Here is a 72,089-nt window from a genome sequence, read left to right on the forward strand (position 1 = left end):
TCTCGAGGTCGTCACCTCCACCGGCTCAAGGGAGCCTGTATGAATAGTGATTCCAAATGAGGTCGCACACTGCTCGTCCCATCAGCGTGTGACCCCGGAGCATGATGGTCGATGTAGTAGGTATCAGCGGGTGCGCTTCTACCCGAGTCTTGAGTCTTGAGGGTGTTCACTTGATGTGCTTGCCATCCCTGGACACGTGTTTCGCGGTTATGACCGCTCGTCAGCAGGGATTAGGCGTGTGCACGGGGTTGCTGCGTGGGCTGCCGAAAATATTCATAGGTCCAGATACCTTTTGTGGCGCAAAGGTGCGTAATCTCGAGGTCGTCACCTCCACCGGCTCAAGGGAGCCTGTTTAAATAGTAATTCCAAATTAGGTTGCACACTGCTCGTCCCATCAGCGTGTGACCCCGGCGCATGATGGTCGATGTAGTAGGTATCAGCGGGTGCGCTTCTACCCAAGTCTTGAGTCTTGAGGGTGTTCACTTGATGTGCTTGCCATCCCTGGACACGTGTTTCGCGGTTATTACCGCTCGTCAGCAGGGATTAGGCGTGTGCACGGGGTTGCTGCGTGGGCTGCCGAAAATATTCGTAGGACCAGATACCTTTTGTGGCGTGCAGGTGCGTAATCTCGAGGTCGTCACCTCCACCGGCTCAAGGGAGCCTGTATAAATAGTAATTCCAAATGAGTTTTCACACATCACCAGTTCAGGATCCCTGTGTAGCCACACCCCCAGGTATTTCATCCGATCTGTCTCCGTTCCATGGGGTATGCTAAAGTGTGTGTTGTCAGACATAGTTTCAGTGGATGTATCACAGACTGTGCCCAGTTGATACTTAGTCCTGAATGTCGTTAAAATCGGATGTATTCACAGAGAAGTGGTGCTAAGTGCCTCACTGAGTTTCGAACATAAAGGACCATGTTTGTGCATATAGCGATATGCTGATTGGCCTCTGCCAGAAGTGCAGCACTGCCATCGCATGCCTCAGTCAGATCATGCTTGCAAGCAGTTCCAGGGAAGTGTGGGAACAGGTTTTGAGAAAGGGGGCAACTCTGTCTGGTGCCCTGAAGTATGTACACCTGTAGTATGGGTAGTCGGTCATTCTTATCTGAAACGTGCTAAACCAATTTTCCTTGCAGGAGAGGGCAGACGGAGGGCGGAGTGCGGGGGTCTCAATGTTTCCTTCCATGGCAGAGGAGGGCTCCGCCTTAATCAGCTTAGGGGCTACATGTCAGAGTTACTCAGAAGACACACCTCACCGCCCTCAGTGGTCATCCTGCACCTGGGGGGGGGGGAATGATTTAGTCGACTTGGGCAGAAGGGTCCTTTTGGAAGAAATCATCTCAGCAGCAGGTTGGCTGGCGAAACTGTTACCGGATTGCACTATAGTGTGGTCACAGTTCATACCGAGGCTTCAATGGTGGGGTGGTGAATCAGTCAGGGCGTTGAATCACTCGGTAAAGAGGGTCAACAATAAAATAGACAAGCTCTTTCGAACTCCTCACCTACAGAGCATACCTCATGGGTGCATTTGGGGCGAACAGTTCTACCTGCGGGATGGGGTCCACTTGACAGAGTCAGGGAATGCCCTATTGATAAGGAACATACTGGCATGGGTTGAAGGTTTTGCTAGAAGGGTATGGCCTTTCAGTGTAGGCAGTTTGGGGGGGCCAGATAGTCGGTCAACTATGCTGGCCTGTGGCGGTAAGGTCATAATCGGTGAGCAGCAATTTAAGGTCCTTAGGGGGCGGCACCATTAATGAATGGGGCTGCCCAGGGGGAGGGGCCAATGGTCTCTCCTAGAACTTCAGGGGCAGGATATCCGCTTGCTTGGGGTGTGGGGGAGGGAGTCACGCTTTCCTCGGGCTGTTAGCCACCCCGCATATACACTATGACGTCAGCAAATGGTGCGAGTGTAAGGGCCCTCCTTTTTGGTTAAATGGAGTTCATGGAGCGTACGAGGGCAATCAGGAGAGGGACGAACTCTCCCGGTAACCGGGCCCTTGTCGCGCATGCGCACTCAGACGTGAGGGCGTAGCTGGGTAAAGGATCTGACACCGGTTAACGACCTTGCCGTAGGACCAGAAATTATTAGAATGCAAAATTGATATGTAGGATGTTAGATTCGGTTAGGAAATACGCTGTATTAGACATTTGTTAAGGTTAGCCCATCATACCTGTCTAACTCGCTGTAAATCTAATGTCTGAATTTTGCATTTAATAATTATGTAAATAATGCTATTTTATTTAAATTTTGATTTGCTTTTATATTTTAATAAATACGGCCGGGGGGTCGCGAGACCCCTGCCTTCCAAAGAATTCTGTTGTTGACTGATAAGTGTTTACTGTAGTTTGCATGATAAGGCGGGGGTGGCCGGCAGTCCCAGACCATGACGAAAGGGGGGGCTGCTCGGCCCCCTCGCACACATGGCTGGGCCCGGCTCCCCTTCATCCGTCCTGATTGGTCCCGCCGTTGGCCCGGAGGCGGTTTTACGCTTCCGGGTCAAGGGGGCGGGACCCGTGGCAAAGGGGGGTTTAAGAGCCTGGGGAGCGCGGGAAGCGTCCTCTTTGTGCCCCGCGCTTCCCAGGCTCGCTCCTCACCCCACCGTGGGGCTTGTAATTTTGACCGCCCCCTATCCCTTGTAACAGAATTCAAGTTGAGGACATTGGTAGGTATCCTCTGAAACGCTTTTCTACGCTGTAGGTATATAATGTGTTTTCTTCCTTAGGCCTTTTTTTCCCGTTTACAGGCGATGTCAATTGTAATTTGCTTAGGTGGTTGTGTTGTTACTGATGCATTAATCGTTTTCTTTAGGCCTTTTTTCCCTTCTTAGTGATATTGTCGTATTTATTATGTGGGTCAGGCGGTAAGGTCATAATCGGTGAGCACCAATTTAAGGTCCTTAGGGGGCGGCACCATTAATGAATGGGGCTGCCCAGGGGGAGGGGCCAATGGTCTCTCCTAGAACTTCAGGGGCAGGATATCCGCTTGCTTGGGGTGCAGGGGAGGGAGTCACGCTTTCCTCGGGCTGGTAGCCACCCCGCACATACACTATGACATCAGCAAATGGCGAGAGTGTAAGGGCCCTCCTTTTTGGTTAAATGGAGTTCACGGAGCGTACGAGGGCAATCAGGAGAGGGACGAACTCTCCCGGTAACCGGGCCCTTCTCGCGCATGCGCACTCAGACGTGAGGGCGTAGCTGGGTAAAGGATCTGACACCGGTTAACGACCTTGCCGTAGGTCGCGAGACCCCCTGCCTTCCAAAGAATTCTGTTGTTTACTGATAAGTGTTTACTGTAGTTTGCATGATAAGGCGAGGGGTGGCCGGCAGTCCCAGACCATGTAGGGCAGTGTACAGCAGGTTTATCCATCTCAGAAAGTGTACTAGCATCCCCATTTGCTTTAGAATAGCGGACATATACGTCCACTCTATAAAATCAAATGCTTTGGCAGCATCTAATAATACCACAGCAGCCTCTAGGTTTGGGTTCGGCTAGTGCCATAATGCAAACATTGTGCTTAAATCGTGAGTGGTCGAGCAAGCCAGAATAAAGCCCAACTGGTTTGAGAGAACCATATTTTTCAGTAAGAGTTGAAGTCTACTAGCTAGATTTTTGCTCAAATGTTTGCGTCATGGTTGATAAACGAGAGAGAGGGATATGATTTGCACTGGTTTAGCAGTGCTATGATAAGGGCCTCTCAGAAGGTTGGGAAAGGGTCTGCATGGTGTATGCCTCTGCACACATCGCCTGGAGTCGGGTGGATGCAGATCTGCGAATTCCTTACAAAATTCAATAGTTAGCTCATCTTGCCCTGATGCTTTGCCCATTTGGCAGATTGTGGATAGTCTCTCGTACCTCCTCTAACTCTATTGGTTGTGTCAGATACTCCTGCTGTCCCAGCAACAGCTACGGCACAGCTTTGTCATCTAGGTATGCAGCTATCTCAGCTTCTGTGGACGTCCCGCGAGATGCATATAGGTCCTCTTACATATTGGAGAATACAAACAGGACCCCGGGGGGGATCGGAGTGATCTGTCCTATTCCTGCCTGTAATTTGCATAACATATGTTTGTCCTCTTGCAGGAAACAATCTAGTGGCCAGAGTGCGGCCCAGCTGTCCCCCTTTCCATATACCCTCATGACATGTTGTCAGGAGATTTAAGCCGGTTCTTGCTCCACCATGTGGTTGTAATTTGTGATTTGTTCTCTGATGTCGGCGAGAGTGGTGGTTTGTCGTATGTGTTCATATTCTCTTTCTAACTGTTGCAATGTTAGATCAAGGTTGGTCAGTTGCATGGGTATATCTGTAAGTATACCCACATTTGTGCTGATGCATATCCTCCATGGCTTTAAAGGGCTCCCAGAGGGTATCTGCTCGGCTGAACAAATTCTTATTTAGATCTAAATATTCTATAATGACCAAAATATTCTATTATAGCATGTTGAATGGTTTTCTTGTACACCGAGCTCAGCAGTGCCATGTCAAAGAAATTTGAGTAAATTGCATTGGTACATACAATAGCACCAAAACATCCAGTGCAACTGGTTTGTGATCCAACAGGGTTCTGACAAGATGCCTCACATCTGTCGTCCAGGTGCTCACCCCACCGGTCGCTAGCCAGTAATTTGGTGGATACCAGAAGGCATGTGCAGATTAAATGAAGGTGCCCTTATGCCCATCCTGGTGTCTCACCCTCCATAGGTCCATCAAGCCAAATTACTCCCTACCCTACCTTAGAACTCAGGCAGATTTCCAATTGTAAAAAGAACAATTGATGGAGCGAATTCTGCACAATGGCAGACATTCATCCCAGTACAGAGATCTGGGCCTAAATCCACCCATCTTTTTCTCCCCATGCCATTCCAGTTCAGACCCAGCCATATGCAAATCAGTCTTGACCCTGTTACTCATGGGTACAGTCCATTCCTCCCTGGGCTGGAATCAACCATCCTGGGACTGCTTCAGGGCATCACCCCTCTTCAGCCAGGCAAGCTTCACTCCAGTTGCATGGAGAGCATGGGACCCATGTCTGGCCGGATGTATGATGTTACAACGCATACTTTTACCACGCATACCTTTACAACACGTTTTTTACATCGCATACCATTACAACGCATAGCGCTTTTGGGTGTTGGATAGTGAATAGTTTAATTTACTATTCCAACTCCAGTCCCCGTGGACACTAGGGAAGGTTATTGGATAGTAAATTAACCTATTCCCTATCCTAGAGCGCCCCCCAGCGCAATGCGTTGTAATAGTTTGCGTTGTAAAAGTTGCATTGTAATGGTAGTTTGTTGTAAAAGTTTCGTTGTAAAGGTTGTATACCGTCTGGCTATACCCGTCCCACTCGGGGTGAAAAATGCAAAAAGTGCAATTGATGGACAAACTACTGCACCATGTCAGACATTCACCCCAGTACAGAGATCTGGGTCTAAATCCATAATTATGTTGCTCCCCATGCCATTCCAGTACAGACCCAGCATGCGTAAATCAGTCTTGACCCTGTTCCTCATTGAAAAAGTCCAGTCCAAACTGCCAGGTCCTCCCTGGACTGGAAACAAGCATCCTGGGTCCTGTTTCGGGGCATCGCCTTTCATCAGCCAGGCCAGCTTGATTCCAGTGGCATGGAGAGCACGGGACCCACGTCTGGGCATACCCTTCCCACTCGGGGTGACAAATGCAAAAAGAACAATTGATAGACAGAATGCTGCACAATGTTAGACATTCACCCCAGCACAGAGATCTGGGCCTAAATCCATCGTTTTTTTTGCTCCCCATGCCCTTCCAATTCAAACCCACCCATATGCAAATCAGCCTTGACCCTGTTCCCCATGGGAACTATTCAGCCAAAGCTGCCAGGCCAAGTCCTTCCTGGACTGGAAACAAGCATCCTGGGACCGGTTTCGGGGCATCATAACCCTCATCAGCCAGGCTAGCTTGACTTCAGTGGCATGGAGAGCACGGGACCCACGTCTGGGCATACAAGTCCCACTCGGGGTGACAAATGTAAAAAGCACAATTGATGGACAGAATGCTGCATAATGTCAGACATTCACCCCAGTACAGAGGTCTGGGCATCGTTTTTTTGCTCACCATGCCATTTCAGTTCAGACCCAGCCATATGCAAATCCGTTTGACCCTGTTCCTCCTGACAACAGTCCGGCCTGAACGGCCAGGCCAGGTCCTCCCTGACTGGAAACAAGCATCCTGGGACCGGTTTCGGGGCATCACCTGCTGGCCCAGTCACATCTGGCCCTCCAGACGCTGTGTTGTGGAGTCTGCGCCAACAATCTTGTGAAATGTGGCCTGTTGTGCCGGTCTACTGTTGTTCCGTATTTAGCGCAGCTTCGCTAGCATTGAACCCCTATTTCGCCAGCGATGTGTGCAGCCAGACCTCACCATCTCATAGTATTGTTTTCAGTCATCAAAATCAGGCAGATTGTAAGATTCTTAATGGATTATAGCTCTTAGCTCGTGGAGCTGCACTACAGTGCGGTCATCTTGCCGTGGGCTCTCTGGCACCCCATCAACCCATCGTTCTTTTGGTCACCATGCCACCTCAGTTTGGACCCGGCCATATGCAAATCAGTCTGAACCCCATTTTTCATGGGAACAGTCCAGTCCGAAATGCTAAGCCAGGTCCGCCCGGAATTGAAACACAAGCAACCTAGGACCGGTTTCACACTAGTTATTGGCTCACCAGTCGGGTACAGCTTTGTTCCAGTGACATAGTGAGCACGCTTAAAAATATAGCACAGGGTTTTTACAGCTTCATCATCATAGCCAATCACACTTTCTCCTTCCTTATTCAAAACCGATTGAGATGCCTACTAGTAGGGCATCAATACAGGTTTTCTTTCTGCTGACAGGGCCTCTAGATAAGGCTCCCCCAACTACTGTTTTCAAAGGGAAGTGGTTGCCCTCTCTCTTGAAGGAAATAGTGGGCAAGGATTCATAACCTAGCTGCAAACCCTAAGGGAGAGATTAGAGCCTAGGTTTGTGTCAGGTAGTATGCAGGCGATTTGACTTTCTTCACTTCACCACACAGAGCTGTTACCTTCTGGGTTCCTCAGGGCTCCTCGTGAAGTCCCGCCCATTGAACTTATAGCACCTATGACAAAACATGGTCATTCCTTCCGATTTTTGTCCTGATGCCATGCATATGACATGCAGATTGTGCTACAAATTGATGCAGATCAGAATCATCTAATGTCCAGCTTTCAGAACTGCATACTTGTTCTCGCTAAGTAGAAGAGCAACAACCATCTCAAGAGCAATTCCAATAAGAGAAAGGTTCTGTTTTTAGACTGGCTCTGTCATGGTGGTGAAATATCTATTGGCCTCCTGAGCTGGACAACTGACCCCCCCACCAGACAGATCTGCTAGTGATCTGGGTATCATTTTCAATGATTCACTTTCTTTTGCTGCTTATAGGTCAAAAACTACACCCTGAAACTTTTTACGGTTAAAAAACACTGTTTGCACTATTAGAAACATTGAACAAGGATTTGCCATTGCTACTTATTGACACACATTTTAGTCTTATTAAAACCACAGTCATTTCCATAATCCAGACTTGTTTGTTGAAATTGTTTTATCTTGGGTTATGAAATTGCCTCATCCGCGGAGTGCAGCTCATCCAAAACTTTGGTACAAGACATCTGCTTAATACATCGGTTTCATACATCTTTTCACTTGAATAATCTTTATTTTCTGGCTATTGAAAATAAATCAGTATTCAAATGTTTATGCATTGATCCTACAACAGCTCATGGTTCTGCCCCGGAATCCATAGATGTAAATGTAAATGTAAATGTACAGGAATTTATAAAGCGCAAATCACCGAGCGGTTTCTAAGCACTTGCTTAGGGAACCCGTCCTGGTATTCCCCTGTGAGATAACCCCGGCAGGGTATCCACAAGGTGAAAGCCAGGCATCCCGCCGCGAGGGGCCGTTGTGGAGATTAAGCAAGCTATTGCCCAGAGTCGCAGAGTGTGAACCCGTGAATCGAGTAGGCACCGGAGCGAGAATTGTCGAGTCCCTGGACATTTTAGGACTCAAGACCCCACCAAGCCGGGAATTGAACCCTGGTCCCGGGCTGACCTCTGCTTCCAGGTCCGCCTCCTCTAACCAGTGAGCCACACTTCTCCACAGATGGCCTTTCTCAGTTCTATTAACCTTATTAATTGCTTCATTCCACTAATGATGTCACTCTTACAGTTCATAGGATCACGAAGGCCCAATAAGGTGGCTATTCTTTCTCCAATCAGACTTCCAAGAACAGGAATAATTTTTCCATATCTATTTGCTCATTGGGTAACTCAGCCATCTCCAATTCTGATTGGCCATAAAGACTTGGCTCTTCACTGTGAAGCCTCATTTGGTAATCATCGACTGTAGAACATTGACAAATAAATTAATCAGACATAGGAAATACCTAGAAAAGTTGCTTAAGTGTCCGTACAAATATGGTGTCCATTCATGTTGTGGTTGCATTTACATAGCATTTTTGTCACCCGGACAAGGTGTTGAATAATTGCCTAAGCAGAGGGGTAGCACACTACACTGTGGGTGAGTGCTTGGTAGGTTTTGTGTTGGATAACAACATGGCATGTATGAGGAGTATTTTGGTGTGTTGCATTATTCATGGTGTTCTAATCTTGTCTTGGGTTGCTGTGCCTAGGCATGGAAAAGACTAGAGACGAATAAAAGAGACAACACATGCTGTTTACATTAATCAATGAGCCCCTTGACAGGCTCACTCATTTCGTGCTCTAGCCATTTCTCCAGGCACAACAGCCAGACATCAGTATTTACAAAGGGAGTCTAGAGGTCTACTTTGGCATCCCACATACTTGGTACATATACACAAGCCATCTTCTCATGTTGTCCTTGTTGATGCTCCGACTCGCACCTTCTTCATTGGCATGTACAGCAGTTCTTTGGTCGGGCACTGTGCTTGAGTAGGTGCACACTCTTTTATCATTGAATATGTTAATGGTTTTGTGTGGTGGTCTTGAATGTGTGCTATTTATTCTTTCTTTACAGTCTGCCCCTGCACCCCGCAGGCAGCAGTGCCAGCGCAGTGATGTTGCCTCCCCATATCCATGAACTTAATCTTGGAAGCAACAGGATCACATTGACTGTACTCTTCCGCCAGTGCCACACAGTTTCCAGGTAGATCAGCAACAGGCCCTGAGATTGAATGAGCTCTGGTTAAAATCACTGCCCTTAAAAAGGTGCAGGAGGGAGGTAAGAAATATAAAAGAGCATCGAAAGAAACACACATTGAATGCATTTGTGACCTTGCAAACACGCACCGGATGGTGAAGCAATTGACATCATTTCACTAAAATGGGATTAAGAACAGCATGGAGTAGATACGGGCGCTACAGGATCAGCCTACCTTCTTCCCGCGGCATTCCTGAACCCCGGTGACAGGAAGATGCCTGGGATCTTGGTTACTACCCTTGGTGACCCTTTATTTGCATCTGTGTGGAAAGTAACATGTCTACAAAATGTCAACAGTATGTAGGTACCGAGAACAAGTGTCACTATTGCTCCTGATTTACAACAGAATGCATGTGTATGTATATAAAAGCACACACACATATAATATTTATTTAGTGCTAAATTAGCCAAAAAGGATTGAAGTGCTGTACATTGCCACAGGCAAGCTTAAAGTCAGTGAGTAACAGGAAAGGAAACTGAGTTGTGGACAGTTAATACATTATTATTTGGTGTTCTGTAAAGAGGTGAGTCTTCAACTCTTTCCTAAATCGGAGTAGTGTTGAGGCAGGCCTGATTGGTACAGTACTGTTGTTTCAATTCACGAGTTCTTAGATGGAAATGACTTGTTTTAAGTTTTTTAGGCTTCTTGGTTTGATGGTGTCCTGGCTGCCAGTGTAACGAGAGCCACCAGAGATGGTGAGCTTGTCTGCAAGATAAAATAGGGTGCTGGTTGTAATGGCTTTGTAAAGGATGCTGCTGGTTCTGAAAATGGCAGGACTGCCAAGGGGAGCCATAGGGTTCTATCACGATGGGGGTGATGTGATCATGTTTCTTTAGACCGTGGATGAGACAGCTGCAACACGTAGGATTCCCCTAATCAGTGCCAGTGTGGAGTCCCGAAAGTCATGGAATATGGTATTACCACCATCTAGATTTAAGAGTAAAATGCCTTGAACAGCAGTTCTGAAGTCCAATTCCTCAAGAAACAATTTGATTTTTTATTACAAGAGAGGGATGGTGCCAGGTCTTCTTTATTTGTATTTCTTGAGGGAGAGGTTGGTGTCCAGGGTGACCCCAAGGGATTTGGTATTCAGTGAGAGTTGCGGTTCAAAGCCCTCACGGTTCATTTCATTGAGTTAGGTTCGTACTGAATCTTGTTTCCAGTTCTATACAAATATTAGGAATTCAGTCTTGATTGGGTTAAGCTTCAGGTAGGCGCTGCATGTCTCTGTCTGGATGAGGTGCAAGCAGTGTTTTGTGTAGAGGATTTCTGAAGCACAGGAGACTTTCAAGTAGAGTTGTGTATCATCAGCTTTTTAGTGAATCTTAATGCCATTATCTGTGAGTAGATCACCAAGCAGCTCCATGTAAGCGTTGAAGTTTATAGGCAACAGAATGGAACCCTTAGGTTTTTGACATGTGATAGAGATGTTATTACCTAGCGGTGCCCATGTGAACAAAATGGTGTCAGTTGAAAAGGTGGGAAGAGAACCAGTGAAGGGTATTCAGAGTGAATCCCATTTGCGACTTGAGGATGTATATGGGGTTGGGATGGTCAACTGTAGCAGAAGCAGCTGAGGGGTCCAGCAATGTCAGGAGGCAGGGGTCATCTTTATCTGTGGTCAAGAGGACATTGTTGACGATGAGCAAGGTAGTAGTCTCTGTGCAGCAGCATGAGCTGAAGCCGGACTAGTAGTCGTGCAGGAGATTGTTAGCAGTGATGTGATTCTTGGAGTTGAACACAGACTGCTTTTCCAGTAATGCTGCCGATGAATGGTGGGAGAGTGCTTGAGGTAGTTGATGAGGTTATCAGGGTCTAGTGTATGTTTCTTCAGAAGTGGGAGGATCTGACAAGTCATGGGACTTTCTGGGAAGATGTGAGGAATGAAAGGCATGGACACTGCTAAGTAGGGGTAAGAGAGCATTCCCAGAGATAGCTTTGGTGAAGGACAATGGTTAGAACATCTTCTTCATGACAAGTGACTTTGAAGACGTTGAGTATGTCGGTCAGATCTGGGAGGGATAGAACTTTGAAGGCTGACTATTGCAGGATTATATGGAAGAGGGTGGGTATGCGAGATGAAGCAGGCTCGGTATTTTTCTACTAAATAAGTGATAGATAGTATTGCACTTTTTTGTGGAATCAGGAAAAGGTTGGTCTGGCAGTAGGTTAATGCAGAGCTTGATTGTTTTGAACAGTGCTCTGCTTCTGTTAGTGGCTTCATTGATGGCGATGGCATAGTACTGCACGTTATCTGATGTACTGAGCTGTCTGTGTGCTGCATAGAGGGCATTCACTATTGAGAGGTTCTCTTAAGCTCTGTTTTGTTTTCCATTTTCCTTCCTGTCTGCGGATAGACCATTTATTATTAGCTAGGTCTTTACAATACCACGGTGCTGAAGGGTATGACTTGCACATGTGTTCTATTTGGGATGAGGAGGATACAGGGGTTCTGGTCCAAGGCCCTTCAAGTCTCTAATGAGCGAAAAACGGCAATGCCCTAGTCAATGTTCACTGTTTGTTGCAGATGCCTGGGTGCTGTAATGCCCTGAAGGGTTCATTGAAGTAGGGGACGGTAGGAAATCAATAAACAGCCTAGCACAGAGTCTGCCTTCTAAGGAAACCCAGAAAGTACTTGCTCCTCTTCAAAATAAAGCAGCTTTTATAAAGTTTCAGAGTACAGAAGACACTCACATTTCATAGTATGATAGGACATAGGCCATTGGACTACCAGTGTTGCACACATGTAAAGCAATCAATATTCTGGTAAGCAAGATCCTTTTAGAGACTCTTACCTCCTAATGAATTTCATTGGTCAGGTCAATCATAACTAATTAAGGAACCAAATAGAAATTTTATAGAAGACAGCAATACAATGGCTAATTCAGCTAATGAATGACATACACATAACATCGGCAAGAAACTGTTATAATCCCCTACTTTCTCTTTTAGTACGTTCCGTACTCCCCTCCTTTCCCTTAGTATCTTTCCCTGGGAGCTGATCTTAGAATGTTGGTGCTGTTCGCCAGATTGTGAGGAGAGTGGATGGCCAATAAAGGAGTGCTTAGAACCTTCTCCATTTCCTGGAATTTCTGACTTTAACACTGGCGAAGAGTTACTGCGAAGGGGGCAATTTTGGCCAATTCCCTTCTATGCGCTCTCTCTGGATTATAATACCTTTGAAGAAGAAAATTACTGGAAGAAGGAAGTAAAGAATTTTTCCTGTGTAGTGTAGCTGTGTTGTATATCCATGGACATATTAGCAGAGTAATCAGTTCAGTGCTGCTGGCGGAATAGGATCGGGTGGAGAAAACATCTCTGCTAGAAGACTACCTGCTGTTATTTTCTCACCATCCTTCAATCTTGTATTACAACCATTGAAGTGCCAGGGTGAACAACATCAGGCTGTGTTGCATCATCATCTTATATGGTCCTACAGTGGTATGAAGACATTGTCGGACAAGCAGAATTGCAGAGTTTGCCTCATCGATTTGTTGTACACCTGAGGGGGGCGAGGCATCTTGTCGCCGGGTCATCAGGTGAAGGTCCGTATTGCATACTACTTACATACACTCTGAGCTAGGTGTCTGGGCCAGTGATTCAAATCCAATCTGGAATCTATATATTCTATCCTCATGAGGTAGACCTACAGATGGGGTGAGATGCACATAGCACTTTGTTGAGCAAGAGCGATTGGAAGGAGATACCTCAACCACACTAGGTCCTTCCTTGAGTGAAATAGTAGAGATTTAAGACGCAAAAGCCTTCAGTAGAAGAATTGCACACTTAATCGGACGCAGGACAATATATTAATGTAGGTTACTAACGGACACAGGATCGACTTAGATGTATATGAGAGGACGAATAGAAACCTGTATTTGTTGCTTAGATGAGGATAATGGGAACGGATTGTTATATTTCATATCGGTAACCTGACCTATGTCCAGGGAACATCATACACTTTCTCTACATCATCTCCCCGTCATTTCATATGAACGAGCCTTATAAGGACATAACTCCAAATAAGGACAGAATGCCATTGATGGACATAACACCGTATAAAGACTGCAGCCTTTTATGGACTAAACCTTTCACCTAGTTCCATGCAGAGGGTAGGTTTTTCCCAATTGATGTTGCTAAGATGTCATACTTAGCACATATGAATAATTTATGAGTACACTCTCCAGGAGATACACTTCACCTCTCCCGTCGACGCACAAGGTTTAATCCCCAATGTCATCCTCATACTGAACAATGGGTAACACAAACACATAGATTGTATAAATACAGCACCTCTTCTATCAGTAGGCAGGAGGAAACCAAGACTTTAAGGACGACACACTGACCAGAGACGCTGCGGCTCCGGCATGCCATCGCTCCAGCTGACAATGGCCTGACGATCCCTTGCGGGGTGTCACGCTCAAGTTCAGGACAAAGCCCCACACTCCCACTATTCAGGTATGGGGGTTTGACTAAATCCTAGTGGGATTCTTGGCTCTTAGACTTAGCCTCTTAGACTTAGGTTCTTAGACTTTCACACCAACTCACATGCTAGGTACACTTAGGTGCATCTAGACAGGCAACTTAGGAGTACGCACTTTATTTTATAAATGCATTTCATATTCATTTATGTGTTCATGACTATTGCAAAATGGTAGAACAATACTATTCCTTTTTATTCACTGTACTGCTGGTTCTGTATCTGTGCTACTGTGTTACAGTTGTAGCAGCGCACTTATTTTACATGAGAAGAACAACTGTGCAATAAATTCCTATTGTATACACGCTCAACTGTTTCTTCTGTGTATCTCTCTGAGAGCAAAACAAGCAAGCACGAGTGACTGGGTTAAAGTAGTATATTGTTTCCACGAGTCTGAGGTTATTATGTTCTGAGGTTGCCAAAACTAATCTCTCTGATAACAGGAGATTCTAGTGGCACTGCGAGCTAGCTAATGCGAAAACAGAGGCTGACCTATTTAGTGGGGGTGTATAGAGTCAGTTTGCCTCCAAACCCACAGTATATGTTATCCCTAAACAATGTAGGTCCTGCATGAAAGGGCACTATTGGAACTACATTACCCTTTACAAGACATGGACATATCAAGGCTTCATGGATAAATAATTAGATGTTCATCATGACATTAGGTAGCTGGAGAAAACGGTGATGATCCTGACAAAGGCTGAAAAGAGACAGGCTGAAACAAGAGATGTTTAGTCAATAATAATGAGAAATTAAATGGCTATTCAGAGATTAGCTTACAGATACATCTGTAGTGTTGAAGGGCTTTACATTAAAAACATTAACTCACATAGAAGATATCTATCTCTGCAATATATAGAGTATGACTGATAAGTTTGCTCTGAGAGGTTTGTATGGAAACGTTTTACTGATGTGTCAGATATCAGCATGTTGGATTTTTATAATAAAAATGTATGCATTTTTGAAAACAAGTATTTAGAATGTTAAGGATACTCTTTGTAAGAAATTATGATAGTTTGTAAAATAAAGTCAGCAAAACTCATATGCAGCACTTCCAATTGGGGTGGAACATTCCAGCAGTGGCTGCCTTGAACAAAGGGTGGTAGGGGGGTGAGGTTGTGCTGGAGGGGTCATGCGGAGAGGGGCTTAGAAAGACATTATGTAAAAAAAAAATACCTTTTGCTGCCGCCCATCTCCAGTATTGCATCAGGTTCACTGCCTCTCCTCTTCCTGGGTCCCGGCAGCCCCTGGGGCAAACTCCCACCTAATCACAGCACGGAGACTGGTCTGAGCGGGCAGGAAATACACCCTGCTCCGACCAGGGAGTCAGTGGGAATTTATCCAGCCCGGATGCTCAATGTAGCTGGGCTGGAAAAAAACCTAAGTGTGCATGTGTGTTTTGGTTGGCCTGAGATGGCTGGCCAAAACACCTATACGCAGGTAGGGAGTGGTGTGCACATAGCAATTCCACTCCCCCTTCCATGCCTAGGCCCTGCCTTTTCCAACACCGTGTTAAAACCTGAGTCGGGTCGGGGACAATCGATATTTGCCCGGCGGTATTGCCTCTGTGACCCTCTAGTTATTTAATCAATGAAGAGGCAGGCGCTGGAGACTGGAAAGCAGGAAACAAGGTTTTTATTCTCTCCGGAGGAGAACACAACAAAACCGGCAGAAGGTATCGTTCTGAGGTGCTCTGGATACATTTCTGAGGCCTGGCCTCTTATACACTGTTTTATGACTTTATTGTAGATTACACATTCATGTTAAAGCTTTGATGTATGGAAAAGACATTCCCGGAACTCCCCTTTGGGCCCGTTCCCACACACATTTACAGTTGAAGTCCCCACCCTAGTCACAACAGGTGATGAGTATCACGCAGCTGGATATTCCGCCGATTCGCGGAATGTGGGGGGTTTGATCGGATCTCATGGAGTGGGGGCTTTGATCAACCCGGGGATCCTTTGATGGGGGAAACTTTCTATTGTACGGGGAGGGGCAAGGAATGGTATCGGCAGAGCTGGGTGTCGGCCTGGGAACGGGGAAGACAAAACGGGCACACGGGGAAGAAGGGGGTTTGCATCTAAGGGCCGGAGATCATGAAAGGGAAGCAGGGGGGTGTCGCGCTGGGAACAGGATGAGGGCCTGGGGCAGAGCAGCGCCGAAGAGGGGTTTATGACTCAAGGCAGGTGCAAGCAGGGGGTGGTCAGCGTGCAGGCTTAGTGAAGGCGAAGGGCTATGTCAGGGGCCAGCGGCATGCAAAAGGGTTCGTTCTGATCGGGGCATCTTAAAAAATGGCGGGCGCGCACGACAAAAGTGTGGCATCAGGGGAAGAGGCAAGATGGCGCAGATAATGTTCACCAAAACGTACTAATTTTCAACAGTCCTCCCTTTAACATATTCAAGACATCTTGCTGGCTCATTTTCTACTCGGTTCTATTGTGGTGGGCATGAGAAAGAAAACGGTAGGAACCCTAGATGAAAAGAGTTGTAAACAATACATTTTAACATTTCTAGTTTTTAGGAGGTGAGCCTATTTGATAAACTTTGATCAATTTGTTTAGCAGGAAAGTCATAGGAATGCAATAATTACATATATATCAGGTTCGGATTGGAGCATGATCAATACAATGGCGGCTGGGAGAGAAATGAGGTCTAGTAGAAACGGCGATTGGGGATGTCAAATGTTCGAAGTTTAACGAGTTCTCATCATTCTTTGTTGCCTTTCGTTGGCGCTGTTGAGCACCGGCGGTGGAGCTACAAGTCCAGCTCTGTTCTAAGTTCTGCGTTGCAGGGCACGACCCTTTCCTCGCGTTTCTGGTCGGAAAGGTCCTTTTCGCCCTGTGTCCTTTGGGGTGATTGTCAGAAAGTTCAGATGGAAGAAGAGCGTACAAAACAGTCCATAGGGTAGGTCAGAGGAAAAGGGGGATGGAGCAAGGCCAAATTAGGAACAAACTAGGGGAACGAGAGACTTCAAATAGGCGGGCGTGTGACCGAATTCAGAGAGCGGGGACTTGTCGACAAACACTGGACATCGAGCAGGGGCATCAGGTCGACCCTTTCTTCTCATGTTGTCGAAAACAATGACTCGTCCTGCAGCTCTTTTCTGTCGTGGTCTCGCCTTGGCTAATGTCGCAGGTGTTCCTTAGTCTGCAGTCAGGCCTCGTGCTCCCACATCCGGTCCTTCTCTCCTCCAACAGCAGTACCCTTAAACAAGTTTGAAAAGACAGTCTTTAGAGAATTTGCAGATGAAGATAATCAAAAAGTCTATTTCTCTCCCAGCTCCAGGCAAAGAATGAAAATGCCCGTTATATTAGTGTTCACAACTGGCATATGAATGACCGGTGACGGGCCTGTTGGATTTACTATGACTTTCCTTTACAATTATTTATTACAGTCACGACAGTTCATCTGATGGTGACCCACCTTCGTGAGACGAACCTGGCAAAGATATGCCGTTCTCTAGAGTTTTACATTTACAAAGGGTACTGTGAGTCGTCAACATGGTACTACACAGGTATTTTGCTGAGAGACGATCATGGCTAAACATTTCCTTTCTATCGATGCATCCTGCTTTTCAACTACTACGGGGTTTATTTCGATGATTTCTTTACCTTGGACTAGTCTGTTAACCTTGTAAAACATCATTCTGGATCCTACGTAACCTTTTACAGCCCGATTACTTAATTAGGAAGGACAGGGGTTTTATGGGAAACAACCAGGGACATAGGAAACTTGTGGTAAGGGCATAAATCGACCCATCTCTCACAACCGGAAATGAGGGGTAGTTTCATAATTCCAGTTTTTGGGCGGCTGATACAGGGGAGGTAACAGGGGTGATCATTTTTCCGGTTTGGGTATTGCGACAATTCGGGGAGGGGAGGGTCGCGTATTCTGAGGTCCTTGTTTTATGCCATAGGAGCCGTTGACATGTAGTTCCCTTATTTCGGGTCAGATTAGGGAACCTCTGTCGTCTTACCTGTCCTTTCCCTTACGGCCCAACCTCGGTTCATTGACTTCTAGCGGAAAAGGAGAGGTAATGACGCGGCCTCAGGGTGATTGTATTAAAGACAAGTTTTTGTGCAAATACTGACGGTATTTGAAGCCAATTAGGTGGTGTGCTAGGGGTGGCAGTCTGCCAATTTCGGGGCTAATCACTCGGAAGAGTGGGAGTGCAAAAATAGAGGGAGAGAGAGAGAGAGAGAGAGAGAGAAAGAAAGAGAGAGAGAGAGAGAGAGAGAGAGCAACGGCAGGCTAAATAGCACACGTGCAACAGAGAGGGTGGCAGTGTATTCAAGAAAGGCTATTTAGTGCATTACACAGTAAAGGGCATTCACGGGTCTGCGTTAGAATCTTGTAATCATGCAGTTTGCGCATTAGACAGGGTAGAGGGGACGTGCCTTGAGAAAAAGGAAAGAAGAAAGGAGGTACCATTTTGTCGCACTTTCTCGCATTCTCGGTCCTTCGACCAGTTGGGTCAACGCCTCAGTCACACACACACATTCCCTCATAGTTTTGCATCATACGTGACATGGGTTCATTCGTCCGGTCTGGTTTAAGGGTGATCACTTTTTATCAGGTTGTGCTAATTTTTCGGGTTTGTTCGATACGTGAGTAGTTTGCAGGCGTGCTTAGACACCACCTTGCGGCGCTAGTCCGCTTCGTGTATTAGACATGGCAAGGCTTCAGATCTTCGCCACACCTCGGCTGTAATCTCTGATGTAACCTGCAGAGGGAGGGGAAAAAAGGGGGTGGGGGAGACAGCATTCGCGCATATTCAAATACATGGATTCATAAGTTCTTTACTTACCTCTTACTCGTCTTTCCTCCTCGGGGCAGGGTCCCCGGGGATATGGTTTCTGGAGTCGAGGGGGGTAGTGTGTCCATATAGGTCGTGTGCGGGGAAACGTAAAAAGGAAACCAGAGGTGCTTAGTGCGAGGTATCTAGTCAAAGGATGTATCTCACTATCGGGATCCTTAAACCTCTTTCAACGCTGTGGCGTTCTAAGGTTCTTCGGTTCTTGGGTCAGCTCCGTTCCCTGATACTTTGGAACGTTGTACTTTATAACATTTACATTATTTCATTTCACCCTCCTTTTACATTCCCTCATTTACACCGTTCGTTTTACCCATCCTTGGAAGTCAAGGTCTTCCTCTGCGCGAGAGTTCATGGGTCAGTCGCGTACTTTGAAGGCGGAGTGTCGTGTTGTCGATCCGATCCGTCCTCCAGGGCTGGGCAACCATCTTCTTTTAACCTTAAAGAGAGAGCAGAGTAGGGTGCACAGAAAAGAACTTTCCCACCGATCCCACATTTTTAAAATAAAGCATGCAATACCCGTCCATAGTTTCAAAAACTTTATTTTGCAAAATCATTTCAGCATGTGGATTATGAGGGTGCGGTCGTATTTGGCCGGTCGTGGCAATGGCTAAAGTGCGTACAGTGGGGGGTGTCGTTTGCAGCAATAAAAACATCGGAAAGTTTTACTCATTCATTTGTAAGAAACTAAAACGTATATTAATTGGCTGGGGGTTCGGGGGCATTTATTTTCATAATTTAGAAGCATAATCATAATAGTTGTAATCAGATTTCCTATATGCATACCGTACGTGTGCGTCATAAATGAGGTTTACATCAGTTATAAAAATATAATACATTGTACATTTGTAATCAACATTTGTAACGGGGATCCTTTCATACTGTTCGTCGAGTGAGTTCTCCTTGTCTTTTCTAGCCAAGTGTACAAAGGATCATATAAAATCTCAGAACATCAAGTTTATATTAGTGCGAAGGAACACCACGAGGTGTTCGTAAGTTCCGATTGATACCAGCGCCATTTTGGGCGGGGCCGGCTCAGTCCGGAAGCAGCATCAGGGGGAAATGTTTCCCCTTTACTGGCAGTTTGGACCAGAGTCCTTTTCGGCAGTTCTAGAATTCATGCTAACAGAAGGAGTGGCAATGTCATGTTTGTTTCGTTGGCGATCAAGGCAGCCGTCCCTTACCGGAAGCCTGCAAAGGCCGAAGGTTCCGCCGGGGACCTTTGTAGGATCTTCAAGGCTGCGGAGATGCTGTCGGAGATGGGGGCTCGTGCTCCAGGGGGCAAATGTTCGAGTTATATTGCTGGTCAAAGTTACTCTAGTGGCCGGGGCCCGCCTTCCAGCGGACCCAGACGCCATTTTGAGGCCCTACAGGGGCCACTCTCGTCGAGTTTGCAAGAGTGGGAGAGATCCTTCGGAGTGAAAGGAAGAGGTCCCTGTTGTGTGAAAGCGGGACGTTCAGCTGGGGGTGCAGCTGTGATGCCCCCACCTGGGGGGGGGGGGGGGCGGGGGTGACTCGTCCGCATCGTCTCCTTCTCCCGGTGCACCCCATGCCGCTCCTTTTCATCGCCCCGCATGAAGGTCTCTCCACATCCGGTGTTCCCCAAGTCCTGTGCTCAGTGCTGTGGGAGTATGGCCACCTGTGGCGCGCATTCGGCGCGGCACGAGTATCAGTGCAGTCATTGCAGGTTCGGTGTTCCGAAAATATGGCCACCATTGCACGTTCGGTGCTGCGCAAGTACTGGGGTGCCACCATGGTGTGTTCGGTGCTGTGGAAGTATTGGCACCATCGCCTGACTGGGGGTGTTCGGCGTCGGGCCGGGGGCTGGGAGACCTCCTATCGGTGGAGGTGGGAGAGGCTCGTCCGCGTCGCCTCTCCCTCCCAGCCCAACTTGGACAAATTGTTGTGGAGGTACGTGCAGGACATCCCGCCGTCCAGAGCTGCTGCGGCTGTTACGGAAGGGAAAAGAAAGAGGTGCCTCGTTCTTCTCTGGACATGTGGCGGGACTACTTAAGTCTATCCAGGCCCGTTGCGGCTGGCTGAGGAGACATGTGGCGGGACTACCTACAACTGCCCGGGCTGCTGGCTCCTGCCTCTCCTCCGGCTCCCCCATACGTTAAGATTTCCTGACCAAGAGTTGGCGGCCGGGCCCGCCTTATATGGGTTGCCGTTGGTTGGGCGTAGCCGTAACCCTGCCCTACTTTGGAAGGTTCCAGAATGGGGGGGGGCGAATGTTCTGTTTGACTTTCATTTTCTACAGTTTACCGTTATTATTCCTTGTTTGTTGTGCTAAATTAAAAGTTCAAGTTCATTAATGGTCTACGGATTTTGTTTTACCATTTCTTTCTTTCCAGGTCGCTTTTATGCTAAGTTTCTGCTAACAGAGGTTGAGTAACACGGAAACACGTGTAGAGGGATGACGCAGATTTGTACATTACATACACACAAACTCAGACGGGGGACAGTACAAGTACGACATACAAAGACCCAAGACGAATATAAAACAGTTATTGGTCATAATTATCTCTTTCCGTCTGCGAATTTGAAACGAGGCTGGGTTCCCGTCTTGACGTTGCCCGACCTAGGAGAACTTGAGCATGCCGCTGAAATTGTCCTGGCGAAATCTGTGCCATCGGGCATAATCAAACGTGGTGGTTCTGTCTGGTCTGTCTATGTAAGTCGGGTTCTTCTTTGTCTCGCGCTTTTTCTCGTACTGCCGGTCTGTCGTTCCTGTCGGCCCTTTGCCTTTACTCACGCTCAGTAGAGTCGGGCATTGGGCTTTCCAGTGTCCGACATACCTACAAAAAGCGCATTGGTCTGGCCCTAAGTCTGGTCGTCTTTTGCATAGTGTCGGGGGATAAGTTGTGGGTAGCGGTGTCCTGGGGTTGTCCTGTCGGTATATTTCTCTACTTGGTTTGTCCTCGTCTTTTCTCTGTCGTTGCATAGCCTCTCTGCGCCACATACCGAGACTGTCGAGCATAATTGGCGTTGTCTTATTATTTCGAAGGGCTATTTCTAACGTTTCTATTTTATCAAGGTCAAAGGATCCTGCCAGTGGCCACTGTTTGTCTTGACTCTCTTCGGTATACCTGTGCCACAATTTATTATAGGCTATGGTGACTAATCCATAGTTTATGAACATGTCCTTATTAGGGGTGCCTTCTAGTGGAGCTATATGGTCCACCTCTAATACACGGTCCGGGCTAAACAGGCTATTAATCAGTGGGGAGAAGACAGACATGACGGCTCGTAACGAGGGACTAAAAAGTCAGCACTGCCTATCTTATCACTAGGTGCAAAGACTGGACAGAATATTTCTATTCAACGTTGTTTGCAGGCAGTGAATACCTCATGGATCAAAAAATAACAAAAAGACCAATAAATAACAATGGGGAGAATGAGTAGGTCCGCAAAGATCTGCGTTACCTACCCTTTTCACTATCTGCAAAAAGGGTGGTCTCTTCCCTGTTTGCAGACAGGGAATCTCCAGGAAACAATAGTTTTGCGAACAACAGTTCAGTTTCAAGTAATTATTGAGTGGGGGAGAAAAAAATAAGCACGGCTGCTGCCCTACCTATCCTCCACTGCTTGCAAAGAGAGAGCCCGTTGTTTCTCCGTTTGTAGACAGTGAATCTCCAAATAAATAAAGAGCAATACTAGTATTTTTAAACAATCAAACAATCAAGCAATCATTTCGCAACTTGTCGTGATTACACGACCTTACCCGGACCATGTGGACAGTTTCTTGTCTTCCGAATCCAGCGCCCGATCGTCCTCTTTTTCTCGTATTTCTCACGGCACTCCTGATGGTCCCCAGTCAGGACCGTAGATCACTCGAGAGAGGTCTGTTCGGAACTAGTGAAGTTCGGATGATCGGCTGCCAGACGAGGGTCTATTGGGCAAGAGCTCTCCCGATCGTTGCAGTCGTTCACTCTGTCGTCGGGACCTCTCCCACTGGATCCACGAGTCGCTGATGGGCCCCACGCTTGGGACGCCAATTGTTAAAACCTGAGTCGGGTCGGGGACAATCGATATTTGCCCGGCGGTATTGCCTCTGTGACCCTCTAGTTATTTAATCAATGAAGAGGCAGGCGCTGGAGACTGGAAAGCAGGAAACAAGGTTTTTATTCTCTCCGGAGGAGAACACAACAAAACCGGCAGAAGGTATCGTTCTGAGGTGCTCTGGATACATTTCTGAGGCCTGGCCTCTTATACACTGTTTTATGACTTTATTGTAGATTACACATTCATGTTAAAGCTTTGATGTATGGAAAAGACATTCCCGGAACTCCCCTTTGGGCCCGTTCCCACACACATTTACAGTTGAAGTCCCCACCCTAGTCACAACAGGTGATGAGTATCACGCAGCTGGATATTCCGCCGATTCGCGGAATGTGGGGGGTTTGATCGGATCTCATGGAGTGGGGGCTTTGATCAACCCGGGGATCCTTTGATGGGGGAAACTTTCTATTGTACGGGGAGGGGCAAGGAATGGTATCGGCAGAGCTGGGTGTCGGCCTGGGAACGGGGAAGACAAAACGGGCACACGGGGAAGAAGGGGGTTTGCATCTAAGGGCCGGAGATCATGAAAGGGAAGCAGGGGGGTGTCGCGCTGGGAACAGGATGAGGGCCTGGGGCAGAGCAGCGCCGAAGAGGGGTTTATGACTCAAGGCAGGTGCAAGCAGGGGGTGGTCAGCGTGCAGGCTTAGTGAAGGCGAAGGGCTATGTCAGGGGCCAGCGGCATGCAAAAGGGTTCGTTCTGATCGGGGCATCTTAAAAAATGGCGGGCGCGCACGACAAAAGTGTGGCATCAGGGGAAGAGGCAAGATGGCGCAGATAATGTTCACCAAAACGTACTAATTTTCAACAACCGATGGCTAAGAGCCGGCAAATGAAAAATAAAACGATGCAAGAACATTGTTTTATTTTACATTTGCAGACTCTAAGCCAGGCAGAGGGGTGACGCTCTTCCCCATTGTGGAGGAGCGGCCACTAGAACATTCCACCCTCGAAAGATTGCTTAGATTTTGTAATTAGCGCACTTATTGTTAGTTCAACCAAAATTTCACAATGCAAGGAATGAATCACAATCCAAATTAAATTCAAAACAAAACCTTAAAGACAATGCAGACAAATCAAAACAAATAACGTTTTTTATGCCTATCAGAATGCGAGAAGAGAATCAAATTCACCACTGAAAAGAATGTAGTACCTTGCCCACTCTCCGAGCTAGGCTTCTCAACAAGAGATTCAAACCCAACCTGAATTCTGTACATTCTATTCTTGTTAACAGAATAAAATACCACAATTGCTTATTATTACTCATTTACAGCTAGACTATTAAGGATCTTATGAGCTTCAACTTATAATTAATTGGTGCCTCACCTTATTCAGCAGAACTTTATATCAAATTTGGTATCTCCAAAATTTTAGACAAATCACATATAATTATCAAAATAGTTTCCACAAAATAGTAAAACACAACGTATTGCAACAATGTATATTACATAGTAATGTGTCACAATTTTGCATATTGCATACAAATATAACATGACATACAGCATGACACAAATGCAATCACCATTGCCATCACCAAATCCATATTACATATCAAGTTGCAAAAAACACCTAGCAAATCTACTCATTAGACAACAATCACAGACAATAAACCAAAAACAATTTCCAAGATTCCCCAACTTTCTCCAAAAAGTTTCATAATTTACCTTAATTAGTGTTAATTAGTTTAATTAGCCCTCTGCCTCCATTCTCCACCACAAATCTGTGGACCCTCTTATTAACTAATTAACTAGTTGATGTGCAAGAACTGGACTGTCTGACTCTTTGTAAGACTTTGTGGGTCTTCATAACATAGTCCAGGGCTAATAAACCAACCTTGGTGAGACAAGGATTTCAGTTCTAAACCTCATGGGTTTAAAAAAAAAAAATAAGATCATTACACAAAGAAAAAAAGATTTTAGTCAATAGAAATTGGCATGAGCAAAATATTCAAAGTTTAATTTTGCAAAACGACTAACATAGGGTCTGCTGCTGAATAAAACCCTAGGAAAGATTTAATACAAATCAGTAAACAGACTAAAATAGAGCATGCTCTGTTGGAGACAAAAAGTATCTAAGATCTAAGTAGGAATAATTTATTAGACCAGCGCAGAAGCTTCCTCCTATGGAACCTCAGAAAAAGCAAACTAACGCTTATCAAAAATAAGGAAGCTCTTGTAAGGTTTCAGGATACAGAAGCCACACAAAATTCATGGTATGACATGACATACGAGAGATGGACTAGCAATGTGGCAAACATGTAAAACAATCTATATTCTAGTAAATAATGTACTTCTAAGGACATCTACTCTGTAATGCCTTTAATTGTTTATGTTATGCATGACTAAAATTAAGGAAACAAATTTATATTTTATATAACACAGCAATACAGCAACTTGTTAAGCTACTGAATGACATACACACAACATAGACGGTCAACCAGGAAAAGTTATAAAATTGAAGAACATTCTTTGAGAGAATGCAAATATTACATTACAGACAACATCGTTGAGGCTACATTTTAAATGATTTTCCTGAAATGGAAAAAAACACAAGTACACAAAGAGAGAAAATGACTTTCTCACATAAAACAAATGTGCATCATTATTCTGCTAATATGAATAGCCGTCAATTCAGATGAATGAGGTCTAGTCATGCTAATTGAAACATGTTTCAATTATAAAAAAAAATATTAATAAAATCTCTCCTACAATGAGGAACAAAGTCGACTTACTTGGCCTCTACTTTTAAAGATGAGTTTGGTGGGAAACCAGTGATGTCACTTCCTGTGTAGATGGATGATGAGAAAATAAGTCCTCTTGCTTGGCTTCTTCTTTTAAAGATGGGTTTGGCGGAAAACCATTGATATCAATACCAATGCAGATGGATGATGAGAAAAGCAGTGATGTCACTTCTGGTGCAGAGGGATGATGGCAAATGAACCCCTCTTCCTTTACTTCTTCTTTTAAAAATAGTTGTATGACGGACCCACGCATGCCGTTACCACATATGCCTTCACAACGCCGTCATTACAAAGCAAGTGTCTTTACCAAATATGTCTTTACCACAAATACCTTTACCACCATATGCCTTGATCACGCATGACTTTACAACAAAACAGCGTGTTAAAGATTTAACATGAAAGTATATTATATATTATATATTACCTACTGGTAATGGAATTACACCACATTTGGCAGAAAGCTAGATCTTAGTACAGAAAGCATCCTATTAAAGAAAAGAGTATATGGGGTGCTGATTCCCAGCGGGAGATCAGCAAAGCCATGTGCTGGCAACAATGATGTAATTAGCTGGCAGCAACCTGAGTTGATAGTTGCATCCTCCATTGTAGATTTTGGAGTACGGGCACCCAGTTGGAAAAATTTAGATGTAATGAAGTACAGGGGGAAAGGGTAGCAGTACCCTCACCAAATGGTTGCAAAACAGGCATCTGTAAAAAAAACCCTGATGGGTTAGAAAATGCCCCAAACCATTTTTAACCACGCTTGAGGGTTATGAAATCTGCTGCAATGCTCAGCACGAACCCCCATGTAAAACTGCAGCAGATTCGGAAATTCTGCTTACACACACACTCTCTTACACACTAATATACCCATTCACAGACCCACTTAGACACTCTCACACCCACTCACCAGCTCACTCAGACACTCACACATCCACTGATAGACTCAAATAGTCCCTCTCACATCCACTCACAGACCCACTGGGACACTCATACCAACTCACTGACCCACTTGCATGCCCACTCACAGACCCTCTCAGATATTTTCCCACCCACTTACCGACCTACTCACACATTACACATCCACTCAGAGGCCAACTCAGATACTCACACACCCACTCAGACACTGTCACAGCAACTCACAGGTCTACTAAGACACTCATACACCCACTCACAGACCCACTCAGACACTCTCACACCCAGTCACTGACCCAATCAGACACGCACTGCTGACTGTAGCGTGGCATCTAAATCAACAATATTCTCAGATGCTTTGAAAAAGCTATTTTACATGCTTAACAGCATATAACCAAATCACAAAAATGAACTTTTACAATGAAAACATTAGGTAATGAGAGAGCTGATGATTTTGGGGTCCCCCCTAACCTAGGGGGAGCACCAAGCAGATGCCTTGAACACAAAGAGCATAAACAAAAAGCACATTTTGTTGAACTTCAGTGGTGATCCCATCATTTTAGGACCACCCCAAGCACAGTTATTGGCAAAAAACCAATCCCAACCAAAGGCCCTGCAAAGCATTATGGGACGAGATTAGCAGTGGGCAGTGAATATTATAGTATCCAATATCAAAATAATTCTACAAAGAGCTGCAGTTCACCTAGTTGTTACTAGATGTCCCTCACGAGTCAAATGCAAAGCATTGAAATTATTCTTACATCAAGATGCAGTTCCACTGGTCGTCCCTAGATGTCCCTCACGAGTCACATGCAAAACCATTGAAACCCTTTCATCAAGCATTTGCATTTTACTTGTGAGGGACATCTAGTAACCACCAGTTGAACTGCAGCTCTTTGTAGAATTCTTTTGATATTGTATATTATATAATATTCACTGCCCACTGCTAATCCCATCCCATAATGCTTTGCAGGGCCTTTGGTTGGGAATGTTTTTTTACCAATAACTATGTTTGGGTTTGTCCTAAGAGGATGGGACCACAACTAAATCGTTCAATAAGATGTGCTTTTTTGTTTTCAAGGCATCTGTTTGTTACTCTCCCTAGGTTAGGGAGGATCCCACAATCATCACCTCTCTCACTGCTTGCTAATTTTTCAGTTTCACCATTGTGAAAGTACTATATGCACTTTAGCATATAAAGATAGAAATACTTATTTTATCATATCTGGTCATGTACAAGAAGCTTATTGCAATTATTTTGCAATTTTTGCACAGTACAGACAAGTACACAGTGTCATCAGCTACGCTACATGGACTACGTGAAGTTTAAAGTATACTATAGTGCTGCTACGCAAACTACGCCCAGGCTTAACAGACCAACTTAGAGACTCTTACATCCACTCACAGACCTAATCAGACACTCTCACCCCAGTCCCTGACCCACCCACACACCCACTCACAGATACACTCAGACACTGTCACACCCACTTACAGATCCACCCAGATACTCCTATACCCACTGACAGACCCTTTCAGATACTGTCACACCCACTCACTGACACACTCAGGCACTCACAGACCTACTCAGACACTCTTCCACCATCCACAGACCCACTCAGACACTGTAACACCCACTCACAGAGCCACTCAGACACTGTCACACCCACTGATCGATTCACTTAGATATCCTACACTCACTCACAGAGCCATTCACACACATACACCCAGTCACACACCCACTCGTACACTCAAACACCCACTCACATACCCACTCAGACACTCATGTACCCACTCGCATACCCACTTAGACACTCATACCCTCTCACAGACCCACACACACTCAAACACCCACACACAGACCCACTCAGACAGTCTCACTCCCAATCACAGACCCACTCAGTCAATGTAATGATTCCAGCACTCACCACCCCAAGTAATCAGGGCTCAGAACACTAGTAAGTGTATTAAGGCATATGTAGTACAAAGCTTGAGACATATGTGTTTGACAGGACACACTCAGTTAATTATTTTATTTTATATTCTAATGTATGTCACTTTGTATTGGCATATTGTACTGTGTACTGAAAGCGCATGAGTGCTGAGCAGGTGATACTGTGTACTGAAAGCAGGTGATCAGAGCAGATGATCAGGGCATCTGGCAATGATTGGAAACCTTAAATACCTGCACAAATTGACTATCAGGGAAACACCCATTACTCTTATTGGGCATGAGCCAGTACCTAACACGAGTCCAAGTTTCTCTATGAGAGCAGCGCTTGCCTCGTCTGTATTTCGCTTACCTGAGCTCCAGCAACGCATCTTCAGGATTCTGCATCTTCCTCATCGCACAGCAGGCTGCCTGTCTTCCACGGCTGTTACTCTCTAGGCGCTCTTCTTCCACTTCCAGTCTTCCGGTTCCTGACTCGGAGCAGTAAAACAAAAAGACAAAACAAAAAAACGTGAGTCATTGTTTAAAAGACACTTCCGATAGCGCGAAGTAAAAGAGAAAAGTTATTGATTTTCTTTTTAGATTCAAGTATAGAGACCAAACACTTTATGGACTTTTCAACATCGGTGGGGTGAGGGTACTGCCGGTGAGGGACACGGCTACAGATAGGGGTCAAGGCTTAGCGCAAATATCTCCAAAAGTTGGTAATAGGAGATAGCGATGTTAGCGACTGTTTCCAGTCGCTAACATCTTGGCACGCCCACTTTGCATGTCATTAGTGATAAATATCTCTGACATGCAAAGCGGGGCCCAAGATGGTCGCTATCTCCTACTAGCTGTCGCTAACTGGTGTTAGCGACAGCTAGGTTATAGGGAGATAATTTTATCTCCGCTTTCCTGGCTTTTAAAGCCAAAAAAGCGGAGATAAATCCCTTGATAATATGCCCCTTAGTCTTTAATTGTACTGAAAAAACAGCGTTCACAAGGAACTCATTTAGACATTTTTTATAACAAATTAATAGCAATTTAATTAATTGCCCTGCCTGATAGAAAACTATATACTGGTTATATCTGGTTATTTTTTATTTTTAGTTTTTTTATATTTTTTTATATACTGACAAGCTCACTAGACATCCAAATGGTTGTAGCCTATTTCATCGAACTAGGCACTTTATTTCTACAAAAATCAACCATTTATGTACATTTCACATAAGAACAATGAAAAAACCGTAAAAAAGATTCACATAACCCCAAGTGTGGTGACCGTAACCATATTTACAGTGAAAAATTGTGACATGTTCAATTCAAGGTTATCAGTACAGAAACAAAAAGAACAACAAAAGGACACTGTATAAAATGAGACAATTTTGTTTGTTGTGTGTGTCTCTTTACTCTATTTCGTCGACGGCGTTTCGACCCTCTCTAGATACCGGGTCTCATCGGGACAGTTTATCTGGGGACAGTACTTGTGTGTAAGACAGTGGAAATCCAACGGTTAGAAGACTTGTCTTTTATTCCGAGCCAGTGGGTATGATTACGTCCACTTTCACGAATATTCCGCTTGATATTAGATCTCCTAGCGGCGTGTGTTTACTTCTTATGTTTCAAGATGGGAGAGAAGAATACTCAATCCCGCGGGGTTAACCATAAAACCCTCGACCACTTAATGATGGACCGAATCAGGAATAGTATCCCATCGGCACGGCTGCTGCAACGACTGGTTTGCGAGCAAGCGGAATATTCGTGAAAGTGGACGTAATCATACCCACTGGCTCGGAATAAAAGACGAGTCTTCTAACCGTTGGATTTCCACTGTCTTACACACAAGTACTCCCGACGAAATAGAGTAAAGAGACACACACAACAAACAAAATTGTCTCATTTTATACAGTGTCCTTTTGTTGTTCTTTTTGTTTCTGTACTGATAACCTTGAATTGAACATGTCACAATTTTTCACTGTAAATATGGTTACGGTCACCACACTTGGGGTTATGTGAATCTTTTTTAATGTTTTTTTATTGTTCTTATGTGAAATGTACATAAATTGTTGATTTTTGTAGAAATAAAGTGCCTAGTTCGATGAAATAGGCTACAACCATTTGGATGTCTAGTGAGCTTGTCAGTATATAAAAAAATATTAAAAAAACTAAAAATAAAAAATAACCAGATATAACCAGGATATAGTTTTCTATCAGGCAGGGCAATTAATTAAATTTCTATTAATTTGTTATCAAAAATGTCTAAATGAGTTCCTTGTGAACGCCGTTTTTTCAGTACAACTGTACTTACCCAGTTTGCAAGGACATATGGGTTGCTCTTGTTTTGTTTAATATTGATTCCTTAGTCTTTAATACCACAAGTGCTAAGAACCCAATCTCACATAAATACGACGAGCTGGGGGGCGTGGCTAGCAGCCGAGCATGGCAGCTGCCTTTTAGAAGAGCTCCGGACCCGGGCCGGCATAATCCTGACTTACATGGCCTAAAACACTGCTGAAACACTGTAAAAGTGTACAGATAGGGAGCGCGGGAGAGCAGAGACGATTTGGTGCCACTGTGTGGTCGGAGCAGCAGGTGCAGCCGGGATATACACCTGGAAGCCTCATGGGGCGGCTCACCACGGAGCGAGAAGGGATGCACGGGACCTAGGGCAGCTGATCTTGGCACTCGTGTGGTCGTGTGACTGCGGCCGCGATCAGACGACGGGGCAGTGAGATCCAGATCGCCTTACCGCGGGAGGAGATCTAAGGTGATGCGGCAGAGGGTGCTGCGAAGTGTGCATGGTGCGGGAGGAGTGCTGGTTTGGTGAACCCTAGCGGCTAATCAAGGCTGGGGATGAGGAGCAGCCTACCCTCTGATATCAAGGGAGAAGCGTGAAAGTGGAGTGCTGCGGGCCGCGCCTCCCAGGTGGTTCCGGGCTCGGGCGAACTCTGTATCCTGAAGGTTAGGGCAGAAAGTGAAGCAGGACCAAGCGCTCACACTGGTGCCCCTGACTGCGACGTGCGGGTGTATTATGGTCATTAGTTAAGTTACGCTGGGCGCTGTGAGGCAAATGGCACCAGGGACCGCCTGACAGAGCCTGTAGCCGGGACTGGACTGCCTGGGGAGGCGCGGTGTGCGTAAAGCCTCCAGTGTCACTGGTGGAGTGCACATATTTTGATCAAGTACCAAGGCTTTGTTTGGGACAATCACAGTGGGGCCGAAGACAAGGGCAAGAATCCTGAGTGTGCTGCTGTGACGGGAGAGATGGTGAGCGGCCTGCGGAGGACACTAGCGGGCCTGCGGCACACGCGGTTCCCCCCGGGTTACTGGGCCCTGCCGCGCCCCTGTGGACTGCTGGAGGGGGCATAGACTGTGCATGATACAGTGCTAGAGGATCTGGGGCTGTAGCAGCAGGGATTACGACTAGTGCATGACCATTGTGGGAATCGGAGGCTCCCCAACCCGTGTCGCAACAGGGAGGCTGCTCCATACGATATATCACGCAGTGGAAGACGGAGCACGAGACGGTGGACTGAGTGACTCTTTGAGGAGTAAGTCAAAAGAGAGGGCAGTGTCCCTATAGCGTGTGAGCTGTGTCCGGTGCTGGGGAGACGCATTGGTGATCCTAGAGAGTGACGCATTGTAAATTGGGCCCCTTCCACGTGATCTGTCTGCGGTTGGAGTGTGCTGCAAGATGGGGTGTAAAGGAGTGAAACAGCGGGACCAGGGTGACCAGGACTCTGTACAAGATGCGATGACCCTTGCGAATCATAAACCAGGGATGGAGAGTACCACACAGACAGTAGCTCCTGCACCTGTAGATAAGCTGGCCCTTATACTGCAAGAAGTACACAAATCGAACAAGGCAATAGAACTCCAAATTGGTACTGTAACTACGGGCCTTAACTTGTTTTGGGCGGATCACGCCAAACTAGCAGATAAAGTGAAGGACAATGCTGCGATGCTGGAAGAGGTGGTCCCGCGTCAGTCGCAGACTGACACCAAGATCACACAACTGCAAAATCAAGTGGCTGCCCTGCTCGACAGATTGGAATACGCAGAAGGAAGAACCCGACGTAATAACATCCGCGTCATTGGACTGCCTGAAAAGAGTGAAGGAAATTACGCAACTACATACATAGACCAGTGGTTCCGAGACCATGTCACCAGTGAAGGATTTTTCACACAATTTTGCATAGAGAGAGCACAAAATACCTACTGGCTGTCTGAAACCAGGAACCCCACCTCGGCCTCTAATTGTGAAATTACTGAACTTCCGCAACAGGGACACCCTTCTACAAAAAGCCTGTGAGTCCTCTCCGATAACTTTTGAGAATACAAAAATCTCCTTCTATCCAGACTACATGATGTTGGTCCAAAGACAGCGCTCCTCCTTCATAGCGATAAAGAAGAAGCTACGAGACTTAGACCTGAAGTATGCACTGCGTTTTCCGGCGCGCCTAAAAATCATGCACGATCACAAGTCCTATTTCTTTGAAAACCCTGGAGATGTGGAAGACTGGCTAGAGGTGATGGAACTTACAAGTGCTGCATTATCTAACTCACAACTCACTGCTAAAAGCACAGCGGGTTCTGGAAGGTCCGCTGGACGAGGTAATCGACGAACGCGTCAGACTCCTGCACGTTAATACCTCAACACGCAGCAGGTGCAGCAGAACAAATCAAAGGCAATAATAGCTACAGCCAAGTTTACGCATGCTTCAGGAGTGGATGTTAAGATCTCCTCATAAGAAGAAGTGACACATGACTCGGACTCTAAGGGCAGTGTGGCGTTATTCCCATCTGTGACCCCTACAGTCATTAAAGACCTATATGGCTGACTGTACCCGCAAGTTTATGTTATGTAACTGCGCAATGGATATATGTGAAATGTATATACTAATAAAGGTACATGTACACTGTTTATTGATGATTAGGCCTAGGTTCCGTAGACACTCAACTGAATTGTGGTTCGGAGAGTACACCACATGGCTGGCGCTAGCAATGTCCCCCACATGGCGAATGCGCTCTGCATGAACAATGAGATTTTATTGTTACAGTTAAGTTGTATGGTCCGGTATAGTTGGATGACCAGACAGAGTGTTGGGGTGTTCAGGGAATGAGGAAGTCTCACGGCATGGCAAAAGAAAATTAGGCTCTTCTTCATAGGTGTCACATGCATCTCCCTAAAACTACATACTAGTTGCAAAGACTGCGCAGGGTAAATACACTATATTAACTTGGAATATACGGGGCATGGGTACAGTACAGAAGCGTCATAGGATACATGCGCAGTTACAGCGCCGTAGAGCACAAATAGTATATCTACAGGAGTCTCATATGGTCAGCAGTGAGGTGGCAAAACTCCGTAAGAAATGGAGGGGGCACATTTTTTCCACCTCTTACTCCAGCGTTGCAAGAAGTACTACCATTTGGATACTGCATGGCGTACCATTTACGGCCTTGGCGCAAAGGGTCGACAAACTAGGGAGATACGTATTTGTGAAGGGTACATTAGATGGGCACCTGTAATATTGGGTACGATATATGCTCCGAATTTCGAACAAGATAAATACTGGGAAATAGTAAGCCGGGCACTGGCGGGATGGGAGTCACAGCCATGGTTACTAGGAGGAGACTGCAATGCGGTAATGGACGTGGCCCTGGATAGGTCACATCCACCGCTACGTGGAGGGGGTGTATTCAAGCAAGCTGAAGCCTTGGACAGATGGGCGCAAGGGTGGGAGTTATGCGACGTCTGGAGAATGAGGCATCCTACATATAGGGAATACTCCTACTATTCTGCAGTACATGACCTGCAAACCAGAATAGACAGGATAAACTGTTCAGTCAGGATAGCAATGCAAACGCTTAATGCCACGTACCTGCCAAAAACCTTTTCTGATCATAATCCTTTGGAGATTACAATGGCATGGAGGAGGGTGCCCACACAAGTTCCCACATGGCGGTTATGGCCGCAGCTGCTGGAAGACTCAGTATTCCGGAGCGACCTCTCAGAGACCATTGACCATTACTTTGCAGAGAATAGAAACACGGCAACGAATAGACTCATAAAGTGGGGCGCTTTTAAGGCAGTAATTAGGGGGAAAGCGATAAGTGTGAATGTGGGCGCCCGACAGGAACTACATAAGGCCTTGATAGAGGTGGAAGACAAAATGGGTAAATTGGAGCAGGAGGCTGTACAGACGATGACCAGAAGAGCCCACTACAGGAGGCGAGAATAAAACGTGCAGAACTTTTAGAGTCTCTGTGGGTCATAGACTATCAGGCATACACGAGGACAGCGCACCATGAAGCAGATAGATCTGGGGCCCTACTTGCTAAATTAATCCGAGATGCCCCCCCACGGTGGTTATACATGAAATTGCAACTGTAGATGGGACGAAGGTTCATACACAGGCAGATATTAACAAGGCCTTTAGACACTACTACACCGTATTATACAGTGCAACAGACAGTGCCATGGACTCTCAAACAGAAGCCTTCCTCTCTCCCCTGACGTGCCCAGGACTAACCGCTGCAGCTCAGGAAGATCTAACAGGGCCCATCACCCAATCCGAAATTAGAGTGGCCCTGAAGGGACTGCCATGGAACAAAACCCCTGGAATAGACGGGCTCCCGATAGAATTCTAAAGTACACACGCAGAATCCCTAGTACCTCAATTGGAGGTGTTATACAAAACAGCATGTGAGATGGAATCTTTACCAAATACAATGGCGCAAGCGTTAGTGATATCCCTTCCAAAGGCTGGACGAGACCCCACAGATAAGGCCAACTACCGGCCATTGTCCCTACTAAGCACAGAATATAAAATCCTGAGCAAGGTGCTGGCGAATAGGCTATTACCATCCCTGTCCAGATTAATTCACATTGACCAAACCGGGTTTTTGCAGTCCCGAAGCACATCGTTGAATATTAGAAAGTTACGCCACCTGATGACGGAGGGCCGGAGCCAGTATCCACATGCGGGTTGTCTATCCTTAGATTTAAGACAAGCCTTCGATTCCATTAAGTGGGAATAAATGTTTTAGGCACTGGCGAGATTTGGGATCCCAGAAGGGTACATTGCTTGGTTACGTCTGCTATATAAAGCCCCTACGGCACGGACCCGCACTGGTAGCCACATCTCAGAGGAATACTCCATACATAAAGGGACGAGACAGGGTTTCCCCCTATCACCTCTTATTTTCATATTGGCCCTGGAAACCTTAGTCATATCGCTAAGGAAAGAATTCGCAGAATCGGGAATACAGTTAGGAAATGAGTTACACTTGTTTTCGGCATATGCAGACAACATCATTTTATATCTACGGGACCTCAATATGCCACTAGCCTCAATATATGACACATTCCGTCACTTTGAAATCCTGTGTGGCTTGACTATTAATGTGGGGAAGTCGCGCGCTTTCTTCTTCACAGAACATGCAGACATAGAAAGAATAGAGTTTGGGGACGCCCAGCCAGTGGTCGCCCGACTACTTTTAAATACCTAGGCATACAAATTTATAGGACACATGAAGATATGCTGGATGGTAATCTGCACAAAACAATACGGGCTCTGCGGTCTAGTATAATGTTCTGGACGGCATTGCCAATGTCTCTTATGGGGAGGGTGGCCCTTGCAAAAATGGTGGTGCTGCTGAGGCTCTTGTACTATTTCACTAACTTACCATTAATTGTACCATAGGCCACGTTCAAACTACTAAACACAATGCTTACTGAACTTATTTGGGGGAATGGTAGAAGGCGGATCAGCTTGAAAAAACTGCAATTAGGAATACGATTGGGAGGTTTGCGAGTCCCGGACTTGCAAGCCTATTACTATGCAAGCCAATTACAATGGCTGTCTTATTCAACGGCGGGACGCAACCTACAGGAAATAGGGTACACAGAGACGGATATTGATAATGGTGCACTACATATGCTATTATTACCGGGTAGCAGGCCACCGAGAGATCCCCCCAACTTCTGGCCACGGTTTTCCGATGCTGGAAGGCGGTGCTACAATACACACATACACTGCCGACATATGCAGGCAACACTCCCCTATTAGGATTCCATTACCGGGAGGCACACTCATGAAAAGTAAACTACAACCCTAGTTGGAAGCGGAAGTTACTACAGTGTCGGACCTGTTTGGAGAAGGAGTATTACTAGATCATGACACCTTTGTCAATGAAACTGGAGTCCCAGCACACTTGTACATATTACATGCTGCACTGATGAGATTCATAAAAAAGCACTGGTCGCCGCAAAGACAAGAGCCCTCCAATAATGACCTGATCAAGATGGTATATTATATGGGTAGAGGCAGGCACCTTATCAGATGGCTTTATACAGGCATTAGTTCACATACAAGGGCTGCATGGGCAGGTGACATAGGCCGGGATATAACAGATAAAGAATGGGAAAGGATACTGGAACTCCCAAGAAATACATCAAAGAACACTAAATTCAAATATATACAGACAATGGTATTGCATCGAGCCTATCTCACCCCCCATAAATTAGATAGAATGTTTCCCCAAACTGTGCACTATTGCCCGAGATGCCTATTGGAGGGACTCCACATGTTATGGACATGCCCAAAGGTGCGGGGAAACTGGGACACTAAGACGAAGAACAGGGGTGGCGGCAAACTGAGAATTGCAGAACACAGTGGAAGAATGCAATTTAGGACTTCACAAACAAGTATCCAAACATAAAGTGCAATACCGCTTATAAACCTAGCACTCATCTTAGCTGTACAGAATATAACTATGAGATGGAAATCACGGAAGCCCCCAGATGCACTAACCTGGTACATGGAATTGCTGGGATGGGGCACTGCAGAGAGCGTGGCGTTGGGCAGAGAAGAAATAAGGGGCCTACGAAAGATGCCAATTGCAATGGAGTGGGATGGGATACTGGAAGCCATGAAATCAACAGATGTAGATTAAGCCCACAAACAGGATACGCAATTGTCTATGCAGATGGATGACTAAGCTTGGTTAACTAAGCAGACGACAGAGGGGTGTATTGTGTATTGTCTCTGCATGTGGATTGGGCATGGATGTAGACCGGAAGATGCCAAAGAGAACAGATTTAGCCATACGTGTGAGAATGGGGTGGGATGGGAGGGGGGTGTTGGGGAATGTTTTTCTTGTATTACTGTGCTACCACATCATCACCACACATTGAAGGAGCACCATCTGTGCAGATTCCAACACAGCTTTCCCATTTTAAACCATTTATATTCAGGAAGTCATTGATAATGGCAAACAAATCAGATTCTGTTGCCCGCCCCTTGATTGGCTTGCAAAATATAACATCTTCTAAACTAGTGTTTCATAACAGTAACGAACATAGCAATTACATTGGCATCCTTTGACACATCAGTTGCTTCATCCAGCTGCAAAGCAAAGAAACTTGATTTCAGCCGGGCTATGAGCTGTCCCTGGATTTCTTCTGACATGTCAGAGATGCGGCGGCAAACTGTTGTGTCTGAGATGGGTATACTTTTGAACTTCTCTGCTGCTTTTTCACTAAGCATTGTCCTAGCTACGTCAAGAAATGCTGGGAGAATCAACTTTTCTCCATCTACAAAGGGCCTTTTTTTTGGCTATGTGGTATGCTACTTGGTTTGAGGCTTTTAATGCATTTGCAGGAGTATTTGCCACATGTTTCACCGCTTCTTTCTGCTGAGTTATCTCTTGCAACTTCCTGGCAAAAAAAATCTGTGATTTTTCCTGCTAGAGACCCATGTTTCGTTTCAAAGTGATATCTTAGTTTGGTTGGCTTCAAGCTATCGTTAGCTAAAATCACACCACAAACCACACACTGTGGTCTACTTTTTCCACTAACAACAATGTAGGTGAAACCAATATACAAATAAGATGAATCATATATCCTTGTTTTTGCAGCTTTTCTCTCTCCATCTGTTTCTGTTTCAGCCTTTCGCTTGAGCACTCTACCATCTTTTGGGAGCAGAAAACGATCCATATCAAATGCTTGCTTAACCTAAGATAAAAAAATTTGAAGCTGCATGTTAATGAATAGTACATGGTTGCAATTTTACAGCTGCATGAGGTACAGGAAGATTTTAACTTTGTTGTTTCAAAAAGAAAATCTTTAAAAAAAATCTTCTTATGTTTTAGATAAAATTAATTTGGATAAAAGAATTATTCTGTGGTAAGTGGATAAAAAGTAATTCCAGCTCATCCAGGATTTAAGTCGGTGCTCCCAAAATTGCTCCAGTATGTATATGCTGTCTACCACCGATAAGGCTCTGCAAGTTACTTGTTCAAAGGTTATGGAGGGTAACGTTCAGCACTGCCCCTTCACTCATCACTCAAAAACAAATGCATGGGGGCGTGGCCAGCAGCCGGAGATGGCGGCAGCTTAGGAGGAGAGCTCCGTGATTGAAGCGGCCTCCTAGACTATCCGTGCACTTATCCGTCTAAGATCTTACCCAAGCGGGAAGGCGACGAAGCCCAGGACCGGGCGGCAGCATCCTAGCCTACCAGGGCCTCGATCCGTGGTGTGGAACTCCAGTTTCGGCCGCGGCTCGTATGGGCCTGTGATCAGCATCCAGACCGGGGAGTGCCCTGCTCGGCGGAGCGGACAGGAAGTTCATTGATCCGGGCGGAAGGGAACCGGAAGCGCTCGCCTGTGCCTGGCGGCGACGGAGAAGAACCCTCGGCACCTTTGCAGCCCCGCCGAACCTTACCAGCGCGGAGTGTGCGCCCGGACGCCCCACAGAGGTGAGGAGGGGATCGATCCTGACAGCCTGCCGGGTCGGAAGACGACGCGCGGAGCGGAGACTCCGGGACGAGGGGCCGCCATCTTGGGGTCGCACAGACGGCCTGCCTCGACCGCAGCAGACCCAGCTTCGCACTCGAACGGCAGAGTTGGGCCGGGAGTGAGTGGTCGCCACCGGGCGCCGCATGATAGACTGCCAGAGGTCCTCCACTGATTAGGGGCACACAACGCAACCATAGGTCCGGACGGACACTGGGACCCATTGCAACTCTTCCCTGACCTGATTCGGAGGGCTGGGGGTCGTCCTCTCAGACTTGGCTCCTCGGCCTCGGGCCGACTTATCTGCCAGTGACACAAGCCCTAAGATTTCACCAGGAGTGCCTGTTGAGTGCTTCCAAGGCCACAGGGCAGTGGCGGCACATAAGACACTGAGGTGGGGGTGCATCCGCGTTACCAGGAGAGACTATTAACACTCCCGCCCCACGACTGGTACAGGCAGCCTCGTTCCATTGCTCCTGCAGCACACTGTGGGGGTGCCCTGTGCGGCGGGGTGCCGCCTGATATTGAGTGGATTACGACATACCCACGGAGACCTGGTGGGATCTTGTGCTGCGCCCCGTGGCCACCCGGAGAGTGAATTAGCCCGGACGGCGTCAGGTGTGGGTGCAAAACTACGGCCGCACTGAATCGGAAGAGCGAGACACCGGCTACATACACGTGAGACGAACACCGCTGTTAAGATGGCAGGCAAGGGATCGAAGACTGGAACATCGCAGTCCCGCCTAGAACGATTTGCATATGAAAAGCCCGTTTCCTCTCCCCCAGACGCCAAATCACAGCAAAGCAAATCTGCGGAAGCGGCGGGGGGCAAGAAGGCGACCCTGGACGATGTCATGCGGGCCCTCACGCAAGTACAAGCCACAGTTGGGTCAATCTCAGCCGAAATCACACTCATAAGGGCGGACTTCCATAAGATGTCGGAGAAAGTTAATAATATGGAAGTGGTGACCAAGTCCTTGGTGGAAGATGTGTCAGAGCTGCAGATTGGTATGGACCGCGTCTTAAAGGAAAATAAGGAATTACGTGCAAAGCTCGATGACCAGGAAGGGCGCACGAGGCGGAACAACATCCGTATAGTAGGTGTGCCGGAATCGGAAGACACGAGGGCAATGGACCTGTATTTGGAGGACTTAATCAAGCAGAAACTACAGCCTAAGGGGCTCTCCGCCTTCTTCACAGTGGAAAGGGCACACAGGGTCCCTGGTGGACGCCGGAAAACGGGCACTAACCCCAGGCCGATCATAGCAAGACTCTTTAATTTCAGGGATCGTGATGCCATCCTGCAGGCGGCGAGAAATTCGCCCCCCCTCCGGATCCAGAACTCTACTTTGGCCTTTTTTCCGGACTACACAGCCGAGGTCGCACGGAGGAGGAGAACCTTTTTCGAAGTGAAGAAGGAACTGAGAGCTAGGGAAATTTCATACTCAATGCTTTTTCCGGCCAAACTTCGGATTGTGGCAGACAATAAGACATGGTTTTTTGATTCCCCGGAGATGGCGCAGGAATGGCTGGAGGGTTGGAGACAAGTAGACCCCCCGCGTCGCTCTAACAGGCAGGCCAAGAACCATACTACAGGATCCCGACAGAGCTCGCAATCCGCCGGGGAGGGGGCGGAGGCGCTCTCCCCTTTGCTTGATCTTCAGGAAGAGGGTGCTGATGAGGAACAGTGAATCGCAGTTACTATATGGCTGAACTGACTGGATTGTTGACCGGAAATGCCGCCTTGGACACTGGGCTGAGGGCCTCCGCGGCCGAAGATGGGGGCCGCTGATACCGGAGAGTCCTTCACCCCAGCGAGCAAGTACTATGTTATGGGTTGGGATCAGGCACTCTGCTGAGTTGGGGGGGCGGGCAGTTTTGAGTCCGTTGAGCAGGGGGGCAGGGAGGGGGGGGGAGTTGGGGGTAGGATGTGCTTCTGGTTTTTAAGTACTACACAGGGTCAGAGATTGTACCGTATGTCACGAGTGCGTAGAGTAGTGGTATTGCAACGTAGAGTACATGTTCACTTCAAAAGCTGTTTAGTGCGATGCGGCCGTCGGCTGACTTGCCGCCTAATCTGCTATGATGGGGGGGACGCTAGCATGGGGCGGGCATCACCATTGAGCCTTATGTCTTGGAATGTTAGGGGCCTGGGGGACAAAATAAAGCGAGGATTGGTCTTACAGAGCATAAAGAGGTTAAACCCAGCCTTGGTCCTGTTGCAGGAAACTCATCTGACTGGCACGGCAGCCCAGGCCCTGGATAGGAAAGGCTACAGTATGATTGTCCACTCTGAGTTTACTAAAGGGTCCCGGGGTACTGGGATATTAATGCACCGCTCGTCCAGGTTTATAACACAGTCAGTTAGCGCCGACACACAGGGACGCTTTGCGGCGGTACATGGGCAGTGGGAGGGGAAACCGCTCAATGTGGTCTCAGTGTATATCCCGCCAGCGCTGCACACCATAGCCCTCCCGGAACTGGGGAACTTTTTGTTACACCTCCCGGAAGGGGATCTTATAATGGGGGGTGATTTTAATGCGGTGGCACACAACTCTCTAGACCACTACCCTGTGCGCACACATACGCCAGGACCTTCCAAATTACATGACTTCATGGAAGCGCAGGGTTTGGTGGACATATGGAGGCAGTTTCACCCAGAGGACCAACAATACACGTACTATTCGGCAGTCCATGACAGCCTATCAAGGATTGACTACTTCCTCACACTGGGAGGGGGCCTTCTCAATATCACTGACACTCGCATCAAACCACGAGGGGTTTCGGATCATTCCCCGCTGACGCTGACCCTGTCCAGCCGGGTATGCACTCACAGGCGCATCTATCCTATTTACCCGGGATTCCTTAAAGAGCCTGTAATAGCCAAGGCTTTAAAAACGGGCACGAGATCCTACCTCGCTGATAATGAAGGATCGGTGTCTTCCCATGTAACCTTATGGGAAGCCTACAAAACGGTTCTTCGCGGGCAGGCTATCTCGGTTATCGCACAGCATAAGCGCACACAAAGCCAGGAGTTATTAGACTTAGAGGAGCAGCTCGCCAGAGCGACACAAGAACATGAGAGTAACCCGAGTGAGGATACACATCACACGCTCCGACTGTGTCAGCAGAGACACGCCGACCATGTAAGGCATAGAGTGGTGAGCAGTATGGTGGCAACTACGAATAGGATCTATGACGTAGGCGATAAGGCAGGTAAACTCCTAGCCTGGCTGGAGAAGAAACGTGGAGGACAAAGGGCCATACGGCAGCTTAGAGATTCGGGAGGAGTGTTGCAGAACAGTCCGGATAGAATAGTAGAGCTCCTAGCAGACCACTACCATTCAGTTTATTCCCCTGAAACCGAAGTCACACGGGAGATGGTAGAAGGGTCGCTCCTAGGGGTGCCGACCCGTACTCTCCCCCAGGACGCTCGGGACGAACTTGACTCGGACCTGACGTCCGAAGAGATACAGGTAGCCATAGCGGCGCTACACCCTGGGAAAGCAATGGGCCCTAATGGAGTGCCGATTGAATGGTACAAGATCATGTCTGAAACGCTCTCCACACCCTTGCTCGAAATGTACAAGGAAAGCAGGGAGCAGGGAATGTTGCCCCCAGACCAACGCATGGCCACTATAGTAGCAATACCAAAGCCCGGCAAACCCCCTGAGGAATGCGGATCGTACCGCCCTATCTCGCTCCTTAACGCCGAAAATAAGATTTTGGCGAAACTATTGGCCACTAGACTACTGCCCCATCTACCGCGCCTAATTCATCCGGACCAGTCGGGCTTTATGCCACACCGGAGCACAGCGCTGAATTTGCGACGACTACACGGAGTGCTGACACGCGCCCCGAAATTGACCGAACCAGCAGTGGTGCTGTCCTTGGATGCCAAAATGGCATTTGACATGGTGGAGTGGCGCTATCTTTTTGCGGTCCTGGAGCACATGGGAGTTGGCCCCGGCTTCATCTCGTGGGTCAGGTTGTTGTACGCCGAACCCATGGCGAGGGTGACGGCCAATGGTTGTATCTCAAGGGAGTTCCCGCTAGCAAGGGGCACAAGGCAGGGGTGCCCGCTCTCACCGTTGCTATTTGCTTTGGTACTGGAACCCCTGGCCACGATTCTCAGATCCACCCAGCTGCTGAGGGGCATACAGTGGGGTGATGGATGGGAGGATAGGGTCTCCCTGTATGCTGATGACATGCTCATCTACCTCATGGACCTCGAGAGTGGTATTTCGGTCCTACTGGCCCTATGTGAGAAACATGGTACAGCATCAGGTTATAAACTTAACTGGTCCAAATCAATACTGTTTATGCTACGGGGTAACCCCCCGGTCCTGCCTAATGACTGCCAGTTGGTCGTAGAACACCGTACCTTCAGATACCTGGGGATTCAAATCACAAGGGACTCTGCAACTTTTTTGGAGCTGAACCTTGTACCCCTGCTGGACAGGTTGAAGGCGGACGTGCGCCACTGGCAGACCCTCCCCCTGACACTGCTGGGTAGGGCGGCACTCTTTAAAATGCTGGCGCTGCCCCGCTTCCTATATGTTCTAGAGAACACACCGGCGGAGGTCCCACTGTTGTTCTTCCGCCAAGTGTCGGCGCAACTGTCCGCCTTGCTGTGGAGTGGCAAGCCAGCTAGGGTGGCGCAACTGAAATTGATTAGAGACTGGTATAGCGGGGGGATAGCGCTCCCAAACCTTGAATTGTATTACTGGGCAGCACACCTTAAGGTGATCAACCAATGGATCCATGGTGCCCACGAAGACCCGGCCTACGTGGCAGATAGGCGGCAATTGGGCACGGCCACCCTTCTGGCCCCGCTCTACAACAAGGGTCTGGTGGGGAAGCTGGAGGGACCTACCAAGCACACAGTGTCTATATGGCATAGGGCGCAGAGGCGGCTTGGTTGGGAGGGAGTGATTACCAAACTCACGCCACTATGGGACTCCAAGGCCCTCGGTAATCTGCGCAACAGTAAGGGATTTGATCGATGGGATACCATTGGGATCTCAACGGTTGGCGATCTATGGTCAAGGGGTGAAGTCCTCTCCTTTGCAGCCCTGAGGGAGCAGTATGAACTCGGAATGAATGAAACGTACAGATATATACAAGTTAGACATGCACTCATGTCTGTGTTGGAAATGGGGGCGACGGTCCGGAGTCGGCTCCGTTGGAAGACCGACTGCTTACGGACTATATGGAGGCTGGTGCTACCTCCCTCACATACCGTAAACTATTAAACAACCTACCGGATCCGCTGGTGAACCTGAAAGAAAAGTGGATGGAGGAGGTTGGGGACTTGGATGACACGGAATGGAACGCAGCATTGGCGTCGCCTAGGGAGGCAGGTATATCCACACGATTTCGACTGGTCAGATTTAAAATACTACATAGGGTCTACTACACCCGAACAACACTACACAAAATACACAGGGCGGAACACCCATACTGTCTAAGGAACTGTGGGGAGGAGGGTACGCTATTCCATACTTTGTGGGACTGTCCTGATATACAAACTTACTGGAGACGCGTAGCGCGAACGGTCAGCCGGACCCTACAGACCGCGTTCACACCTGACCCTCGGATATGCTTACTGAATGTGTGGGGCCCAACCGACCTGTCCCCGCATGGAAAGCGTTGGGTGGTCATTGGTATGATGCTGGCGAAGCGCGATGTAGCACAGAACTGGGGGGCGCTGACTACTCCAACATTGTCGCAATGGTGCAAGAACATGGATATGCTTATGCTAACAGAGAGGGCGATTTACAAACAGAGACTTAATCCACGCAAATGGAACAAACTATGGACACCCTGGAACTCATATAGAGGGGATATCTGTGAGCCTTTGCCTGAGGATGAGGGTGGAGATAGCTCTGAGGAAGACGAGGTAGGGGAGTGATGTAGGGACTGGGGGGATGAGCATTGAGGGCTAGGGAATGCTCGGGCCCTAGGCACTGAACATGTAGATAGAATTGTTTCTGGCAGAGACTATGGATAATGCTTGTGATGCTTCTATTCACGCTAATGCTGTATTTGATTTATGACACAAATCGTTGTTATTGACCCTTTTTAAGTAGTATGTTCAGAGTTGGGGAGAAAATGAAAATTTGAAAAGTTGCTCTAATGATTGACTGCAGCTAAATGCTGAAGCTGCACGACCATGTGAATAATCGTTACTGTTTCCTAACTGATGGCAACAATAAAAACAAATTAAAAAAAAACAAAAAAAACAAATGCATACCTTCTTATTCACTTCCTGAGATGTTTCTTCTACTTGAATAGGAGTCCTCTGCCCAGCGATCAAGTAGCTTTTTCCCTTGCAATGAAGAGAAAATGTTTGAGAAATATTACTTGCATGTTCTCAGTATGTTTTGCATGAGACACCATGAAAGCACCATAGATCAGAATTATAGTGATGGGCAAGGGAGTGAATGACATGCCTAGAAGTTACTGGCTGCCTTATCTTAAGGGCAAATAAAATATGCCATGATCTGCAAGTTATTAGATGAAGTCCTGATGGCTGGTAAGATAGCCATGATCTGCAAGTTAAAAATGTGATTTCTGGCAAGGCCACATTAGCTCTCCATTCTTTCAAGTTTGTTAAATTGATCTTGCATGTACTTCCTTGAGGCTCCGTCACTTCAAGCACAGGCAGTGTGAGAAACTTGCACTCCCTTTGATTCTCAACTTCAGAGGTCACAATTGTGGATTTTGGACTGTTTAAGTATGAACGCATCATTTTCATGGAGCCCTGGGAAAAACAACGTATTCTACTGCATCAAAAAGGGTTCATACAACATGTGCAGCTGAATGGCATCTGGAACACCACAAGGAGGGCTCCTGGGATATTCCGCACCGCCACTCTGTACCTTTTTTTAAAATTTGTATTTAAAATATAAATCTTTCCTATGCCAAAGCTAAGAATCAATTGGTTAAGACAGCACCTTGATATATTGGGAAAAATTGAAGGGCGAAAAAGTGTTGTCTGAATGTAGGGTGCATTCCCAGACACTTGAAGTATGACAGCATGTTATTTACGGAGGCGTAGGATTTCACATATAAGTTAAACTATTGCAATTATGGCATTAACCAGGGATCGAGGGCAGAGGAAATAAATAGCGTGCTGATCCTGCAACACACTTCCAGTTTTATAATTAGGGTTGCCAGGTCCTTATTTTGATGTCCCAGGCGGTCACCTAAAGTGGTATTTTCAGCCCTTATCTGTGCATACTTCGAACAACAAATATAAATAGAAAGCACTTTAAATTGTGTTCTAGGGCTGCCTTAAAGATCCATGACTGAAAGGGAACAAAGACAGAAAAGTCACATTACAAATGAATACATACTTCTTTCTTTATAACCCGTATTTAGTGCCAAGACAAGCAATTTGCAGGGTGTTTATACAACACATGGCTGGCATTTTTCTTTTGGCAACTTGAAGCCCTTCTAGCCATGTGGGTCTTGCTGCCTGCCTGTATAATTCTAAAAGAAAATACGTATTTTCCAACTTGGCAGCTGTGCTCTTCTAAATTCAGGCCAAGTGCAACATTTGACACAATTGCCTGGGAGGCCTATGTAATTGTTGAACTCCAGTACGGGAAAATTTTAGAGAAAGGTAAATATTCCCCAAATATTTACAAACAGATTTGAAATAGTGTAATATAGCTTCTCTGTGCAGACCCAGGTGCTGCTGCCCTAAAGGTACCTCTGAAGACATCCCCCTGGGATGGTGGTGCGCCCACCCTTGATTGAAGAACTCTGACTTAAGTGTACCCTAACACCTCATTCCACATTGTATATGTCACACCATTTCCCCCAAATCTTTTGGTATTTCCATGTGTAGGACACTTAAAGTCAGCGGGTCTCCTGAGATGTGAATAGCTGCCAAGGTTTCAGATTGCTATGTGTAATATTTTCATAATGTTAGTGTCTTATGAGTAACATTTCAACGACTAAGACACTTTCTCGCAAGCAAAATCAAGCAAAGAAGGTGAGGGAAACATAAATATCAGAAATCACACCCAGTTGAGCAAGGAGAAACTCTTAAGAAGTCACTGAACTAAAGTGTGTAACAAGACTCAATACTTCATGACTAGGGAAAGCACTTAGTACATGTTTCATTGAGACTTAGATGTAGTCCTAAAATCGTACCAAATAAAACAATAAAAAACATTTCAAATCTTTATTTGATTCTTGAACAGTCTGCACTTAATGAGTTTCACATATATGGGCGCTTTCCCACCATATATGTTTACAAGCCCCTTTGTGAAGCATATGCTGCAAAAAGTACTTTATTTTTCCCATTGACCCGTTTGGGTACCTGGTCTCATGAAGAACCAAAATCTTGAACAATAAGGGTTGAAACCCACAGCATTGACTTTCAACAAGGAAAACAACTTTTTGTTTTGAGTCTGGGAGAGGCAGAGAACTGTGACAGTACTCCTAATAAGACTGCACATGCTGCCCACTCTGCACTGATTTCAATAGCCACAGGGCTCTGATCATGAAGCCCAGTTTGCTCTCATTTTCCTTTAGAATTATTACTGTCACCGTACACTAAATATAACGGCTGTATTACACTGAATATGAAGGCTAATCTGCATGAATGAGGATTCCCACTTTTCACTAATTGTCATGGGTATTCTGTCTCTAGTTAGCATTTCCACTGTGAGACTGACATTAGTTGACTATTAAAATGAAACTCTCAACCAGCTCTGATTTTTCAGCAAGCATTGGAGTTACGGGATATACTTTTAAGTTTTATCCCATAGTTGCCATGCTAAAATCGAAATTATGAGTCCAAGAATGCAGAATTGGACATTTTTCAAATAAAAAAAATAAAACAGTGACATGTTGAACACTCAGGAAAAAAATTGTGATTGTTTGCATAGTGATATGTGTAGTCCCTCCTACTTAATTGGAAAAGACAAACCAGATTGTGAGAAACACACAAGCACTGTACTCACTCTGGACATGGGACTGATCTCTAAAGTTATTCAGCCTTCTTAGGCTTTACCTGGAATAAAACTAGGATCCTTGTAAGTGCTACAATATGTTGCTTTCACATGCCAGACATGCGCTATATGGCTGACAGTAAAAATGCAGGCTTGGGTTTGCAAAGGCTTTTGCAAAGGCTGCACTGTGGGATGATGACATATGTAAGTTTAGAAAAAAGCAATGTATGGCGTTCCATTGCAGGGGCCATGTTCTGGCTAGAAAGCTTCCCTTCTGTAACATTCATGTGCTCTCTGCCTGGGACGCTGATATAATGAGTAGGCAAGAGACTTGTGCGAGCTGCGAGAGGAATCTGAACCACTGCAAATGAAAACTGCGGAGCGCTGTGAGTCAAAGATCAAATGCTACTGGAGCTAATTAGTCCCATGTGCAGGCACAGAATACAAATTTAAAGAAAGTGGCTTGAGTGAGAATATGGTTGAGCACTTTATCGACGAGATAATCCAAACCCATGGTAAGCGTTTCAGGAAATATATCGGTTAAGATATGTACACACTTACAAAATCTAACTACAAGCAATAACATGCTCACATTTTAAAACAAGCCTCAAACACTTCACCATAGAATTCCGCTACAGCTCCTCAAGATTGTCGAATTTTTCTGTCATGTCGGCTGTCTCCTGCCTGACCGAACATCTTCCTGGGTCCAGTATAAACAAGTGCAGCCAATCAGCAGGACGAATGCTCAGACTCTGCCCTTGATGGGAACATGATCCACAACACCACAACATGCTAATTCAAGGCTGTGGTGAGCGTAAGGGGGAATCATCCACAGCAGCGGCGGAAGTGCTAAGGTGGCAGGAAACATAGTGAACTGGGCGCATAAATGGTAGCTATTGAGGTGATTTGTATACGATTTAAAAAATACAGGGCAGCACAGAAGGGTTCCAGCGTGGGTGAATGATCACCACTTTGCAGGACAGCCCTGTAACACCCAAGAAATAAGCGCCCACCTCCACCTGCCCTGCGGAACCACATCTTGAGGCACTTACATGTTGAGGCTAGATTGCTTACCGTCAGTGCAGCAATGCTCAGATAAAGCGCGGTGCGCTAGGATGCTTTTAGGCGGCCAATGTGATCAAAACCTCTGTTATGGCCGAATATCAGCCAAACATTCCCACCCACTTCGAGAAAGCCCTCTTACCTGTGCAGATTTCAGCATTCCTTCACAGCGAGGCGACAGGAAAACGTAGGAAAGCGTTCACAGGAAACCAGGGAGAAAAGGCAGCAAAAGTGAAATGCAGGGAAAACGTAGGAAAGCCTTCACAGTAAACCAGGGAGAGAGAAAGGCAGCAAAAGTGAAATGCAGGAGCTTTATGCCAGCAAATTTCGCGGCACTTCCTTGAATCTCAGCTGCTGCCCCCCTCACTGGTGAAACGTCACTGGTGACGTTCCTGCGTGCTGATTGGAGAAAGCAGATGCACATCATCGCCACGAGGAAGACGCCGTATCAAGGGTCGGACAGACCGCCAGGGTATTAACGTGGAGCTTTTGATACTTGATGTCACACAGTGAAGAAAATGTGGTTCATTCAGCACCTGAAGACGTACTCATGTTTGTCCAGACCCTGTAATCGGACAAAATTCATTGAGCACACCGCCAAAGCGATTCCATCGATTCTCTTTTTCCACCCGCCAAACAATCTACAGATACCCTAACCGGGTTGGAATTATCACCGGTTGTGGGGGATTGATTCTTTCGATTCTATTAGGATCTAGCCCTAAAGAGTCGGAGTTTACTGTACTCTGACGCAACACGTGTCGGCTGGTGCTTTCTCAAACGAACATTAAAACAACGAGATCAACAGGCGTCAACTGCTTTTTTTCTTCCAGTTTCACAAATTGTCATTTAGATGTTTGTTTGTTATGTGTGTGTGCACAGGTTTTCTGTATTTAATGTTGATGTATGCTTTGCACAACATCATCCAAGGGGTTGTTAGGGTCACCCCTTTCCTGGCAGCACCACACTATTAGGCCTGTGTCAGTGTATTTGCCAGTTATCCAGCGGAGCGCAATCACTCCCTCACACTAAGAACCCTTCTCTTTGGTGTTACGAAAGCGGGAGCAGCAGTCAATCAAAAATCCCCATTTGAAATGGGTGATAAATTGCTAGGTGTGATGGAGGAAAAACAAGACAGCAAAGGTGAGACTTTTGGGTGTAGTGTGCGCCCCCCCTGGGATGGTGGCGCCCCCCCCCCCCTGGGGGGAGCGCCCCACAGATTGAAGAACACTTCCATAAGGGCTTCTTTCACCTCCATCAGATATCCATCCTCTTGTGTTGCTTCCACCAACTCTTTCATTGACAACGCCCTCTGGCATGCTATCTCCATGATGAGCCGTACATAGAGTTCTGCCCCTTTATCCACTTCCTTCTGCTCTCCAGAACCAACAGCCACTGGATGTCTCCTGTTACCCCTCCTTCAAGAATTTGCAGCCAAAAAACTTGCCTTCAGTGGTGTAGAACGGACACTTCTCCTTGTGCAGAGTGAGTCCTCGTTCTCTTAGCCTCGTGAGTGATGCCCTTAATCTTTCATGGTGCTCCTCCAACGTCTGTGAGTAAATAGGCACATCATCACTGACATTCATTTCCCCGGCCAGCCCTGACAGCGCTTCCCGGATGGCACCATGGAAAACTTTTGCTGTGGAGGATACACCAAAGCACAGCTACAGATAGAGGTCAAGGAGGCCTACAGGGGAGAACCAAGGAACACACACAAGACAAGCGGAAGTTGCCCCTTTATTTGTTACCTCCCGTCCGCGCCTGACCTGGAGGGTGAAGGTGCTACATTGTGTGGTAGTGGCCGGCTGGCTCACTACAATCAGAACAATTTGTTGTTGGTTTTGTGGATGTAGTCCAATGTCTTGTACCCACATATTAAAGAAGTAAATCACAAACTCTGCTAGGGATGTGCTAACCCTTGATAAAACATGTTAGCATTTTTCCACATCAGTGAATGACAACAATGGGGTGATTACTCAGTTTTTCTTGTAGAACACCTCACATCATACGATCCACTCTAAACCGAGTTTGAGCACGCCTCACATTTACTTCCAGCCAAGATACCAGTTACGAAGAGGTTTTCCAGGGCCCCTGTGTTGATTTTCTTTTTTTCTATCAATAGCAGCCCCAACCCCCTGGGTGCGACTCACAGCACAGTTTGTACACCTAAAAAACAACATTGTGGCTGAGAAGGGTTCCAGGAGGTATTGGGTCCTATCATCTCCCAAAATGACCTGTAGCTTCAGGTGAGTGTTCTTGACAGCAGGCCAAGCCATAAACAGCTCTTCCTTTCTGAAGACTTGGATCCCGGCTCCAAGTACATTAATACTCAGGACACAGACCAAGCTTTGGCAGCTGATGTGGCAGATATTCAAGATGTAACATATGTTATATTCCTTACAAAGAGAAATGTGCAGCTTACATGCAGAACATGAATAATTACGTACAGAATTGGCACGCTTTAAACCCAGAGAGGAGCCATGGGATATACACCGTAATAAAACAGGGAAAGTATCCTTTGATTTTAGCACACGTAGAAACATGTTCCCTCCTCCTGGAAGTGGTGATGCCTCTAGACCAGTACAGGTGACTGTAGCCTTGTGCACCTCAGTACCATGCCTAAACTTTTTACGGAGGATAGTTCTAAGTTTGAGATATTCCTTAGTCAGTGTTATTTGCACTTTCTAAATAAACCACAATAATTTCCAACGGATTCAGCCAAAGTGGCTTTTGTTTTATCATAGCTTGGTGGGGTGGCGGAATTTTGGTCTATACCCCTCATAGACAAGAATGATCCGATCCTTTATAATTGGACACCCTTCAAATCAGCCATGACTCGTCTATTCGCTAAGCATGTTTTCAAGCAGGCTAGCGATAATGAATTATTAAATCTTAAACAAGGACTTTTTGACATATGTTACTATTTTTAATAGACTCCTCACTGAAACTCAATGGCTAAATGGAAAAATAACCTCTCATTTGTATTGTGGATTAAATGACAGTCTGAAAGATGCCCTATTTCACATAGTAGATTTGCCGGAAGATTACTCTGAATTTGTAGATTTAGTGGTATAATTGGACCACAGATTAGGAGAGCGAAAAGATGAAAGATCAAGGACAGATCCTGAACCATTTTCACTAAGACTAGATTGTAAAGCACCAGATTCCAAACTATCAGAAGTGGAACCCATGCAAATTGGAGGAATTAGAGGGCCTTTAACAACTGAGGAAAAAGCGAGACAAAGAAAATTACAGTTATGCTTATATTGTGGGAAATCAGAGCATTTTTCTAAAGAATGTCCTACTAAACCAAAATCTAAAAAGACAGTGGCTAGTACCAACATCCTTGATTCCTCTTTGGGAGACTAGAACTCTTGACTGGATTGGAGGTCAGCGAGTCGAGAGAGGTTATCCCCAAGATCTCCCAATATTTAGCAAATACGGTTTCAAGAACTCCTCGACATTTCACCATTCAGGTTACACTTATACTAACAACTCAACAAAGACATGTGTTACAAATGTTAATTAAGTCTGATACTACCGTCAACTTTTTTTATCTTATTTTGGCTAGTTCTCTGGGGATCCCTAAAATCCTAAAAGATGAGCCAGAGCCGGTACAAACTGTGAATGGTTCTGCGTTGTCTTCGGGCCTCATCAAATATCAGACAGTTCCACTCACTTGAGTATGTTCCAATGGACATACTGAATGCCAAGCTTTTTATCTTATTGATACCCCAACCATAGGCGTAATACTAGGAGTACCTTGGTTAACCACACACAACCCTAAAATAGATTGGGAATAGAGAACAATTATTCTAGTTGGTGTTTATTGTCAAACTCATTGCTATCACGCCTCTGAAACAGAGTGGGCTGCTCCTTTCCTTTACACAGCCACTTCTGACATTGTAACAGTCATTCCCTCACAATATTTGGATTTTAAAAATGTCTTTGATCCAATATACGCCACGTCCTTACCACCACACAGAATCTATGATTGTCATATAGACCTTATTCCTGGAGCCCCTCTGCAGTGTAGCAGAATCTATTTGCCTACAGAAACACAATACTTGCAACAAAATCGAGAAAAAATAATAGTATTTGGTTTTGTAAGACACTCTACTTCACCAGTGTCTTATATAAGACACTCTACTTCACCAGTGGCTTCTCCTCTTTCCTTCATTCTAAAATGGGGGGGAGATTTAAGAGCATGTATAGACTATCATAGTCTTAATAAAGCCACAATTAAAAATAAATATCCATTACCATTGATCCCGGTTTTATTTGATCAGTTCAGGCATTCATATGTTTACACTAAGTTGGACCTCCGGGGAGCATACCATCTTATACAAGTCAAAGAGGGTGACGAGTGGAAGACGGCTTCCAGAACAAAACGTGGTCTTTTTGAGGACACCGTCATGCCCTTTGGCTTGTGTAATGCCCGTGCGGCTTTCTAATACTTCAATAATGAAGTTTTGATAGAGTTTTTGGACATCTGTGTGGTCGTCTATATTGACAGCTTTCTTATTTATTAAAAAAGTTACACAGATCATGTTCAACAGGCAGGAGCTGTCCTACAACGACTACAAGAAAATCATTTGTTTGCTTAATTAGCAAAACATACATTTCATACACAAACCGTACACTTCCTAGGGAATCGACTTTCTCCAACTGGTATTTCCATGGATCCTGCCAAAGTGGAAGCCACCATGAATTGGCCATAACCCACCAATGTAAAAGGCATACAACAAGTTTTAGGATTCGCAAACTTCTATAGGCGGTTTGTCCAAAACGTTTCTGAAAATGTTGCTCCAATCACAATTTTATTGCAGAAGGGACAGACCTTAACCTGGTCTGAAGTCGCTTCACAAGCATTTCAAACCTTGAAAGAAAAGTTCACTTCAGCCCCAATTTTAAAACATCCTGACCTGGATCAGCCCTTTTTTGTCGAAGTAGATGCTTCATTAGTTGCTATTGGAGGTGTCTTATTCCAACAACACCCAGAAGATGGATGATTGCATCCAATTGCCTTCTATTCTAAAAAATGCTTCGAGCTGAACAAAATTATACAATAACTGAGAGAGAGCTTCTTGCTATTAAATTAGTGTTTGAAGAATGGTGACATCATCTAATGGTAGCCAAACACCCAGTAACCATTTATACAGACCATAACAATTTAAAGGTGCCATGAAAACCTAGACACCATGTCAAAGGAGATGGCTTAATTTCTTTAGTGAATATGACTTTATAATCACATACTGTCCTGGAAAAAAAGAAATTCAATCAGATGTGTGATCACGATTAGGATATTCTTCCAATAAAACAGACAGTATACCTTCTAAATTTTTTGCTCCTGAAAAAGGGATAGCACTTAAACAAAATGAAGATGATTTTTACACCACTCTTTTATCAAAAAGTCAAGAAACAAACATTAAAGAATTGCTTTCTGACCCAAACAACACCATATAGGATGGACTATTGTATCAAAACTCCTATCTTTTTTTGCCAAGTAAGGGGTTAAGAGAACAAGTAATAGGCTGGGTGCATGATTCCCCATTAGCTGGGCATCCAGACATATTTAAAACATTGGCCAACTGTAAGAAACAGTTTTGGTGGGATTCCATGCATAAAGACATCAAAGAATATGTTAAAAAATGTCCACCCTGTGCCCTCCAAAAAAGCACGCACCATGCTCCAACTGGATTATAATGTCCTCTTCCAACACCATCAAATCAGTGGCATACAATTAGTAAAGATTGTATTAACAATTTACCACCCGCTGGTGGTTACACTACTGTTTGCATTATAGTGGATCTATTATCAAAAATGTCTCACTTTATTTCCTTGCCTAAAGTGCCATCAGCTGTAGAATTGAGTTCAATTTATTTTCAGAACATCGTGTCTTACCTACCAAAATTATATCAGATAGGAGAAGTCAATTCACTACGAGTTTCTGGAATGCCTTATGAAAATCCTTAGGAGTAAAAATAGCATTGTCATCAGCTTAACACCCAGAATCAGATATTCAAACAGAAAAGGTTATTCGTACCCTGGAGCAAATACTCAGATGTCTTTTGTCCACAGTTACAAGTGAATGGAACATAGCATTGCCCATAGCAGAGTTTGTGTATAATAACAGTGAACATACAGGAATCCATTGTAGTACATTCCGTGTATAATAACAGTGAACATACAGGAATCCATTGTAGTTCATTCTACTTTCTTACAGGTTACCATCCCAGACATCTCCCAATTACAATACACACTCCATCAATGCCTGTGGTCACTGATCATTTATATCAGTTATTGGAAGCTCAGAAACAAGCTAAATTAGCCCTACAAAAATACAAAACTACCATGAAAATAAAAGCAGACAAACAAGTAGAACCCACACAAAAATGGACCACGTAAACTCATACTCAGGTTCATTGGCCCCTTTAGCATCACACAGATAGTGAATCCAGTGGCTATGAAATTAAGCTGGCCTGAGGAATAGGCAATTCATCCGATATTTCATGTATTCCTCCTAAAACCATATCACTCAGATACACGCTCAGATACACCACCCCCTCCTCTATTGGTCAATGGGCTTTTAGAATATGAGGTACAATGCATACTTGATTCAAAATGTATCAGAGGACACCTACAGTATTTAATTGCCTGGGAAGGATATTATGCTACTGAAAATTTGTGGGAACCAGCTTCAGCTGTACATGCCCCTTAGTTACAAAAGACAGTTCCATGTACCTCAACCAGAAAAACCATGCACGTGGGGTGTTCTTTGAGAGGGGTGACTGTAACGATTCTGGCACTCATGACCCCAAGTAATCAGGACTCAGAGCACTTGTAAGTGTATTACAGCATATGTAGTACATAGCGTGAGACATATGTGGGTGACAGGACACATTCAGCTAATTATTTTGTTTTAAATTCCTATGCACGTCATATTGTATTGACATTTTGTACTGTGTACTGATAGCACATGAGTGCAGAGCAGGTCATACTGTGTACTGAAACATGTCAACAATGATTAGAAACTTTTAAATGCCTTTACGAATTGACTTTCAGGAAAACGCCCATTACTCGTGTCAGGCACAAATACTTGTTACTAGTACTTTGAGTGTACTTTCTTATGCAGTAATGTTTATTGTTATTTTGCAGCAGTATTATGCAACAGTATTATGAATGAATGGGCATATAATCCACAAAAGTGAATGTGATCCAACGCCTTGTTCCCTCACATAAAAGGAGTAAAGTACGAACTCTGCTAGGCATGTACGAACCCTTATTAAACCATGATAGTATGATTACATTAAAGTGATTACTCCATTTTTCTTGGAGAACACCTCACATCATATGACTCACTTTAAACCAAGTTTGAGCGCATGTCACATTTACTTAACGCCAAGATACCAGTTATGAAGAGGTTTCCCAGCGCTCCAGTGTCTCATCCCCAACCTCCTTCCCCTTGGTGCCACACACAGCTCAGTGTATACACCTAAAAAAACACATTGTAGCTAAGAAGGGTTCCAAGAGGTATTGGGTCCTAGCAGCTCCCGAAAGGAAGACATGGAGCTTCAGGTAAGTGGTCTTGACACATACTCCATACCCATTACCAGACCCATTCAGACCCTCTCACACTGTCTAAAAGACCCACTCAGACACTCAGGCATCCCCTCAGAGACTCGTGCAGACACTCTCATACCCACTTATAGATCTATTCAGACACTCACACACCCACTCACAGACCCACTCAGACACTCTCACACCCATTCACAATCCTGCTCAGACACTAACATACATACTCACAGGTCCACTCAGACACTCATACACCTGCTCACAGACCCACATCTGCTCACAGATATACTCAGGCACTCACACGCTTACTGGCAGACCCACTCAGACACTCATGTACCTACTCAGCAACTCATGCAAATACTCTCACACCCATTTACAGACCCACTCAAACACTCATGTACCCACTCACAGTCTCCCACACCCAGTCACAGTCCTAATCAGACACTGACACACCCACTCACAGACAAACACAGACACTCATGCACCCATTGGCAGACTTGCTCAGACACACACATGCACCCACTCACAGACCCACTCAGACACTTTCACAGCCACTCATAAACCCACTCATTCACACAGCCACTCAGACACTGTGACACCTGCTAACAGGTCACTCAGAAACTCCCATACCCACTCACAGACCCATTCAGATACGCACACACTCATTGTCAGATCTACTCAGACACCCACTCACAGACCCACTCAGACACTTTCATGCCCTCTCACAGAACCAATCAGACACTCACGCACCCACTCAGAGTCTCTGTCTGACATTCTTATACCCATTCACATACCTATTTAGACATACTCAAATACCCTCGAACCCATTCACAGACCGGATCAAACACTAACGCACCTACTCAGAAACCCAAACTGATACCCATTCACAGACCCATTCAGACACTCACAAACCCACTCAGACACTCTCACACCTACTCACCAACTCACAAGCCCACAAACACATTCTCTCATATACCCTCAAAACTACTTAGACATCTACTCACATAATCACACAACCACTCACACACCCATAAACCACTCACACATACCCATTTAACCACTTATACACCATACAGCCACTCATACACCTTCTAACAGTCCTATACAATCACTCACATACCCACTGATAAACCTATACAGACACTCACATAAGCACACTCACAGCTCCATACAACCACTCACACACCCACAGTCAAACAGTCACTCAGATGAAATATGTTAGAAATATCATCACTCATAAGTAGTACAGAAACAATTGTAATTTAACTTATAGAGTAGCTTAGTATATATGTTCAAGTCTCAGAAATGTTTATGAAGGACTTACACTCACTGGATAATGTCATCAGGGATGTCATTTGAGATGTCATCAGTGACGTCACTGACTATGTCATGAGTGAAATGATATGTGAGATCATAAGCAGTTCATTGCGGGGCATAAGTTAAAGTTATATCAGGTAACTATTGATAACAGGAAATCCATTCTAAGGTTGTGTGCATGTAAAATCTGAGCCTAACTATACTGTCCCTGTAAAAAAAAATGTTTTGTGAATTTCAAAGGTTTTTTCAATTGATTTGCTAACTCTAACATCCCTGTAACAGTCAGTTTTTTTCAGAAAATTTCTACAGCTTTTTTAATGTTATGTCTGAACTATTTTCTTAATGTATTTATCGTACAACACATACATAAAATGTAGCCAAAAACTAAAATATAAGACAATAATACATGTGTGGCACAGCAAAGGTACCAGAAAAGAAAAAGATAAGTAACTAAAAGACCAAGAAAGAGAAATTACAGAGACAAGTTACACTTCAAAAGCAGATTGCGTATCAGGCATTGCAGAACAGATCGAGTGCCTTATACAGCATTTGATAAATAACAAGCATTTAACCTGCCATTTCTTCACCAGTAGAACAATCCATGGATAACAAATAGTCTTGCAGTAGTTGCCAGATATCCTTGGGCATGGAAGTAAATGCCTGCAGGGAAAAGTTCAATTCACAACAGGACAGATCTTTTAGCAGGCTGCCACCATCGGGGGAGTCAGAGCTAGGAGTGGGGTTTTTAGTGAAGACAAGAAGAAATGGTGCTCAGGCTGGTGTGCGTTATGGTTTTAAGAATCTGGGTAGATACGGTGCTGCCAGGTTGGGGGATTTACCTGATAACCCCCAGATTTGTGTGGGCTGAAAGATCCACACTGGAAAGTATGCACTGTCCTGGGCACACGTTGTCAGGGTATAACAAAGTTATTACAAATGTTATCTCAGTTCAAACAAAGCGGTGGTCGACACCAGTGTAGGTTTGGAGGAACAGGTTTTTTATATATCACAAAGCAACAACTGTACTGAGCAAAACAACCAGCTGACCCGTGTTTTGTCACAAGAAGTTATCCTCTGACTCTTCAGGGCTGTTCCGAGTCGGAAGGAGTAGGAGAGCAGGCCCCTAGTGACCAGTGAAAATTCCAACCCGGTCTAGGGTACGCGACGTGTTTGAGAAAAGTATGTGATGTCTGTGGGCTGCGGTGTCACCAAATGCGGCCAAATCAGATGAGTGATGGAGACCAATAGATGAGTAGCGCCCATGTGTGGGCGGATGAACATCCAGTATCAGCATGTGTAGTGGATTAGGAGCGCCAGAATACGGCGAGTATACGGTATGCCGGGGAGTAGAACAGGTTTGGCGGTCCAAGTGGGGACATCCAGTGTCAGCAAGTGGAAACTAGGTGAAAGCACCAGAATAAGGCTGGTATATGGTATGCTGGGGAGTGAAGCCAGGTATAGAGGTCCGAGTAGGGACGCGTAGGTACGGCGGGCCTGAAGTCTAGGATGATGCTCGGTGTACGACACTGGATCACTGTGGCCTGGAAGTAATTGGCTGCAGGGAAGCGTACAATTCAGAGTTAATATCACAACAGGACAAACATAATTATTCTACATGTCTATTCAAAGCAATTCATATATATAGGTACCTATCTACAGTACAAATAAAGTCTTATATACAGAGGGATATGTTGTATGTTTCTGTTTGTGTCTGATGCTTATGTGGGCAAGAGCCAATTTTTGTGTAGTTTTCTGAAGATAAGGTGGTTGTCAGTGGATCTTATGTTGGGGGTAAAGATTTCTATAGTTTGTCTGCTTGAACAGAGAAGGATGTGCCATCCATGGTTTTTTCTTGTATCTTGGGATTTTGAAGCGAGGTGCTACTCTAGAGTGGAGGATCCTTTATGGATTGTGTAAGGTGATTTTATTCCTGATGAGGAGTGGTCCCATTCCATGTATCGCTGTGTGGGTGATACAAAGCAGCTTGAACGTGGATCTTCTGGCAACCGATAACCAATGCAGGACTTTCAAGGCAGGGGAGATGTGGTCTTGTGGTTTGATATGCAAGAGTAGTCTGGCAGCCGAGTTCTGAATCCTTTGTAGTCTTTTCATGGTCGTTAAAGGTGATCCGTGGTAGAGGCTATTGTCGTACTCAAGTTTGGACAGAACAAAGGAGATCGTAGCTTGGACCTTGTAGATGGATTGATTTTTGCTAGAGTCTCAAGGGTAGTATAAACCCTGTGGAGAAACTTGTAATGCAGCAGTTTATGACTGTGGTTACTGGAAAAAAGTTTAGTCTGCATACAACAGTAGTACCAAGTCTTATCTGGGATAGAGATACCTAGTTCCCGTTCCTATGAAGCTCTGGCATTCCCACATCAGTGGACATCAGTTGTAAGGAAGTGTGATACAGTTTGGAAAACAATATGGCTGTTGTCTGGGGAAGCAATTACCAAAGGGAGTGGTGGGAAATCTTTAGGCTCAGTTGGATAAGTGGTTTACACCCCGCACTGTATACTATGTAAACGATGGAACATGAATTTCTCCATAATCATCAACAGACCTCCCTTAGCCATAGTGGAACTGGGTGTAAGTACGCCATTTGTAAACAGGTCACCTGTGACCGGTAAATGATGTGCACCAAGGGAGCTCTGCACCAGCTGTTCTAGAGCGAGTGGGAGCTTGGCTGAGTGTGAGTCCCAAAATGACTGCCAAGTCTCTTCCTGGTTGAACTGACGGCAGCCAATCAGATCACAACAGGATCTAGATATACAAATTTGTTTTTGCTTTCATATCTCGAAAACTATTGAATCGATCTTTCTGGACCACAATTTAGCTTTCAGCCAAATTTGGTGTAATTCCGTTTAGCAGTTTGGGCTGCAGTTGTGTCTAAAATCTCTATGGGCATTCACATAGGAAACACACTTGTTTTGAACCCCCCACTCCCCCTGCCATGGAGATGCACTTTCCTGATGTTTCCATCAAGATAGCCAATGGGAGGATACAAACCAGCCTATATCAGAAGAGCATTGCTGGGAACAGTATTCCCCACGCTAATAGTCACCTACCACAGAAGATGAAGTGGAGAAATTGCTCAGAGCTAAGCCAAATTGCAGTGCTGGACAGGCTTTTAAGGAGGAAGAGGGAAGCATGATTGTTAGATTTTTGCCTAGATGTACGAAGCCATTCAGCATTTCTTAAGGGGCCCATTCACTATTTTGGACTGCTAAGAAATGCTAAATGGCCTTTTCAGATGTACAAAGGGCCAAAAACTGTCACAATTTGCGATTTCTACTTGGTAGAATGCTATGTGCATGTGCTTTAAGAGTCAAAAATAGGTAATTCCTATGTGCAATTCCTAAAGCACATGTACATGTCATTTCTTAAATGCGAATCAGGCAATTCGGCAATGCAATTACCATCAACTTGAAGTCAATGGTAACCATGTACAAATTTAAAAAATGCATTTAAAAATGGATTTCTTAAAGTGATATGAAGCGCACATATGCCCCCACAGCATATGTGCACTTATATGTGCACTAGGATATTTGGGGTGCCTCCAGGGGGCCTTAGGCCCAGAGGCACCCTTCGCTTTGCATTTCTTAAATTGAGATTTCCTGTTAGGAAATCACAATTTAGGAAATGGAAAGAATTCCTTATTTTGCCCATAGGTGGGAATGCATTGGCATTTCCTATTTGTATTTCTTAAATAGCTATTCCTATGGAATTGCTGTTTAAGAAATGCAAATGGTTAGCTTTGTACATTTGGACCTAAGAGTAAGAGGTTACCCCAAGCAAGTTCTTGGAACAAGGATGGACAAGGATTTACTAGTGATGCTATAGAACTTACTTGTCAAGAGAAAGAGAGCGGAGCAGGATCCTCATGCAGTCAGACTTATCACTACCTACAATAGTAAATCCACTGTAGTCAAAAAGATTCTCAATAGGCACTGGCATTGGTTACAGCTAATCCTCTTATTCGTCTTTCCTGAATATTAGGATGCTCAAGACGGAGTTCCTCGCTTAATCCTATTATAGGGAACAAAATGCCCTCCCCCATCGTTTGGTCACATATCGTGAATCTAAATCTCTGCGGGACAGTCTAGTACCCAGCTACAATGAAACACGTGAAAGCAGGGGACGGTGGTTACACAAACAGCAAGCTTTTACAATTGTGGTACATGCAAGGCCCTTAAAGGGAGCAGAAATCATAAATCATACACACTGCCCACAGGTAAGACATGCTGCATTAAAATGATCATCCCGTGTGGAAGTGATCATTGTGTTTATGTTGTACAATGCCCATTTGTTCACATGTATGTTGGCAGTATGATCTGACTGGTGAAAAAGAAAATTGTGGACCATTGCAGAGCTATAAAAAAAATGGTGCGCTAGCCGGTGGCCAAGCCCTGCCCAGAGAGCATAATCTGAATGTTGATTTGTTATCATTTTTGAGAATTGACAGGATCATAAAAAGTTCACGAGGAGGAGGCAGGGAGAAAAGGCTCAAACTTTTGGAATCAGAAAATAGGATTCTGCTTGGGAGATAGTCCCCGGGAGGCCTCAATCAGGATGAGGAACTTAATTTTCACATGGGCTGATGTGTTAAAATAGCCTTTCTTGGTCTTGATCTGATTTAAGTCTTGGTGTGACCGTGTAGTCTCACTCGGCTTACAATCTTAAATTCTTAAATTTTGGATATTAGATCTCCACGAGAATTGTGCTAGAACTGTGTGGCCTTCTCCCATGGATTATGACGCCTTTTGGATTACTCTCCCTCTGCCCGTTTTCCTAGGTCAAAGTAACACTCTTTGTTAATTGAGTTTATTTAACATTAGGAAACTTGTAATACCATGTGCGTTTCCAGAAGCAGCAAACTTTAATGGAGGTTATATATCATGTTTTCTATGTGTGTGAGTTTTTTCACGTTGGGTGAGAGTAATATGCAGTCTAGAAGAGCGTTTGAAACTTTCGTTTTTTCATTGATGAGGAAATGAGAGATCTGCCACTATGATTTTCAGTCCTACCATTTTGTTGAAAGTTTTCCCTCCTCTCTTTTTATTTTCCTTCAATGGAGATTGACAAAATAGGTTATTTACTTCCATTCCATGAATGTGATAAATTGATTTGTTTGTACATATATATATTTTTTTATTCTGGAAATGCACTCGGAATGGATGCTATCATTGTTACATCAAGACAATTTTGTATGCACTTCATTTGCCATGCTTTTAATTGGTTGAGCCTATTACTGCATATGGGGCATGTATTTATTGTACTGTGAGACACAGGCACATTTTACATGTATTTCTGCTATCTTTCTTTTCTATTTTTGTAGTGTTTGCCTGATTCCGAGTCCCAAAAAGGCTGCCATCATTTCCTGGTTGAAGTGTTGGCAGCCAATCAGATCTCAGCATGAGATCTGTTGGATTAATGAAGGCTCCGTAGCTCTAGATATACAAAATATTTTTCCTTTCATATTTCGAAAAATACTTAACGGATTTACACTAACTCACAAAAAATTCTCTTTCTGAATTAAAATCTAGCTTTATCCCAAATTTGCTGTTATTCCGTCCAGCTGTTCGGTCTGTAGTTGTTTCTAAAATCTCAATGAGAATTAACGTAGGAAACACTTTTTTTTGCCGCCCGCCCCCTTTGTCTCGGCCTCAGCTTGCCTGATCACCCTGAAACTTTGCCTACAAAATTGTGACATTTTTTTATATAAAAGGCATGCATGGTAAAGGCAGATAATTGTAAAAGCCTGCTTGGTAAAGACTCATGCGTTGTAAAGCCTGCGTTTTACAGCATGCATGGTTCAGATGTCGTTGTAAAGGTTGTTTGCCTTCAAAAACGCTTTATTGGGAAACCAGTGATGTCATTTCCTGTGCATAGGGATGATGGAAAATACAGTGATGCCACTTCCTGTGCAGGTGGATGGTGGGAAATGCAGTGATGTCCCTTCCTGTGTAGATGGACAATGGAAAACAAATCCAATCCAAAAGACAAAGCTGTGTTCTGTTGCGATGATGAACCACATGTTGTTTCACAACCTCCTGATCACCAGCTGAAACAAGGAGCCAAACGTTAGTTTCCTTTATTTTTTCCTTCAAAGAGCATACACCATGAATTCTATCCTGACGGTAACTGCCAGTAACTGCCATATCACTCAAAACATCACCTTCTGTTCAGATTTTGATTCATAACCGAAGTACATATAACTCTAAGTAGTTGTCACTGGTGCAACACCATCTCCAATGAAAGAATGGGATTTTGTATATTGATTTACAGATGTCATTGCTAGACAGAAGGAAATTCAAGCTCCTCCCACAGCTTTTGCATACATCCTGATGTTTTGTTTAGTAGGCATGTTATGTTAAATATGTTACTCCCACTATATCCAATGTATCATGGCACAATCTCTGGAATGTATGCATCCACACTGCACAAACATTGACCACTACTCACTCACAATCAATTTTCTGGTTCCTGCCCTGAGTCACTGGACAATCTCCACATGGTCCTTATATCATCTGTGGATTCAAAGAACATGACACTCATCTTCAGCCGCGGCCCGTGATGGGAGTTGCGGTGGGGCAGGCAGGCGGGGCGGGGGAGGGACAGGGTGGGAGGTGATAAACACCGGAATGTGGATGATTACAGTTAGGTTTCAGGTTTTTAAGTCTTTATTTCGATTATTAACAATCATAAAAGACATATTAAAATACAAAAAATGTAACTAGTTCATTTAAGATAACCAAAGAAAATCAGTACACATAAATATTATTTCAACAATTCCAAAGATATATGAGTGCTCAAACAAAAGAACATTTCTTATCAAGTGGATAAAACAGGATTAAATTTCAATTAATGAAAGGAGACCTGAATATTTTATGTAAAAAAAAAAAAAAATTTTTGGAGAAGGAAATAAGAACAAACAAAAGTATTACATTAAAAGGTTAGGATTACCGATCTAGAATACGAACAATGAATGCAGTTAATAATACGTAGTCATCTGGTGGTTTTACAGTTGCATACTTAAACTAAACAGATTATAGCAACTAACAGAACAACTTTTGTACTTGGCACTAAGGTGAACACTTTTTTAACCTAAGGAGCCAAGCCCAGCCCAAGTACTTTGCCAAGGCTACCACATAAACCTCTGAGGTGTTGGTCCTGACCGCCTGTATGGCTTCTATCGCTGTTTTATACGGCAAATTTTTAAACAGAGGTTTTAGCCATTTTTTCCGAGGTGCTCCATACCTAGGACAGGCAAAGAAGAAATGACCTTCTGACTCAATATGACCTGAACAGGACATACAATAGGGTGATATCCCTGTCGACCACTTGTTCAGAAAAGTCTTTAATGGCAACACGCCCACTCTAAACTGATGGTACAGTTTCTTATCTAGCGGTCGGGAAATAACATCCCAGTATGGCTCTCTCAATGGGTCAATTTTAAATGTTAGAAACCTGCCCGTAAGGTCATTTTTATTGGACCGCATCACTCTATTTAGGCGGGTGGTGGTCAGATATAAAGATTTAAATTCATCTTTAGGTGGAAACGAATTTGATTGTGGGGAAGACCAAAGATGTTCCAAGCCCATATCTATCAGAATTGTTTTTACCGCAATGAGCCATGGTATTTTCCCTGAGCCCCTGATAGACCTAACTTCCGTCAATTCCTTTGCAAAAAGGAATAAGTCTGGGGATGTCCATATTCGTCTCCACAATGCCACTAACCTAAATCTTGCCATTTCATTAATGGGGGGGGAACCAAGGTCCAGGCAGAGAGGGAGCGAGGGTGTAGACTGTGGAAGGCCCACAAGGTTTCGAAGGAATCTACATTGAGTTTTGTACAAATTAGACAGGTCCATATGACCCCACAGATCAGCGCCATATAAAATGGCTGTAGATATTTTAACATCATAGATCTTAAGGGCCGGCAGGACCCGTCTAGTGATTGATTCCTTCTGCTTTTTAACAAGACAACCAGTCAGCCTGGCAAGTTTAAGTTGTTGCATAATAATCTGATCCTTCCATCTCAGGCGGCTATCAAGTGTGACCCCTAGGTAGGTCATGGTATCAACCTGTTCTAGGTTTACTCCATTCATCTTCACTGAGCTTCGGACTGGATGGTTTTTTGTGAAGACCATAAATTTTGTTTTCCCCACGTTGACTACCAGGTTGTTGATGGCACAAAACTCCTCAAAGCGGTCCAATGCCCGCTGTAGTCCGCTGCGTGTTTTGGAGAGGATTAGAGTGTCATCTGCAAAGATGAGTAACGGAAACCTCATCCCTGCCAACATTGGGGCGTCAGTGGGAGTATCCCAAAAAAATTTAACAACTTGGTTAATAAAAAGGAGGAACAGGGTAGGGGCCAGGACACACCCCTGGCGAACACCTCGGGTTACGGGGAATGTTTCTGTAACTTGTCCCTGACCCCCCCACCTTACCCTCGCAAAATTGTCCTCGTGGAGTCTTATAATGAGGTCCAATAATTCGGGTGGGCATCCCAAGGTTACCAAGACACCCCACAACCTGTTCCTGGGAACCAGATCGAAGGCGGACTTCAGATCGATGAATGCAGCATAGATGTTACCACCACCTAACCAAACCTCCTTCCAATAGATCAGGCAGAATCTAAAAACCTGATCTATGGTGCTCATTCCCGATCTGAAGCCCACCTGCATGGGGGACAGAATATTCTCCATTTCTATCCAACCCTGAACCCTTCCCAAGACCATACGCGCCACTATCTTTTGAATCGAATCGATTAAGCTGATAGGGCGGTAGTTTGCTGGAATGGATTTATCACCCTTTTTATATACTGGAACTACTTCTGCCCCTTTCCAGGATTTCGGGACTGTAGCTCCAAGTGCCAAAGTATTAGCTATTCTAGTGATATACGGGAGCCACAAAGTGGGATTAGATTTAAAAAGATCTGCCGGGATTAGGTCCATACCAGGGGCTTTGCCCCGCATGGTGAGTGCCAATGCCAACTCAACCTCAGAATCCGTAAAGGTAAGTTTTCCACTACCTGGGGTCTGCATGAGTGGATTGCTTAACGGGTTTGGGGTCTCATCGTCCCCAGCTCTAAATTGAGCCGAGTAAAAAGAAACCCAATCCTCAAGTGGCACATTATTTCCGGGTGTGGAAGAGTCAATGCTTTTACCCCATTTGACCAAATCCCAAAACCTTTTCTGGTTGTTAGATGATGATGCTTCTAAAAGATCTAACCAGAACTCATCCTCCCACTCCCGTTTGGCTTTACTGATGATTTTTTTGTAATGGAGTCTAGCAGCTCTCACTGTAACCATGTCCCGAGATTTGATGGCAGAGATGAGAGCTGCATGTGCCTCTCTACAGTCCTTGTTATACCATTTTTGGGGCAGAAGGTTAGTTTTAATAACAGCCTTCCCACATGGTTTAGATAACATTGTTTTTAAGCTGTCAAAGCACTTAATATGAACACCCATCACACTATTTACAGCTCCAGCCGCCGCCCCCGACATATCTATTTGCAACATTTCGTTAAGTGCATTTCCCACTACAACATTAATATTATTTAGTAAGTACTCATCTTCCATAACCCGTGACCACTTCAATCTCCTCCTGTCATTGGTAAGTATAACATCCCCTGTACAAGTTGCGGATGGTTCTTCCCTTCTATTTAAATCCGGTATCTTCATCAATAAAGACAGTGGGTTATGGTCACTTTCCGGGCGCTCTAAAACTGCCATATCAATTAGGAGAGCCCAATGCTCCATGTCCAATAAAATGTAATCAATGCGACTTTGCCTCTGGCCATTATCAAAAGTGCATTTTCCCTTTACGTCAGAGGCAGAGCGGCCATTACATGCCCGGAACCCATTTTGTAAACAGAAGGCCGTCCAGGATACTGCGGCCTCTGTTGCTTTAGCCATCTTCTCCACTTGCAAGTCTGGTATGCCCCATGCAGAGTCATCTGCCATAGTCCATGTATCTCCCATATCTAGCACGGGTTCTATAGTGCAATTTAGGTCCCCAGCAATAATGGTAGTGACACCTCCGTCCATTTTCATTATCATGTGATCAACAAAGTTCAACAAGGGTGGGCATCGACCGCCAGGAAGGCCTCTAGCATAAATGTTAATAATATTCATAACTTGCTTGTTCCCTTTGTTTAATATAATGGACAACAGATCCTGATTCTCCACCGGGAACTCTGTTGGATAGAAGCCCAAGGATTGTTTCACCCAAATTAACAAGCCACCTGCGGCCCGCCCTTTACCTCCTTTGGTTGCGGGTTTGAAAAAGTTTACATAGCCCAGCTTATGGACAGGCTCCGTTGCCCATGTTTCCTGCAACAGGATAATATCGTAGATGTCCATAAAACTTGACCAATCCGCAGACACGAGGCGTGCCTTGATACCCGCTATGTTCCAGGACAAAATTTTCAGATGGTTATTCAAATTGCCTGGCAGCAAAGGGTTTAGGGGCTGTACAGATCCAAGAGCAGCCCCTATATCGTCATTATCCACTAGGCACTTGACACAGTCTACCGGGGCGATGATTTTCTCCTCGATCCGAAACCCCTCGGGGACTACCTCTGGTCTAGGGCTATTTGGCAAATGTATTCGGCTTCCTTTCCCAACAACTAGATTATTCAATTGAATTGGGCATACCACATTATAGTCACTAGGGGCTTGAGTTATCACGCTACCAATCGGAGTCTCACCAAAGGAATCGCTAAGTCAATCTATAGCTTCCAAGCCAGAAAGGGGGCCAAAATGATTAAAAAGAAAGGGGCGCTGGCTGTCGATCGGGGTCAATACCATGGGATGTCTCGCAGCAGGACCTTTACGAAACAAAGGATAAGATTGAAGCGGTATATGCCTGCGCGGGTAGAAGTAGGATAAATCTAAAGTTTGAACATCCCCCTGCCTTGCAAATCTGGGCACTCGTTTAATAGCGTCTACTACCCATGAGTCTTTGAACGATATAAGGATACAATCTCCTTCTAAATCTTTTGCCTCAGGCCCCACCCAATCTACTCTCCTCACATACAATATCTCCGTAGGAGTGGAGGGGGGCAACGGACGATTTTTGTTCAGCCAAAAGGTGACTTTATTACGAAGGTCACCGTACGATTCTCTAGATCCTGGTTTTAATGGTGCTACGCCTGTCAAAATGATAGTGTGTAAAGCCGCTTCGGGTGGAAGATCAACACTGGGAATGTTTGGCCTTTTATGCCCCCCCTCCCTGCGACTAGTAGAGGCAGTATTTTGAGTTCTTGAAATACTTGGTGAGGGACGGTTTAAGTTAAATTGTAATAAAGGACCCATGTGTTGACGCCCAACCATATTTTGTTTAGCCTCTATTTTCGTTTGGGGCTTTGGTACCTGGGTCTGAGAACTAGCTCCTGATTTAGAAGAGGTGGTAAAAGAAGTATTAGCTTTTTGACCCCCTTTGGCTAAGGTGTTGTTTATTCCTGTCGTTTTGTTAAGGGGATTTTTACCGTTTTCCATATTCTTACAAGTGACCTTACTGGGTGCCTTGCTTGGTGCTGGTGCATTGATAGTGCCCTTATCACTCAAGCCACTCAATGCTTGTAACATTGCGTGGTTTGATTGAATCAGACCCTCCATGCTATCGATCTTTGAGGTCATGAGCCTTGTCCGCTCCAGGACTGGCAAGAGTAGTGTTTTGAACATGGCCTCCATTTTTACCAGCAAAGCCTCATCACTGTTCAGGCACATGGGACAAGTAGTGGAGGAACCCAAAGTCAAAAGTGAGGGGCATAGCAAATTGTTAGGCACCAGGGGTTTTGACAAATTTGGTTGGGGCTCAGACCCCTGGCGCCGTTCTCCCTGAGCTCTATTAACTTTTTTGGATTTCGTATTGCTTTCCCTTGACATTGTAAAATCCAATTTTCTCTTCTTGGTATTGGGGGCAGAATTGGACATAGGTGGATTAGCATTTTCAGCAGGATTAGAGATAATGGATTGATTAAGGAGAGGAGTTCCGGATAACTGGCTAAGATCCTGCTCCTCACTAATCGCAGAGTCATTATCCTCCATCCCAGTCTCCTGCGTATCTGTAGAGTCGTTAATACTAAACCTTCCTTCCATTGTTTTGTCCCCTATAGTAGGGCTACCTCCAATGTTTTCTATATGGACTATTGCGTCCGTAAAGGTGGTATGAACACAATTGAAGGCAGCATGAGGTACAGATGGTGCAGGGGAAATAGATGTAGCTAAGGCCCCCAGTGAGGATCGTTTACCACTAATCACGTCTATTGAGAGCCTTTTCTCGACCATGGCAATTTCTTTCTCTAAGATGCCAGTGGCCCGTGTAATAAAAGCGTCCAAGGGGCCTGAGACAACGCCATTGGATGTATTTATTTGAACATTGCGCTCCTTACCTGATCTTAAAGGCATTATGGGTGGTATTCTAAATGTCCAGGGGGAGTGGGCCTAGGCCGGACTTCGCCGTACTCGAACGGCCTCAAACGGCCCGCTCTTTGCCCGGTCTTCGCCCCGGTCGCTCCCGCGCGCTCCCGCGCAGCGGAAGTACTGCTCTAATAAATAGGGTAGAGCAGTGGGCGTTGCCGGCAGGGAGAGCGGCCACAGGTGTTGCACGCAGGGACTCCTGGGCAATGGAGTCCCTGCTCGCCTGCTCGCAGCCCTGCCGGTGACCAAGATGGCAAAAAGGATTTTGGGCTCCCCTTGTGCTCCCTGCAGAGTGTCCTTCTCCGCAGCGGGACCCGCGCAGCGGGTCCGGCAAGTCGTTGGTTTCAAAGGTGGGTCCCAAGCCTGGTACTGGCAGTAATAATGGAGAGTCGCCTCCTCCGAAGTCCGTTCTTGAAAGGTTTCCCACTTCAACACGGGAAACGCTGTGTTTTTACCCCGCTGTCAGGGGGCGTTGCCGGCAGGGAGAGCGGCCACAGGTGTTGCACGCAGGGACTCCTGGGCAATGGAGTCCCTGCTCGCCTGCTCGCAGCCCTGCCGGTGACCAAGATGGCAAAAAGGATTTTGGGCTCCCCTTGTGCTCCCTGCAGAGTGTCCTTCTCCGCAGCGGGACCCGCGCAGCGGGTCCGGCAAGTCGTTGGTTTATAAGGTGGGTCCCAAGCCTGGTACTGGCAGTAATAATGGAGAGTCGCCTCCTCCGATGTCCGTTCTTGAAAGGTTTCCCCTTTACAGTTAAGTAAACAATTAAATTAATAAAACGAATTTCGTTCCGTGCCCTGCATCACAAAATGCAATGCAGGGCGTGCTACGAAATTCGTTTTATTAATTTAATTGTTTACTTACCTGTAATCATCCATATTCCGGTGTTTATCACCCCCCACACTGCCCTCCCCCGCCCCACCTGCCTGCCCCACCGCAACTCCCTCCACGGGCCGCGGCTGCTCATCTTCACCTAGATCTGACACATGAGAACTACACCAACACACAAATTGCAATAGAAAGGGGTGATCTATCTTATCACATGCCATTGCACACAATGGTAAATTGGGATGATCACACAACACAAAAAATGTAAACCTGTATCATGGAACATAGGTGTTATATAAGGTGTTAACGCTCCACGACAAGGATGACAACACATTTTCTACAGTCAGACCATCAAGAGCATGACATACTGTGGACAGTCATTGGAAAGCCTAAAAATCGAACCGCAATCTCATAAACTAAGTCGCTTTATCTGGCAAAAATAACAACGGATCTTCAGATAAGTGACCCACAATAGTGGCTCCAACAATAACATTCTGTGGGTGTCTCTGTCAAATATATGAAATCATGCTCCCATATCGCTCAGAAGGTGTCAGAATGATCAACAACCTCTGTGCATTCACATCACTTAACCTATTCTAGACTAAGATAATATACTCTTTAACCTCTTGTCCCAGTTACAATATTAATAATTCAGTACCCTAGATGCATTGCCAGGCAAAATACACTCTTACACTCTGAATTCTACTTTTCACTTGCTACCTATACAAGTGGTCACTGTGCTAAGGAACTACGTTTCACATGGTCATACTGTACTTCTAAGAGGCAACAACACTTGCTGTCTTCCACCCCCTACACAATATTGAGCCTGCCTCTTTGTCTTCCGATACTGTACTGATGCCATCAGGACTGCACTTGCCAAATTTTTTTGAGCCTCGACAGACACAAAGCATCTCCTCAGCTTGGTGCAGCATTTAAAAC

Source organism: Lissotriton helveticus, chromosome 9 (assembly GCF_964261635.1).
Source record: "Lissotriton helveticus chromosome 9, aLisHel1.1, whole genome shotgun sequence".
NCBI classification, from domain to species: Eukaryota; Metazoa; Chordata; class Amphibia; order Caudata; family Salamandridae; genus Lissotriton; species Lissotriton helveticus.